At 41.5% G+C, this 54,701-nt stretch overlaps 1 protein-coding gene across 1 annotated transcript; it reads left to right on the forward strand.

Annotated features, from left to right (window-relative positions):
* Positions 1–7,199: 7,199 nt before the first annotated feature.
* On the forward strand, positions 7,200–49,592 carry eif3ea (eukaryotic translation initiation factor 3, subunit E, a). The gene is made up of 13 exons (XM_061718219.1): positions 7,200–7,303; positions 10,978–11,095; positions 11,355–11,472; positions 14,450–14,492; positions 16,724–16,828; positions 27,018–27,143; positions 27,412–27,536; positions 29,512–29,638; positions 30,013–30,114; positions 39,662–39,771; positions 47,720–47,822; positions 48,198–48,332; positions 49,424–49,592. The coding sequence occupies exons 1-13, from the start codon at positions 7,214–7,216 to the stop codon at positions 49,457–49,459; spliced, it is 1,338 nt and encodes a 445-aa protein (XP_061574203.1). The 5' UTR covers positions 7,200–7,213; the 3' UTR covers positions 49,460–49,592.
* Positions 49,593–54,701: the final 5,109 nt, after the last annotated feature.

Here is a 54,701-nt window from a genome sequence, read left to right on the forward strand (position 1 = left end):
ACTCATAGCAGTCTTTGGCAGTCAGCAATATACACTACAACATGATGATGACTAACAGGCTGCTTGTGCTCCCAGTCCTTTTTTATATACTTCTCCATCAAAGTATTGTGTAGCACAATTGGCTGAGCCTAGCACAGGGTTTTCTCAGAAAAGAGGAGGTAAAATGTTCTTTCCGAGCATTATATCCTGATTTCCCAAAGGACTGTCCAAATCTTTACTGCGCACTTTGAATTCTTGCTTACACCCTTCGTTCTTACCACTCTGCACACTTGTTGATTTGGAACTAGAGAAAAGTTGCTTACAGAGACAAAACCGATCAAATTTCATACCAAGTGCTGCTCAGTGCAGATGGTGTAGTGTTACATATACTTGTGATATTATGTTACCAAAGGCGAACAAGGAGATGTTGTTAAAGTACACCGAAATGCTGCAACACCACTGGCATAACCAGTAATGAGCAAGTGCAAGAGAATGAAGAAATGCCATCATCCCCTTCATGGATACAAATAATAACCGTGTGTAAAGTTTAAGTTACACTCGGCTCTGGCGATCCTTGCACTTGTAATTTTCAAGTCTGCACATGGCAGTCAGTTGATATGTGGTTGGGTTTTTGCTGGAACACGAAAATACCAAAAGTAACCACATTAAAACAATCACGCACTGTCCTCTGAGGGAGAGGGCTGCCCACGTCTGCCAAGGTGCCTCTGAGCACCACATCTCTAATAGGGACCTGCAGTAAACACCACCAAGTGGGCGTCACTCCTGGGATTTCAGCACACGGGCTTGAAAGCCCTCTGTGAACACATTGTCCATGACATTGAGAAGCAGCTGGATGTTGAGGTGGTTCAAAAACAAAAAAGCCTCTTTTGTTTAATTTGGAGGAGCTCTTTTTCACATAAATGTCACAGAATGGCAGATCAATTACAGTCATCTGAAAACCCAAATTGTGCTGTTTGACTGGTGCTTACGTAGGTTTCCATGCTCTGGAAGCCCCCACATATGGCAAACAGGACAAGAATATATATGTATTTTTTTCCTTTAAAGGCTCCCTGTATAAAGAAAAAAAAAACATAAATCTTCCAGTAGAAATCCTTCACAGACATTATATTTTGATTTCTGACAGAAGCAATCAGAGTTGGCAATCTCTAGCCTGAACAGTTGCGGAGTAAAAGTTGAGGTAACAGTGAGGTGCTCTCTGTGGTTTCGGAATATTTCCTGTTCCCTCTAGATTCCTGTTTCACTGGTGTTTTATAGTGAGCTGCGTAAAACGAAGATGGATGAAATTAGCAACAATGTTTGGATTCAGCCTTCTAAAACCAGCAGCAGTGTGTTTGCTTTGAAATCTGATTAGGTCTCCTGTCTGAAGAAGTTGCTTTCGCCTCATTGTGAATACAGATTACTGCAGTACGCTTTGCTTTTGATGGACTGCCGCGATTGCACATTTGACCTCACCCATATCCTGAAGAAGAGGCCCTGAACTGGAAACTATGGAACATCACTATTAGGCTTCCCCAATCTCTTGATCTCCCCTCTTGTTTTAGTGCCAAGAACAATCTTTCGGCCCAGGTCAGAGCAGCATCCTGCTGGTAATTGATGATACTCACACAGCATAAAGCTTATGATGTATCCCTCCCCTGACACCTTGTATAGGAGCATGATAATTTACTGTAGAATGGAGTACTACCACATGTACCATCTACAGTGCTCCTGGGTTGAGCTGGATGGCAAATCTTTTAATTTGTTTTTTCTCGTTAAATTTCAGTGAAGATTTACAGTTACATTGCAAAAGGTACGTAAACAGACTGCGGGTGATTTAACAGATTCATTAAAACTGAGCTCTCCATGATATTGATGGATAAATAAAGTTCCTCATGAACAGAATGATCTCCTTTTATTGCATAAGCATCATGCAGTCTTTTTAAAGAGTGTGTTTGGCTGTGGCACAACAATTTCTTTTCTCAGTTGCATCCAAGAATCACATCATTTTCATCCTAACTTGCTGCAGCTGGTGGAGTTCATTCATTTCAACAGCATTTATTGTTTTGGTGCCACATGAAATGCAATTCACCTTGATAACCTCTGTTTGGGATATAAATAGAGGTTTGACATTCATGAAAGGCGCTGCTATTGTTTACTGGTCTTACTTTCTAACTGTTACTCCAAGTGAGGATTTATTCAGAGATCGCCATGTACGTACTGTAGCTTTCATCCACAGAATAGCTTGTTTTGCAGAAATTGAAAATCATCAGAAAGAAGATTATCCACATCCCCCCTGGTGTGGAGACCAGGGACTATACAGCATGATCTGGAGTTATCACATTTCACTATTCTGAACAATACTTGTGACCACAAATGTAGTGATACCGCCATGTTCTTTGTAATGTCACATTTTAAAGAAAATTACAGGACAAAAAACAATGTTGGAAGAGCAAACATAAGAGTCCTTGTTGGGGAGGAATAAAGGGGTCAGATGTTGTTTTGTCTTCAGTGATATGGGGAGCAAACGTGAGTACAAATCAGTCCTTGTTTGTGTGGCGGACATGTGCCGCACATGTGTTACACCGTAGGTGCTCAGAGTAAATCTGCAGTGTTTTCAGGCTCGCGGGACTGGGCGATACCCTCCATCCCAGTGCCATTGAAGAGGACAGTGCTGAAGTCAGCTCTGGGCTCAGAATCAGGATTGTGGGCTGCTGATTTATATCTCAACATGCACTCTGAGTGAGGTGATGCATAGCTAAAAAGTTTACAGAGGAACCATTGAAATTCATATGGGATGCTGGAATTCAGACTCAGAGGGGGGACAACTTAGCTTTGCAGTATTCAATGGCCGGTCATTCATCTTCGGATCCTATTGATTAATATTTTGACGGATATTAGTGCAAGGCCTGTGTTGAGTGTCTTTGGCAGTGTCATCTCCACTCCCCCTGCTTGGATTCATTTGTTGACCAAGAAAGCTTTCAGGGAACTGGGGAGCTGAGGTTTTTCATGGAATATTTGGCCGGTCGCTTCAGCGCCCTTTGAGTTTATCCCATTAAGGTCGAGGAGTACTTTCTGCAAGGCAAATGCGTAGAATGACGGATAACCCCTTGTGCATGCAGATATGCAATGACATCCCTGAAAGCATCCATATATTGAACCTGGAAGTCCTGTGTGGCCCAAGCCATCACTGCCGGCAGCTGCATCTTCTTAGGGAAACACACAAACTTGGAAATTGTGGGCGACTGTTTGTAGTTATTCTGTGTCTTCTTGCTTTGCTTACAGCTTTGACAAGCATTTAGCTCCAACCTCGGTATTCACTCCCCTGGCTGTTTATTCTTGGAGCTGCTGAGAAATTCAATTCAGTTGACTCCAATTAAAAAAAACAACTTGTTTGTCATCAGGGGGAAATTTAAAGGCACATTTATCATAAGATCATAAGAAACTATAAGTATGTATAGATGGCACATGGGTGTGAACCATGTGGCTGTACAGATAAAGATTGCAGTGAAACACATTTACAGAAGAAAAGTTGAAGACATACTAACATGATCTGTTGTCTCAACACATTCTCCAATGTTTGTCTTGATTGTTTAATACCAATTTTCCAAATTTTCCACAATGAACCAGCTTGGACTTACATTTCCGTAAGGGACGAATTAGCATATTGGCATTCTGGACATATTTCACCACTTTCACTTATATTTACTGTCTAAGACTGTGATCTGCACATTTCAGTATGAAGTCTTCTGATATTTATGTTAAGGACATTTAAAAACTGGATGAGGGCTGAAATTTCAAATGGGGTCTTGATTGCTATAATTGCTATGATCTTTCATGGCAACCATGTTAACCACTGAACACTCGAAAGCAGAAAGTTTCTTTTTTAGATTCACATGTTATCACAAAATAACTTTTGTTTGACTTTTGGAGAGAAACTGAGACAAAATCAGGAGAAATGAAAGAATTCCACTGCCCATGTTTTTTTCCCAAAATACTCTTTTTATGGGTATTGGTTGGTTGAAACAAGAGAAACCAATGCAATTTGGCCATCGCATCGCTGTTTAAAATGTATCATTTCTTGTCTTTTTGGATTTAGCTTTGTGGTATTTAACCCATCTTAATGAGCTTATTGGTCTTGTCTGCATCAGTGAGGATGTTTGCTGCCGCTTCCTAATTCAATCTTGTGTAACAAGTATTACAGCCCAATGCACAACTCAGATTACACTCCAACAGGACAATATAATGTACATATTTATGTTTCGTGGTGAAACAATTATGAAGTTTTGATCATGCTGCAGTAAATTTAGCTTGGTCTGACACTGAGGTTTGGGTCTGTATGAACATTATTATGGTTACGAGGACGGTTGAACCATATGTTTCACTGCATACAAAGGCAGGTTTATCTCAAAGGATATCAATATTTTCCTTCAACTCTCAGCAACTTAGAAAAGTTGCAATTCTCTTTTAGAATTGTTTTCTATTGAACCGTACAACCACTAAGCCGGGCATACACTGTGCGATTGTCGGCTCGTTTTGAACCGATTTTCCACTCGTGCGACTATTTTTTGGATCGGGCCAGATTTCAACCCAACCGTTGGTTGTGCCTCGCGCAGTATACATTGGGGAACGACGAGAGATTAACACCTCACGACGAGCTCCTGATCACAAATCGTGTGCTCGCAAGAAAATCAAACGTGTTTGAAATCCTGGTCGCTCCTCGTGAAGGTATCACACAATTGAAGCAGCTACGACCCGATTGGCTCATCCTTTAACAGAGAGCATGCGCAATCTCTGATGTCACGTCAAAAACTATTATTTGTAGTTTAAAGTGTTGCAAATTCACATTATAAATCATGTTTTAATAGCAGAAAAAAAAGACTGCATTTCCCACGTCTGCCTGCCAATTCCTTGTCCAATCATGACGTTGTCTAATCTTTTTTCATTTATCGCCAAACAGAATGGCAGAAATTGCTAAGGCAGCGCGTTTGTTTTTGCTGAGCATCTTCAGTGTCTCCCACTTCGGGATTCCTCCTCTTCCACTTCTTTTTGACGTTGCAGTTCCAGTACACAGAAGTCCGATGTGAGGATTATGAACGTATAGTGTGAACAGATGGGTCACATCAGGGGCGTACAGTGTGAGACCATTACTCGTGGGCTGCGAACGTTTGAACTCAGCGATCTAGTCGTGCAGTTTGAGATGGGGCCGAATCAAACGATTTAAAATATCGTGTATGCCCAGCTTTACCTGATATAGTTTCTGTGGAAACCTAAACATACATTCCATCTTTTTAGATTAAATGTAAACCTGAACAACCGAACAACCAAACCAGTCCCTTAACTAGCCATCCAGTTACCCACCCAGTCAACCAACCGATCAGTCTAACAAAGGGGCAAATCAGCCAAGCAACTAACAAGGTAACCAACCCAACCAAGCAGTAAACTAGTCCTGCAACCAGCTGAACCAAGCAAGATTTGTAGGTCAGAAAGTTGTTTTATCTTCTTTTTTTCCCACCAATCAATTCTTTGGTAAACTTTAGGATTTATGTGGTGTTTTATTTATGTGGTTACTATAAAAAAGTTTATAAAAATGATTCAGCATCCAGAAACTACAGTACTAAAAACACTACATTAATACTATCATTTCAGTAATATTAAGCCTGGGGAACAAATAACATTCAAAAATGAAAATAAATTTAAATACTTTCAGAAATTGTATAACCCATCAATGCATAGTTTGAAAAATATATTAAAAATGCAGGAGGAAAAAAAAAGCTACAACACCAAAAGGATTTTTATTGTGATCATTTAAGTCAGCTTGGTGGCTGCCAATCTGGCTGCATTCTTTAAGTAATTCTATCAAGGACCTTGTGGTTAGCATGATGAATAATACTTGTAAAACAGACCTAATGATTTTATGGGTGCCGCTTTTTATTGCATAAATAAAACGTCCTGAAATGAAACAGGCAACATGAAAAAGGTTTCTGAAAAATAAAAGCTGTGTTTCTTTTTTTTTCTCTCTCTCTTCTTCATTTAAAAGGAAGCTGCTGAGAGAAAGCTGGCTGTGTCAGAAGCACCCAGTAAAAAACAGCAATAGGCCACGGTGAGTGGTGTCTGTTTATGACTCATTTCCACCTGCATTCAGCTGGCAGGAAAAGTTGAGAGTGGACAGAGAGAAGCCAGCGCTAACAAGGGAGGAATTGTGTGAGGACAGAAGGCAGCAGTGTGGTTGTCAGGAAAACAAGGTAGCGGTGAAACTTATTAGAGATGGGCCATTTAGTAGCTGATATTGACTGTTGTCCGCAGGGTATCCTCCACACATGGGCACCTTTATGTGGCAGCTGCTGAAATGACGGAGGAAAAAAAGTGACAGTGAACGCATTCTGACTATTAGGAAAATTCGCATGATTGGAAATTATCTGGTTGTTTTCATTAAAATGTAGCAGACTCATGAGCAGGGGTTCATTGTGAACATATTTTGCCCTCAAATGGTTTCAGCCTCATAAAGAAGTCACACACTTGGTTTCAGGAGGAACATTAGTGGTGACTGGAGGAAAGCCTGTGTTTTCACATTCAACATTTCACTTGGATCCATCTTTGTAAATGAAATGTTTCAGTACTTCAACACCACAAGGAAAGTATTGGAACTCTGAATGGTTGACAAGTTAAAGTCAAACATCCTTTTGCGAAGCCAGGAAAGTATTGCAGAAAAAAAAATAACCAAACACCTTTCCACACATAAGAAACATTGTATGTGAAAAGATATAATGGTTTGTGGCACTTTAACTCCCATTAAAAATGACTTGTACATTATGTTATCTGACACCTTATTGAATAATTTGTATAATGATTCAAGATTCAAGATGTTTATTGTCATATACAGCAGGAAAGCAAGTTCTCTGTGCAATGAAATTATTTATTTGCAAATGTAGAATAAAGAGAAAATGCAATAACTAAAACGAAAATGTACAGACATATATAACATATATAGTACAAATGTTTGTAGTCATTATCCACCTAATGAACTTGATAAGCCATTTCGGAGGCTTTTTTTTTTTATATTGAGGATGCAGACAAAGTTTCTGATTGGTCAATCCCTCTGCTCACAGCTGCGTTGAGAAAGTCGCTGATTGGTCTATCCCTCTGCACGCCGGCTGCGCTGAGGAGGTCTCTGATTGGTCAAGCCCCTCCGTACACCGCTGCGTCATACATCCGTTTCCCTTTCCCACCAACAAAGATGGCGGAGTACGACCTCACCACTAAAATAGCCCACTTTTTAGACCGTCATCTCGTTTTTCCTCTGCTGGAGTTCCTGTCTGTCAAAGAGGTATGAACGATACCAGCACTTTAACACTTCACCGCGTCCCTCCGCTGTTTTAAACGAAAGAATAGGTGGCTTTTAAGCCGCTTTGTGCGCGGCAGCGTGCTGAGGAGTTGGTCACATTTTCCCTCGGTCCGTACAAGCGCACCGTGTTAACCGGAAATGGGGAAGTCGATGTTAAAAGTAAAAGCCCAGACATGCATTCCCATTACTAAACCTGAGGAAAAAGTTGGCGAAAGTTGAACATAACCTGAAATAATTAAGATTTTTATACATCGTTATGGTAGAATATATGTAACGATGAAATTAATGGGAATCGGAGTCGAAACTTTTTTGGATGTCTTTAAATTTGAAGAGAACAAACCGGAAGCGGAATTGTGAATTTCCCGGCAGGAGCTGTTGCGCGTAGAAGTTGAGCAACGTGTCCGTGAAATGATTAGATATTATCAATCCCACCACCCGATAGAAAACAAACGGTTCATAAATCATCTTTTTAGCTGAAAAGTTGTTAATTGGATATGCCTGCGCCTAAGTTTTAAAAGCAGAGAGGTAAAACCATGAATGTTGCCTCTGTCCAACCACTGAAACAGACAATAGCTGATGATGCTACTCATCAAAACGAAACCTACTCTAAACCGCACAAAAGAATACACAACTGGCTGTATAACTTTTTCTTAGAGACTGTTTACAAATTGCGATCCCCAAATAAATAATGCAATACCTTCACTATCACAACTGTACTTTAACATGTGCAATGATAATAGAGTTGAATCTAATCTAATCTGTACTGTACCAAAATGGCTACAGCTCACTATTGTCTGATGATACAACTGTCAGATGGCACCCACGTGCTCATTTTTTATACCGTCTATTTAAAAAAAGATGGTATTATTTTGGTGACACTGCAGTTGGCGATATTGAAATTATTGAATGTTGTTGACTAAAAACATTATCCATAATTCTGAAACAGATGTAACAGCTTTCGCCCAGTAAAGGTTGCGGAAGGCCACTTTTACAGGATAATGGACAGACGCAAACGGAAGATCTATCTGGAACTCCTGTTAGTGGAAATGCACCTTTTTATTTGCCACTCTGCGCCTCTGTTTAAGATAGACAATGCACCCATTCAGATAGAGCTTTAAATGTAACAGTACAAAGGAGTTTTTTTCATGTTAACCCTTCACAGGGCAGTGAATGAAATGCTTGAAATTTCAATTCTAGGGGGTATTGGATAATAATAAAGGACCCCTATTAACATTGTAACTTTTTTTGTAATCACCATAGACTGTTGTTCTATTGAAATGACCACATTTGGTCACTTGCCCAGTAAAGGGTTAAAGTATCACTTTCAATTTAGTTTGAAGTTATAATGTATTCATTTTAAAAGTTTTGACTAGTTCTAAAACTTTCAGGACACCGGCCCTAGGACCAACTTTGGACACCCCTGCTATGGCGGAATGCACTGAGCTAACAATTGTACTTTTTGCTGCGGTCGCTGCTAAAAAAAAAAAAAAAAAGTCAACAATTACTAAATGAACCCTGCGTGTCGTCACCCGTCGGTTTTCTGAAGGGTGCTTTTGAAGCCCCTTGTTTTTCCTTGCAGTGCAAATGGATGCAACAAACAACACCTTCACCCTTATGTCAATTGAAGTTAACCATGGCCTCCAGCTTTTTCAGCTGATCCACCTGGGTAGTTGCTGGTGAACATTTTGGAGTGTAATATCCCATTTCAAATGTCGTTTTGGTAGCAGAATCAGAAATTACAGATTCATTTTGCTGATGTGGAGCTAGCACAAGCTGATTGCCTAGCAAAGGTTCATAGCATGAGGATAGCTGACGAGAAAGTGATGATGGCTAGGTGATTGGCTAAACCAGCCGCCAAATAAAAGTCAACACCCCTAAATAGAATAGAAAAGCTTTTACATTATACGCAGTGTACAATGAAACATTGGGTGACTTATCCCTTTTTTAAGGTGTAATAAGAAAATTTGGCAAATTTAACATGGGTCAGTGGAGATTGATTCAATTTTGGAGGCAGCCCCCAGTGTTCAGTTGATGAAGTGCAACTTATTCTGCATCGGCCTCAATACAGAAGTTGGATATTTGGTGCCTGATTTAGACTCATTTGTACATTACAGGATATTTCAGAACCTCTCTCCTCTTGTTAATTCTCAGTCTGCTGGCTGCTCATGTCTGCTCACAAGAGGTGTTGAACTTGCTGACTTGGGCATTCGCTGTAGTGATCATTGTTGCCATGAATTTCAAAGTGATGTAAATTATTAATCACTTGCTTCTGTCCATAGAGGGTTTCAACTGTTCTATTGTAGATAACCACGTTGTGTACCATGGAACTACTCTGCTGTGAAATTCTATTCTCGGCACCAGCAGCCAACTTGATTTCATTGTTATACACGTTTCCTGGCATCTCTTCTTAAAATTTTCCATGTTCCTAAATGAGTGCTCTGATGGATTGTGGTGTTCTTTTGTATAAATGATGTGTTGCACAGTCACTGTGTCATTATCTACATTACCTCACCATCACAACCCGTAAGCAGTGTTTCAGACTCAACACACTTTAGAGGATTACCATTCATCATGGTGGGGGGGATACAAGGTAATATCCACTTTAATGTTTTATATGCATTCAGATGAGCCATCTTGGCACTAAATTAACGGCTTTTGCTGTCTGAGTGTACGACTCTCCCAGGTGGCAGTATTTGGTAAATAGGTATTTGCATTATATTTGAAGGGGCTGTATCATAAGGGACATCTTATTTAAAGTTTTTATATTCTTAAGAGTGTCTGGGTGTTTTAAGGTGACTATCTAATCACCAGTTCTGACACAAGAAAATCCTGTCACGATTTCACACAGCTCATTTAAACGATGTGCCTTCGTTGTGCACTGTTTGTAAGCACGGAGGCAGATGGGAAGGTCCAAATTGATGCACCGCTGATGTGCCTTTTTGAAAATAAAATGTAATTTTGTAAACTACTCTTTTGGATGAAACTGTGACACCCATCTCTAAGCAGTCACAATGAATAGAACGAAGTAAATGGAGAAAGTTGAGTCGAGCAGCAACATCATCTTCTAAAACTAGCTCTTATAAGCAGACCTGTAAAGTTGTGGTTGAAAACGGAGCGGTTTTATTGTTTCTACATGGTAGTTTGAGCAAAGTGAGTTGGATCTTTTAATAAAAGTTGGTAGCGTTTGAAAAATTAGGGAAAAAAATGTGAATATTATGTCTCTGTCACAAAATCTTTTAGGCCTCAGGAAAGGATATTAAAATACGTAACCTTATGAAATACTGCAGCTAGTGAAAGCTGAAAGTCTGAGTCAGGTCGCAGGAAATCTGATGAGGCACTAAAAATTAATGTAGTGGAGATGATTTATTTCACGATGATTACAAAGAATAACCAACATGCCATCTGACTTAGTACAAATATGTTTTTCATGTTGCTTTAATTAAATCAGCATCTTAGTTGTAACACATCTAAGAGACTGAGCTTGTCAGATCCGGAGGAGTGTATATGGCATAAATTATGGGATGCATAAATTATTTTCATTATCAAGCAAGTATAAATTTCATTTTATTACAAACAGTCAGTGTTTGTAACTTGGTCACAAAGCTTTCTCACAACGCACCGATTTAGCTTTGTTCTTTTGATTGCTGTGTTTTCAGATCTACAATGAGAAGGAGCTGCTTCAAGGAAAACTGGACCTCCTCAGTGACACAAACATGGTGGACTTCGCCATGGATGTGTACAGAAGTCTTAATTTGGACAAGGAGATTCCCCCGAGTAAGTCTCAACACTTTCTTGGATGTGCTTTGCTCACCTCTAGTTCTCCGGGGGTAACATGCATAAATCTAAGCTATAAAGTTAATATTGCTGGATAGACATCATAAAGGCCTCCTGCTAAACAGCACTCACTCTATTCAGAATTGATTTAGCAGTAAACTTTGTTTTACTGCGTTTTCAGTTCAGAGGTCCAGACCGTGTACATGCCGGTTTATGATCTTGCTGTAACTAATATCTTTCTTTATCTTCCTCGCCGCAGCTCTGAGAGAGAAGAGGACTGAGGTTGTGGCTCAGCTAAAGCAGCTGCAGTCAGAGACCGAACCCATTGTGAAGATGTTTGAGGACTCTGAGACAACAAGACAGATGCAGTCCACCAGGTCATTGATTTCTCATCATAACTTCCATCTTTATGCAAAACAAATGTTTTGTGTGTGACATTGATCCTGGGAAAACCGACATCAGTTTAGTTTTTTTCATTTTGTATTGTTGGTTTGTTGTTAATGTAGGGTAAAATGAAAATCCTCCTTTTGGATGAGGAAATATCTGTCAGTCTTGTGTTGTTTTTTTTTTTTTTTTCTTCGTGGCATTCGGTTTGTAAAACAATAGGAATCTCATCTGAGGTTAGTGAAGCAGCGTCTCTCCAGCCAGAAGACATCTCGTTGCATTACGTTGATGCGTTGGCTTGTTCTGTAATATAAGGTCTATATTAAAGGGTCATACAGTTCTGGAAATGAAAAATGGGTCAACATTTGAACCCTAGTGAAATGTCTGTTGGGATTAATTGACCCTTGCAGCGTCCTGACCACAAACAACATAATCAAATAAAAAAACTTCTCGTCATGTCACCCATTTCATTTTGAACAGTTGGCTGATGGGATGATATGATCTACTGAGTTTTATTTGGACAGCTGCTGAAGTCAACAGAGTTCAGATTTCATGGTAAATCATGCTGCTTACAATCAATCCGTCCTTATTAGATGATATGGATCATGATCACCATGTGGATAGCCATTAATTTATCCTCTATTTGTTTGGAATTTTTAAAGTAATCCTTTTTTCTTTTTTTTTGCTTTTTGAGTTAACAGAACTGATGGTCTTGGTATTTTTCAGCACTGAACTTCATTTCTGAACTCTGAAACAAGTCCAAAGCAGAAATTATACTTTAATTATTGATAAGAAATAGCAGATCTGTACAGCGTTAGAGTTGCAAGCAAAAGCTAGTACCACCTCTTGTGATCTTTTGATTTGCTTATGTGGAAAACAAAGCTAACTACAATCATTATAGTATTAGGCCAGTGCAACCTCAGATTAACAACATATGGTATTTCTCACCATACCATTATTTATGCAACTTAAATGAAGCCAAAGTAGCAAATTACCACCATCACTGCATAGCTTATACTCACCGATACTGATGAAAATGAGGGAATTGATCACCAGGTGGAGAGGTAGTGGCTTGTTGTGAGTTGTTGGGTAAAGCTATCTGTGAAGCACATATTGCCAAAATAAGACTAATGCTAATTTTATGCTGGAAAATCACACTAGACGTGGCACGACTGTTGCTAAAAATAACACAAGCTATCTTATTAAGCATTTAAAGAGCGACCACAGATCAGTACTCAGTATTGGCATATACTTAAAACCCAGGTATCGGCATCTGCATCAGTAAGAAAAAAAATTGTATCAGAATATCCCTAATTTTAGTTGGGGTTGAAACCTTGAGTCCTTTCATTTTTTTATCAGCCTTTCTGATGTAGATTAGCTGGTGTCTTTTGATTGTTGTCCTGTTATGTGACCCAATTACAACAATTTTTTAATAAAAAAAAAATTGCCCCTACAGTAACCTAATCTACAGTCGAATTTGTGGGCGACTCAATACTGAAATGTGAAAGCAATAACAAACCCAACGAACCCAATAATCACCCCACCACCGTGCATGACAGTTGGGACGGGGTATTTCTGCTTAAAAGCTGTTTGGTATTTGTCAGACAAGACACTGGGTGTCTAGGGGAAACTGCTCGGCATTGGTCCATCTGTCCAGACTTTTTAGACATTTTCCAAGAAAATTCTTTCATAGTGTTGTGAACATCACTTGTGCCTGCATGTTCTCTGTAGACAGAATTGGCTTTCTCCAGGCAACCTTTCCAAACAAACTTCAGTTGTTGATTATACTTCAGATTGGGCTGTCATAGACTTTTAACACTTTACAAGCTCAGTAAGGCTGGATCAGAGATTTTTTTCTTTCTTTATACATATTTCTCTGCTGGGATGTCCACTCCTGGAAAAGACTGGCATTGTCTAGAGTTTTATAACCGTTTCCAGATTAATGACAATTGCTTCTCTGAAAACAGTGCTTATGTCTTTCCCTCTTGGCATTGTGTTAGCACACACCTTAATGTTCTACACCAACAAGGTGCCAAAATATTTGCTTTTCTGGATGTCTGGACCACTGCTGGTGATCAGTTCATCAAAGGTTAATGGCCAGCCTCTTAAGTCCTATGGAAGTAGTGAGGAGGTGTCTAGTTTTACCCACATTATTATGCTCTTATTATTCGCTTTGTTTGTTAAATTATTTAAAATATATATATATATATATATATTGTTGTTCATCTGATGTGTTAACTTAATATAAAAACCCAGTATGATAAATTGAGTTTTAGATATTCCTTTTTTTTTAAATACACACACAAAAGAGCACAGGAATAAAAAGAGGGGGTTACCAAACTTAAGGGTGGGGCTTATTACATTTCAGAATTTCAGAATATCTAGCTTTGAGGAGATGAACACTCCACGCTACATGGGAAGCGATCACGGAGCTAGTGGAAAATGGCCATCTTCAGTCTCCAAGAAAAGATGACCTGACTTGAAGCACTGAGGAATTCAGCCTCAGACTGAAATCATTTGACGCACAACGCGTATGTGCCAGTGAATGCAAACTCTCTCATTCCTATTATAAAACTGCATTTTCCTGAGAAACACAAATAGTTTCAATGTGGTGTCCACATAAATAGATTTTTGGTTGCAGGCTTAGTAGTAAAATGCATTTGGGATACAACAGTTTAGAAGAGCCAGTGCATTCCTTTATTTTGACAAACCCAAAGAGACACTGAGGCTGTGCTGAGAAGTCAGTCCTCGCTTTATTTACCAGACGCAATTTGTTAGACATGGCTTTCGTAGATTTAGCGAGGCCAAACCAAATGTGATGAACCGCCCATCACACTGTTTTAAAAGTGCTTTCTTTTTTACGTGGCTCTTATTTTAGACCTGAACTGGAAAAGTATAACAGACATGGGTTCAAACATTAGGATGTTGCCAAACGGCCTCTTAACAACTGTCTTGCTGTGTTTCTTTCAGAGATGGACGAATGCTCTTTGACTATTTGGCAGAGAAGCACAACGTAAGTTGGCCCGAAATACTCGCATCTCCCTTCTTCCCTGTGTTTCCCATGGCTCTTACGTGAACCCGCGGGCTGTTACGCGGGCAAGTGGGAGGGACGGGGCTGAGCAGGGAAAAGTAGAATTACTTCCCAAAACCCTTAACTCATTTTCAGGGTTTGTATGGCTTGCACAAATTCTGTGGACATTTACATTCTGTGGTCAATTGTTAAGAATAAACGGAATAGCTCGGGACTCGTGGATAGAGCCGCAAGAATGCCGGAGGTTCTATATTTACCAGGTTGTTTGGCTTCTTACCCTCCCCTCCATTGCTCCCCTCCTACTCCAGGATCCTGCTGTCCTCAGTGTACCTCCACACAGCCCAGGCCCCGAGCGGGCAGGCCCTCTCAGCAGGGAGAGGACGACAGCCTTTATTTTGGGTTTTCTAAAAATCTGTGTGAATGACGTGATGTCACTGCACACTGTTCTCATGTAGAGCAGTTGAATACAGGAAGATGAGTAGGATTGGATCAACAGCCCTACTTATAATTATGATTTTTCTCATTCGTGGGCGTGTTACTATTCCTTGACACATCTGCGTCTCCCGGAATGCAGCATAGACATAAAAGCAGAGGTGGACAGAGTACTCGACCCCAGTACTTGAGTAAGAGTACAAATACTACTGGTCAAAATTTACTCCGTTACAAGTAAAAGTAGCTCAGTCAAAATATTACTCGAGTAAGAATAGAAAAGTACTTGCTTTTAAAGGTACTTAAGTATCCAAAAGTAAATGCTTTTAAATTTACTTTAAGTAAAAGTAAGAGTAAGAGTAAATTTCTTATTTTTCCACATCAGTAAATTACTATATTTTTTTCTAAATTAATTTAAGGATCTTCTAACTCTTGTTTCTGAGAATTAACTCTTTGAAACCAGCTGCACTGATGTGCTGCTTTTAGAACCACAATGTTATATAAAACCTGCAGAAACACCAAAAACAAATCAAATGAATGAGATCATAAGAGGACAGCAGATGATGCAGAGTTTATTAACAATCATGAACTGAAACCAAATGAACCTGCACCATCCAACTAAGTCTGGATCCCCCTCAGGGGAGGCTTGAGTATTTCCGCTTTACGTACATCCCAGTGGAGAGCGTGCACTGTCATAGGTCTCCTCCTTTGACAAAAACAGCTTGTGTCCCATAGGATTTTAGGGAAGAAGAAAAAAGAGCAGACCTGTAAGTAACAAGTACTTTTCAGCCTTCCTAGAAATTTACTCGAGTAAAAGTGAAAATATTTGTCTTGGAAATGTATTCAAGTAAGAGTAATAAGTACCAAAGAAATCTAATACTCAAGTAAAGTACAAATCCTCTGGATATGTACTTAAGTACAGTACTCAAGTAAATATACTCCGTTACTGTCCACCACTGCATAAAAGACATAGAAATGAGTACATGAGCACACCCTAAAGTGGTGAAAAGAGGACTTCACCATTGAAGACCAATCACCATATTTCTATTAGCAGGGGTTCCGAGTGGTTTCGGAGGGCTGTATTATTGACAGATGCATCCATTTATGAAGAATCAGCCCACAAATAATTTTCAGAAACCCCTACGTGTGGCCAAAAACGTCTTCAGAGGGTTTGGTATTTCATTGTGGCCCTGAAAAACCGATGGTAGTGGACTCCACGTCCTCGCAGAGTGCCAGTTGTTTCTTCTCGTCCATTGCCACCGCTGCAGATTGCACTGTTACGGAACAACAACAGCCGCTTTCGCTCCGTCAAGGCTAATCTAGTTGTTCCAGTTTGTCTTTCATCTTCTCTTTTGCCATTGTATTTATTTTATTTTCTGGGGTTTGGAAAACGCCAAGGTAGTGCACTACTTCACCAAGCGGCACCGAGTGATAGTTTGCTCAATAAACCAAGCCTGCGGTCGGTGGAGAAATGAGCTGATTATGCAAGAATGCTACATAAAATACAAAACCCGATGCACTGCACATCATCTTCATAAGACAGTGGCTTAACAATATTTACACAAGTTAAAATATAGCTAGATAGATGCATATAGAGTAAGGTATGATCTTGTATTGTGGTGCTTTATAGTGAGTCCATAAAACTAATTACTTTCACAGTAAAATATTATTTGAGCCAAAACGATAATTAAATTGGGGGGAAAATGCTCGGATATCGTTTGTCTTGGGCTGACAGTGATTCAGGTGTTCTTCGTGACATTGAAACTTTCTTCTTTCCCTTGTAGTTTCGCCAGGAGTACCTGGACACGCTGTACCGATACGCCAAGTTCCAGTATGAGTGTGGAAACTACTCTGGTGCTGCAGAATACCTCTACTTCTTCAGAGTCTTGGTAAGCACTCAGCTTCAGCACAATCATGGCTAAGTTACCTTGACTCATGATGTTTGTTGAAAAGTTAATCCGGTACTCTTCTGAACTTGAGATTTATGACATCATTAGGTAGATGCATCTTTTATGGACAAAAATATTGGGGTTTGTTGCTGATATTTAAACAAAATAATTGTAGATGATTTGTAATGTTCCAAAAGGTCTTCAAAAAGCTTTTGAAACGGAAGACATCCTACCTTTCCATTGGTGATCAATATTGACCCCAGCTGGTAGCTTGTCTGCGTCCTCTTAAAAAGGGTTTGTTTGACAGCAGTGGGGCTGGACCCCATACTGGGATATCTGGGTATCAGTCTGTTAAGTGGATACTCGGTTTTCACTTGACGTATACACATCTATTTATTCATGTACTGTTCTATGATGGTTATTATATTCTTGTAATTTGCTTAACAGCCAGTGAAGCGCTCTCCCTGGCAGCGATGCAGCTCTCCAACAGTAGCGCTTCATTTCATTTAGCTCTTAAACAAGATGGCATGCAGGAAACATCAGCATTTAGACAATACTCACCGGATAAAGTGACACACACTCCAAGATAATCACTTCAATCAAAGAAGGCCAAAGCTATAGTTCTGCGTACATATAATCAGGAAGTCCCCATAAATCATACGTGCTCAGGTCTAATATGAACTGGAAGCTGCTGGAACATTAGCAGGAGTGTCTGCATTGGAGTTTTACTTTACCAAGGCGGTGTCAAACAAGAAAACCCTGTTGGGAAAGTGAGACCGGTTTTGCGGGGGATCTTGCAAGTTTTGGTGTTCTTTTGTTTGTTTTTTGTTTTGGACTGGAGAAGATTGAGTTGCTTCACTGTCATGATCAGAGGTGTGTTTGGAGGAATAAAGTTGCTGTGTTAAACCCAGAGAACACTGCACCAGCTGTTCAGCACGGAGGTTGCTGCTACATGCTCCGCTGCTGTTTTGTGGATGGAGTCATGACAATCAGACTTTGTCATTTTAACCTCAAGCCATCAGTGGGACCGGGAGACAACGGTGTTCCAGTGGAACAACCATCCCCAACATGCTTCTAACAGACCAAATGGCTACAGTAATGACCTTTTCCAAATTATACCTTGAACATGTAGACTCTCCATTAAATCTGGGCCCTTGCTTGGAAATTAACTTGTTTAATTGATCTTTTCCAGTCATGTCAAATTGAGTTTTCAACTGTCACAGTTCTTTGAGAAATATCTCTGAAGGTCATCAATAATATCTGGGTGCAACTTGGATATTCAGCCGCATATTAAGGTTCTGTATTTGTATTTTAGGTCCATATTTTTAGTTTTTTGTTGCTTTAAAAAGAAATTATTTTGAAAACCCCAACAAAACTTTTTTCTGTAAAAACAATAGCAACAAAAATCTACAAAAGAACAAACAAACAAAAAAAAACACCATCTCTGCCTCCGAAGAGGAAATGTCCAGAGAAATAATGTGTCGTCCAATATTCCCATGACATTTCTGTCCAATTCTGTCTTGAAACATCCTAATTTAGCATCACATGATTCTTGTAGGATTGCTTTAATTGGTCTATAAGCAAATGCGTGCACAGGAGTTAAAAAGAAAACTTGGAAGTAATTGAATGTCAAAAGCTGACGTCATTGGCTGCTCAATTCCCGTCACGTCTTCTATATTAAGAGACTGCCGCTTTTGGATTTGAGTGGGATGTTTTACTGGGCCAAGTGATCAGAGGCGAGCTGCATAATTTGTCCATAGTCTTCTCATGGGGCGGGGCTCATCAGACAGTTTATTGATTTTTAGAGCACTGGCCAGAGACTCCCCAGTCACGACTTGTGAGCTCCAGCGCTTAGTTATTCAAGGCATCGTTTACTTACTATCAAGAGGGTAACGGGCAATTTGCAAGGTGCCTCTAAGAGGCTGAAGGTTGATCTGGGGACAAAATGGAATGCTCATTATAACATTGTCATAATCACAATGTTCCCTCCTCATCTTTAATGATGATCTGAAGGAAAAAAATATATATAAATAGAACCACAAACCAGAAAAAGTTGCAACACTGTGGTTGATTTTAAAGTAATCACATACTACATTTTTTTTTTTTTTTTTTACTGCAAATAGTATGAACCCAAGATTTTTCATCGTTCTTGTCTCGTCAACTTGGTGTCATTTGCTGGTTTTAATCCATTACTGCATTTCAGGCCTGTGGGATGTGCCTGAAGAAGTGGTTGGGACTTTTTGTAATAAGATAGTGGTTAGAAGAAATAAATAAAGATTAAATTTCAAAAGCATTATGTCAGCAGGTGATTTGATCATCATTTGGTACAAAGCATTAGCCCCCGTCTGAAGTCTGTTTCTGACTTGAGGTGGGTCACATTAATGAGATCATTGATCTCATTTGTAGCTCAGCAGATCCGCCTACAAGTGAAAAGGTTAAGTTACTTTTAAAACAGGTTTTATTCTTGCTTGTTTTCTTGCTGAGAACCTCGCTTTGTTCAGTCATCACATTGTCGCCTCTACTGCGATGTCCACCGTAGCTGTCTGAACTAGACTCATCCTTGTTGAAGTGTGACAGCGCTCTAAAGAAACTGGGGTGGGACTCCAAAGATACTTTGGTTTTTGCTGATTTGTAGAGATGGGATCATGACTTTCGACGAGTAGTCAAATATTTCTTTAAATTAAATTGAACCTTCTATTTTATCATTGAAAAAAACGATTTTGCGCTGCTTTTAGGTTATTAAATGAAGTCTTTTAGACATTGGTCGTTTCTCTTTTGAAGTTCCTCTCAGCTTTGTTCAGACATGTTTGTGCATCACGGCACTCTCTGCGGTTAATAAACAGCTCTCTGCCGTTCACATGAACTTGGACAGTGAATCCAGTGAAGTATCATAACAAAGTCTTTGGAGTCTTTTCAGTTTTCTAACAACATCATGATGAATAAGTCCTATTTTGAGAGCCAGATGAGCAGTGGTCATGTGAAACATGGCAGGAAGGATTGGACTTTGCCATATTGCCGTAATATTTTGATTGTCAAAAGAGTTTCTGCTCTCCCCTTCTGTGTCGAAGGTAGCATGTTTTGAAGTTGTCGGCACAGATAAAAAGTGGTGATGAATGAGTAGGCCAGATAGTCGTGGTCTGAGGTGTTTCTGTGATGTAAAAGTAATTGCATATCTGAACAACCTACTGAATTCAATAGTTCCCCAAGTTTTCTTTTTTTTATTCTTCCAAAACAATTAATGGAAATCAGTAGGGCTGGGCGATATGGACCAAAAGTCATATCTCGATATTTTCTAGCTAAATGGCGATACTCGATATATATCTCGATATTTTTTCTGTGCCTTAATTGGGGTTTCCCCCAAAGCATTATAGCATAGCATCTCTGTTAGCTTCATTTTTTTCTGAGGCAAACCCTTAAAAAAACAGTCAGTTTTAATACAAAGCCTCGTGCCAAATGTCACACAGGTTCCTTTATTAACAGAGGTCTGCACAATATCAAAATGTATAAAACAAATGAAATAAAAATAAACTGCCTGCATATATAGAATAAAAATGCTTCTTGAATAAAATAAAACAAATATCCCTTTCCTGCATAACAATTAAATTAAAATACACTGTGCAATTAATACAATGTAGACAGTAACAGGCAGACTTTTCCACTGAGGTTGACAGTTAACATTCAAGTCAATTTGTCACAAAATAAGCTATATCAAAATCATAAAAAAAAGGAAAAAAAAAATTATTATTTTTTTTTTAAATCGATATAAACGATATTGTCTCGTACCATATCGTGTTTGAAAATATATCGATATATATTAAAATCTCGATATATCGCCCAGCCCTAGAAATCAGTAATGTTTTATTTATTTATTTATTTTTTTTATTAGTTTGCACACAATAAAAAGTAACACTTGCAATCAAAATAGTAAAACAAATGTGACAGGAGAGGTCAAAAAGCCAACAGGCTTATGCAGCGGACCTCCCCTCAATTTAGGAAGTAAAACAGTAATTACAAAAAAACAAAAACGATAATGTGCTACAATTATGTTGCTAAAACCATTGAGAAGGAAAGTTTTTATTTTATTTACACGATAAAGTAATCTTTCAGATTCCTTTTGAATAGCTAAAACAACAGACCACTACTGTGCATATCTGTACATAGTTTTGTAATCCCGGCACTCGCTGCAACAAAGAAACAGCCAATAAAGTGAGAGATGGCTCCTTTCCTGCCCCCAGCCACACAGACCTCCCACCCTCCCTTGAGCCACAGCCTCCCTGTCACACCTCAGCTGTCTCACCGTCCACCTCAGTCATTGATCCTGCTCCGTCGTTGTCTCCTGCCACACCAGGAGATGCTTGCCTCCCCGCCAGTCTGTCTCTGGCGGTCGGGTAAAGAGGCACCTGGAGAGACTGAGCAGATCTTGAACAGATCACATAGCCTGTGCAGACCAGCTATGTGGGATTCTGCAGCAGCTCTTCTCTTAATGACTGCAGACTTGTGGCTCTAAAATCACAAAGGCCTTGGAGAGACTCTAATTGGCCCACCTGAATAAACAAACGAGCACCTTCCACAACCCACTGCAGTATATCATTGTGGGGTTGGAGTTGACGATGCCATCATACACCTACTTCAATGAGCCCCCAGTCGTCTGGACAAGGCAGCACTGTGAGGATCATAGTTATCGATTTTCTCCAGTGCATTTATCACCATCTAGTTAGCATTACTATGCAAGAAACTCCAGAAGACACGGGTGGATGCCTCCGCAAATAGCTTGATTACTAACTACCTGACAAACAGACCACAGTTTGAGACATGTGGTCAGGAGCACCACAGGGGACTGTACTCTCACCACTCCTCTTCACGCTGTACATCTCAGACTTCAGTACAAGTTGGAGTCCTGTCAACTACACAAATCCTCTGACTCTGGGGGGTTTATCACTGATGGACAAGAGACTGAGTACAGAAGACTGCTGGGCTGTTTTGTGGCATGGTGTGGGAGCAATCATCTCATCTTCAATGTTAACAAGACAAAGGACATGATTGTAGATTTTAGGAGAGCCAGGATTACATCGAATAGTTTTTCCATCATTGGAGAAGAAGCAGAGGTGGGGGGTATAAATACAGCAGTGTTTTCCTGGACTGGAGATACAACACTGATGCTGTTTAGAAGAAAGGAGAAAGCAGACTGTACTTGTTGAGAAGGCTTGGGTCTGTCATTATCTGTTTATCTGCTGTATGTATTGTGGAGAGTGCAATCGCATCTGCAGTCATCTGTTGGAGGAGCAACATCAGAGCCAGTGACTTAAACTGAACAAACTGGCTCTGTTCTGGGGACTGTTTTAGAGCGTCTGGAGCTGGTTTTGCAAAGGGGGACACTGCATAGAATAAAGAAGATCACGGACAACCCTGAGCATCCTCTTCACAACACAGTGATTCAGCAACAAAGTGTCTTCAGTCAGAGGCTTCTTCAGATCCGCTGCGGTTCAGACCACAACAGGAGATCCTTCCTGCTCAGAGTCTCTGCAGAGGTTTTATTGCTAAACCTCTCTTTGTTGTAACCATGAAGCTCAGTCATCCGGGAGGGACTTGAGAGTAGAGCCGCTGCTCCTCCCCGTTGAGATGAGCCAAACAGATAAGGTGGCTCAAGGATCTGGTTAGGATGCCTCGCTGGAGAGGTTTTCCAGGCACCTCCCACTGGGAGGAGACCGCGGGGAAGAGCCAGGAGACGCCGGAGAGACTGTCTCTCAGCTGGTCTGGAAATGCCTTGGGTTACCCCCAGAAAAGCAGGATAAATTGGCCTGGTAGAGGGAAGTCTGGGCTTCCCAGCTTAGGCCACTTCCCCAACCCCAGATAAGCAGTAGAAGATGGAAGGATGGATGGATATCTGCTCTAGTGGAATAATAGAAGAGACACACAAGAACCAATTTCCTGTTGACAACAAGTAACCTTACGGAAAGTCATTTTAAAATGCATTCATATCCAGTTCTAGGTTGTAAGGATAATTTCCTTCTTTGAAGGCTCCATGCAGAACCTTTTCATAGTCCTAACTGAGTCAGCTTGATGGGCCGTCATCCCTCACTTCTTGTGTTGATTCCACCTTTTACTGGAAGAGTTTCAGACCTGGAATACTACAAATGCATGCATATTGACACATTAAAAATAGTTGACAAACAAATGGTTGCTTTCATGGTCTTATGATCCAAAGTTTAAAAAAAAAAAAGAATTTTGCTGATATTTAGTTTTACAAACACAGACATACATATTGATCAGTTACCAGGTTCTTTTGTATGAAGATGCTTAATGATCAGGATGGTCACTATGGAACTTGCATTACGTGCATTATTGATATTATCTTTACCGGTTCATTAGTTGCCTGCTTTGAAGCGGGATTTAACGTTATGAAGGTTTTGTATCTCCATAACAGGAGCTCATTTCTTTTAGACATTAATTGTTTTTCAGTTTCAAGGAGAAATGTATCTGTTTTGACCCTTCTTGATGATATCTTGCATTGTTTCATGTATTATTATGTTAATTTCAGCTAAAGAAGGTTTAGATGAGTTGAAGCAGTCCTCGTAGTCATTGTTTCCAGTGTCATTGAGTTGTCTGTCAGCTTTGGTTTGACTTTGGTTCAGAACTTGGCTTTGTGGTGAAGCTGGCCCTGAGAGAATGGATGGCGATAACATCAACATTTACTCTTGTCAAGAGGGGAAAGAAAGACATTAAGACTTTTAAAAATTATTATTCTGTTGTTTTTAGCATTTAATAATGGATGTATTTCCCCCTGTCTTTCTGATGTCAGTGTCTAGCCGGAGTTGAGCACATTACCAAAATGTCCCCTGCTCAAAAACTTGGCAGCGGCTCTGAAGGTTGTTCTGCTACAAACAACCCCCTTAACCCAAAGCAGTTGAGTAGTTTGCCTGATGGGGCCTTTAAAACTCATCTGCTCTGCGCTGTAATGAGAAGAGGTGTATTTACGATAACAAATAATTTGCGTAAAAAAATAAAAAGGGCTTTAAAGAACGGTCTTCATAAACCTCGCGACGGATGTGTCGCTGGTCCAGCACCAGCTGTTTGCGGCTTTGCAACTCGTTCTAAATAAACCAAAATTGCTCTAATTGAGTTTAGTTGCTTGAAATCCATTGTAGACCTAATCTGATTTCATCTCTTTTATTTGTTTTACCCCTCCGATTTTTAGCTTGTTTTCAGGCTCTGTAACTAGATATTTGTTGCTTACTCTTTACAATGCAAGAGGTTTTTTTTTTTTTTTGAAGAGGGTATAAGTAGAAATGGACTTCATTAGTTGGAGTCTGTGTACTGCTTTTACCCCCCTCCCTTTCTTCTCAGAGCTTTTGTGGACCTCCCATCCTCACAGGCCCCTTGTCTGTCCCTTTCTCCCCCCGTACGGGTGAGGTGAGGCACCACCATGTTACTTAACGTGGGAAACCCAGTCAATTAAACGAAGCAAGCCAGCCTTGCAAAATCCATGCCCCAGGTCTTGTTACAGTGTGGCCTAGCCCGAAAAGAGCAACTTATTCATATCATCACTTAATGCAGGGATTGAATGTTAAGAATAAAGATTGAGTATCCCGACAGATCCCCAACACAGTAAATTTATTGTTGCTGGTCAGTCAGTGAAAATGTGCCCATTTCACAAACCAGCGGAAACTTAAGGTAACTGCTGGAAAAACCCAGGTATTGGACTTTTCTAGCGTGGCCGCTAGTGAAAGCCAGACTCTGTTTGTGTGTATGTGTGTGTGTGCGCGCGTTTGTGTTTGTGAGGCGAAAGCTGCCATAATGACCTGGAGGTCAGCCAAATGTAGTGGGCTGGGACTTCCAAGAGAGAAGAAAATAGGAACCAAAACAAAACTCTTGAACAGATGAAACACTGACCTTTATACCAACAGTGTTGCCAGTTTCTTCTCAGGGATTCAATAATAACCTTACTTGTGACTTCTGCACTTAAAACGTGTTCATTATGGGCCTGAATTGGGCTTTGATATAGAGGACTGTGTTGCTCTGATTGGATGGAGGGACCCACTTATCAGTCATCCTCTCCTTTGGAGTATTTACAAATATTTTCTTCTTTCCTGTCATCACTTCATAATATAGCAGCTCATTAAAATGTTAACACATTGTAGATCATTTTTATCAAGCAGAGAAAAAAAAAATCATAAAATAAATAAAAACAAATAAAATAATAAAAAGAAAATAACCCTAACTAATGTGTGTGTCCTCAGTGGAAACCTGCTGTTTTTTTTAGTGTTTCCTTCACCCGTGCGTCTGTTGCGGCTCAGCAGCTGTCGGATGGTGAAGGGGGGGGTTCACTCACCACCTATGCTTCTCCGGGCGCTCGGCAGACGCCCACCCCGACTTCCTGCTTGACTCATGTCACTGCGTCTGGTGTTTGCTGTTATCGTGGACTGGTGTGGCGCAGAGTTTCCCATGAGCACTTGGGTGTAGACCAGCGTCCACTGCTGAGGTTTCAGACACTCCCAACCTGTGTTTCATTACTGGATGTTTTGTTTGTTTGTTTGTATAAGGTCATTCTGGAAATCAGAAACGGTAGCCTGCTTCGTGTTGGAAAGTCCTCTCAAAGATGTGTCTTGTTTGCATATTTCAGTGAAATTGTCTGCAAGAATGAAAGTAGTTATCATTCTCTGGCTCTGACCTGAGCGTAAGCTCCAAAAAATGTCAGTTGAAGCACTGAATTTAAGGGAAGTTTAGGCGCTAGATGATGATGTATTTCAAATTCTTGACAACTGGCCCATCAACTTTAACTATTCTATATAATTTCCCTCGTAATCAACACACACGACATAAAATCACAACACTTTTACTATAGTCACTTTTTCCTCAGCTAAGATTACTGAGCATTTGTTTTTATTTCTCTGTAGGCTATTATAAAAGTTAATTCTGGTATACATACAAAAAAAGATGGAGTTCAGCTTTCCTCTATTAAATGCTCATTATAATTTAAAAAATACCAATATACCTCCGTAGCGTATAAGAAGGGAAATATACTGTTTGTTTTTTTACTTTTAAAACCAACAGCATTATTGAATCAAATGGATCAAGAGCTCAGTGGAACAACTGTTAAATCAGAGGGAAGGTGATACAACAGCTAACTAAGCCTAGCTGGGTGTTTTCAAGAGGTTCTTGTACCTATTACAGAAGAACTGACCTCCGTGTGCTCAGATATATTTAAGTAACTAAAACCTATGGGTTTTTATGAAGGATAATTACCATACGTACATGGTTAGTGGTAATTTTAAGTAGTGCAGATGTGTCTGTTTCATTCGCCTTCAGAAATCTTTTCATCATTTCTTTGCAACAATTCAGCAAGTAATTCAGCAAGCAAGTGGTGGTGTGGTATCCTACAAACACCTGTTAAATTCATACGTTGAGGGTGGGGGGTTAGACTCATTCCCACTCTGAAGGTGTAGAACATGTCGCCTCCACCAGAGCTGCAGCTCCCTGCGTCCCTGCAGCTACATCCTCTATGAAGCAAAAGAAACCTAAACTACTACAAACTGATAACGAAGGCTCTCATTGTTCTGGGGGTTGTACAGGATGCTGGAGCTCATTTACTAAAGAAAAAGAATGTTTCATAAATGGAAACCATATTGGACGACACTAAGCATCGTCTTCATAACACAGTCATTCATCAACGGAGAGTAGCTTCTTCAGATCTGCTGTAACGCACTGTTACAGCAGATCCTTCCTGCAAGTGGCTACAAACATCTACAAAGACAGAAAGTTAACTAGTTGCCACAACTTATAGGGACCCTTTTGGACCCGGTGTTATTCGATTGATGGTATAATTTTCTTTGATCATTTGCACGCTCAGTCTTGGATACCTGAATACTCTTAATATCCAGGTGGACACTCGTTAGGTCACACGCGTGCATTGCACTTGTTCGGTCCCACAGGTGTGGGTCACTCTGGTTCATCGTCGCAGACTCGCTCCGTGTGGGATATCCATAGGTTACACCACACAGCTCTTGTTTGAGAATACCTGAGATGCCCCCTACACCGTTGTAGATGAAACACACACACACAAAGAGAAATAGTTTTGAATATTTGTTGTAAAGTCTCTGCTGTGGTTATGCCAAGCAAAGCGGACTAAAATTCAATTTTCTGTCCGCGAGGAATTCATCCGATCTGAAGTTTACCGTTTTTCTTTCTCCAGGTCCCGTCTACAGACAGGAATGCCCTGAACTCGCTGTGGGGGAAGCTGGCCTCTGAGATCCTGATGCAGAACTGGGAGGCAGCCATGGAGGACCTCACGCGCCTCAGAGAGACTATTGATAACAACGTAAATGCCCCACTTCTCAGAATTTGATACTGCATTTAGATTCCCTTACATAGACTCCTATATTGACATATCACTTGCAGCGCGGCCCTGCGGCGGCATTTTATTTCTCACCACATGCACTCATCTGACTGCAAAAGAACTTGGATCAGAGTATCAGGGCCGTGTTGGTATTTGATTGCCATTTGGAGGGCAAACACAAATGAATTATTTTTTATTGTTACTCGCCAAAAATAACACCTTTCTTTCTCTCTTTCCTGGTCCTCCCCAGTCTGTCAGCTCTCCTCTCCAGTCCCTCCAGCAGAGGACATGGCTCATTCACTGGTCTCTCTTCGTCTTCTTTAACCACCCCAAGGGAAGAGACAACATCATTGAGCTCTTTCTGTATCAGCCACAGTAAGTACAATTTGCTTTACAGTTGATGTAATTGACAAAATAAAAATAAAAAAACTTCTTGGAATACCGGGAAGAAGTTGTAAAGATAAGATCCACTACACAAAGGAAGATGTGGTTACAGTGGGCGTTTATGGTGTTTGTTGCTATGGGGATAATGTATCGCTACTCTGAATTATGCGTTTGATTTATTTCATTGTGGTTTGATACAGCACATAGATTTAAAACAACAAAAAAAAGCTATCTTTTATGATATGAAGTTAAATTACCGTAAGCAATTTTCTATAACTGCATTTCTTTGGCCGGTGGGCTTTTTCATGAACCCTGCTGGTATTTTTAAAGTGGTTTCAGAAGCGCGTGTTTTTCGTGTGGTCTGTTTACTCTCCAAGCCCGAGACCCGGGCCATGTGTATCGCAGATCGGAAACTTTATACAGTGTGTTAAAATTTGCACACCACCTATTTTGATGTCTTAACCCCTCCCCCCGTTCTGATTGTAGCCTTGTGTAATTGTACAGATTGGGCTCCACATACAGTATGACAGGCAACCACAACACAGCCCACTCAAATGTTTGGTTCCCTGAATTTTACTCAGTTTTTAATTTTATTGTGGAACGATTAAGGAGGCCTGCCCAATAATTACTCATGAAAAGCTCACCCAGCCATCTGTTTGGACAAACTGAGGTAGTTTTGTGTGCTTCGCATTTTCACAGTGTAGAAACCTCATGTTTTCCCTGCTCAAGCTTGGCTTGGTTTGGCTCTTGTTTCCCATCTCTTGACCAATACTTCCTTTGGCTGGAGTCTGTGACCAGCGGCTGGCCTTCAGCTCCACATTTGACCTCCCTTACCCCTCCAGTCAGCAGATGTTCTTCCAAAGCCGTGCGTAGTATCGACAGGCTGCACAGGCTGCAGGAGAAGTGATATGCACTAAAGGATTAGGACGCAGGTGCAGAGCAGGCAAATATCACCGAAATAGCACACGCCGAGCGACTTTTATCAAAATCACTTCCAGACGAGCTGTGAAAAGGGAACGTCTCTCGCTTCTCCTCCTCGATGTCCTCACACAGCCCTCTTGAATAAAAAAAATATGAAGTCAAACTTGCCTCAAACCTCAAAACAAAAAAAAAAAAGGAAGCGGAGTTATCCCCAAAGAGGGCTGGGGTGAACACCACAAGAAGTGCATGGTACAGTGACTTTTGTGAGATGGCTTGTTATTGGAGCCCCCAGGAGAGTGAGTAGGTGTAGGTTAATCGGGAACACAGCATGAAGCGTTGCGGTCTTCAGCTGGAGGCAGACAACTACAAAGAGAGGGAGGGCGCTCCTAAAACCAGGCCAGCGGCGGGCTTTGCCAAGAAGCCCACTGCTGTTTTTAGACTCAACATCACAGCTACCACAGGACCCCTGTCCCTTTAATTGATTCAGCTAATTAAACTGCTGTCAGGGCTGCTTCCCTCAGTCGTATCTATGGGAGACCTGAAGGCGACCGTCCCACTTCCTCTTTTCAGATTAGATGTGGTCGGGCGACTGGCGGACAGCTTTGGAGACGCAGGTGACGAACATTAATGACCCGCCTGACAAGGAAAGTGGAGGTGTTACGCAGACGTGTTGTTGCAGGATACTCTCCCGAGTCGGCGAGGGATCAGAATCAGCCTGTAACCGCATTGTCTCTCGTGTTTGCAGCCCCTCTGCAAGTTGACCTGTGGTTAGAGCATCAGTCCCTCATGTATTGAGTTTCAGCTACTGGGCAGGTCCCTGCTCACTGATCTATGTCTTCTTGCCAGGGTTTTCTCTCCCCCCCGCCCCCCTCTCGGAGGATTCTAATGAAAGAGACAGCTTAAAGCTGGAGCCCATGTGCAGAAATGAAGGTCCTGTTGGGACATTTATCTGTTTAGCTGCAAAGGCTTGTTCTCCGTTTCCAAAGATCACGTCTTTGCTTACATTGGTCTAATAAGTGATTTACTTTCCTCTCCCCGATTCCAGATACCTCAATGCAATCCAGACCATGTGCCCCCACATCTTGCGTTACCTAACCACAGCAGTCATCACGAACAAGGATGTCCGTAAGCGTCGGCAGGTTCTGAAGGATTTGGTGAAGGTCATACAGCAGGTAATTGAGTTTTTTTTGTTTTTTACCACTCGGTGTTCAGAAACTGCCTATGTTTATTTGGCTCTGAAGGATGGATAAGTTGTCAGCACTTCCTTTTAATCACAGCAGGTATTGTATTGTGTCCAGGGGTCAGGAGGGGTGTCATTACTTTATGAACTTTATTTACAACCATATGGAGATCTGAACATGTCTAAACTCAAGCCTCTATCATATTTATTTACTCATTGTTCCAAGACGGTGGTCTATTTGTCTACCTAGTTATTATTGTTGGTGGTTTGTAACAGTTTACATGCAGATGTTTGTTGCATTTTAGGGAAACAACCCCTGTAACATTATAGATTTGGAATTAACTCCGACTTTCTTTCTTTTTTCAGGAGTCTTACACCTACAAAGATCCAATTACAGAGTTTGTGGAGTGCCTCTATGTGAACTTTGACTTTGACAGCGCCCAGAGGAAACTCAGGGAGTGTGAGTCGGTGAGTAACCACGACGGTAGTCTCCCCAAAAGTCTTTTCTTTTTTTTCTTTTCGTTTTTCCCTTCTGTTGCTCCCAAACCACGAGAAGCAGTTTGGTCCTGATTTATTGTTCCTCTCCGTGAAAATATCAAGGTCCTCTGAAGACATTTGATTTGTGGGTCATACTTCTGACCTTTCTCATAGAGCACTGTGGTCAGTGTAGGTAGCAATCATGTGATCAGTGTCTGACTGTCTGTTCTGCATGGGTCAAATAAAGACAGACCAGTAATAGTCTGGGCCTCGTGTTGCACCGATAAAGAGGTCTTTCTGGATTCAGCGTGACTCAGGCTTGAGTCAGCTCTTACTATGGCTTGTCATTGACCCATCAGGGTAGTAGTTAACAGTAAAAGCTTTATAAGCAAAAGTCTCCGCAGAGGCGTGCAGACACTTGTTTCTGTCATAGCACCTCTATTTTGACTGATTGTTTTGGTTTGTAAAGGCTACATGTCACTGTGTTCCCTGATGTGAAAATAGAGCATGAGTAGTACACGACAAAGGGCAAAAACTGCAACACATTTGACATTTTTCATCTTTTCCTACTCTTGTTAAAGTCACCTTTTTATTTGCAGCGTGTTCAGTTTTGTACTTATTTAAATGTGTGGTTCACGTCTTAGTAAAGAATTTATTTTAGTCAAAAACCCTTTTTTAAGGTTTGTTTCATTAATCTGTTCTAAAAAAATCCCTGCTGCTATGGTTCATGTTGCCCATAAAACTTCAATCAAGTGTCATTTGGATCAGTCAAGAATAAAACTGCCCATAATTGTGGAGCGATGATGGTGTTTGATGTTATCTGTCCAGCTTTCACACGTGGCTTGTGAGCCATTGACCGCTCCACATCCACCTCCCGCTTATGTTATTCATACTGGTTTGAATATTTAAAACATCTCTCACTAAAATACCATAAAGATTTCCTACTGACTCTTACAAAATGTAGTAAACCACTGAGTACATACCGGTAAGCGTATTACATTCACTTGAAAAATATGTTCTGTTTTTCTGATTTGACATCATTTTATTTTTAATGAATATCTTTTTTTGGTTGTTTTTTTCTGAATTGAAAACATAATTCTTCTTTGTTAAAAATACAGGCTTTCTTTGTTAAAAATCCAGACTTTCTTCGAAAAAATATTTCCTGCTGTTTTTCAAAAATTAACGACATCATTTTTCAATAAAACAGGCTTGTACTTCCTTGACTGATGGGAACAAACATGCCCCGCTTGTGTAGTTTAATCCCGTTTTTATTATGTGGTGGGATTCAGATGTCGGGAGATCATCTTGTACTTGAGTTTTATAGATATGGTGAAAGAGTCAAGGTTGTATTTTGGATGCAGTGTCATGTTGCATTCATTATTCCAGAAGAGCTCATTAATGCGAACAAGAATGTTTTTCTTCCTTTCATCAAGACTTCGGAATAATAGAAAATATTTTAAAGCATTTTTTTAAATCCAGAGAAAAAAAAGTCATAAATAAAAAATCATAAATAACCGAACCCCCCTCCTCCCAAGTGAATGCAGAAAGTGAAAAGGAAAACCTTCATAGCGGTAGAAGTCCAGTAAACCCGGACTTCTACCACTGGCAGATCTTTCAGCTTTTCTGCTGAGGGTGGCCACCGTGATCGAGGTGTTCCACATATTGATTTGGGATAGGTTTTACTTACTTTGCCCTGTCAGACACATCCCTCCCATTTATTCCAGCAGAGACCAGAACTGTGAGAACCTTCAGTGGCTGGATTCTTGCAACGTGAGGTTCAGAACACATGAACACTTGACAGGGCTGGGGATGGATCCAGTGAACTTACAGTTGGAGAACAGCCAACTCTACCCACCCAGAGAGATGTGTGGTGAACGTTTAGTCCTTTAGACCTTCAAATACCATTCAAGTGACGCCAGCCAACATTCGCACTCATTTGTACTAAATGGGTTGTGTCAGAACCTCTGGCCTGTTCGTCATTCTTTGCCGCCTGGCTGCTCCTTCCACCGTTCTCTCTTCCACACCCAAATCTCCTGGGTCGGCAGTCCTAACACCGCCCCTGTGAGCTCTGTGAGCTGCTGACGTGGAGATGGCCGTTGTTCCGTATGAAGTTGTCTTACCTGATGCTAAATTTGATCGTTGATGTCATGTGTTGTTTTTAATTTATTTTTTTTAAGCGATTTCTTCCCATATAGTGTCAATTATCTGTTGAGAAATGTACTCCCTGCCAGAAATCGGCAGCATTTCCTGGATTCCATTATCATTCTAGTTTCCTGCCATCTCTTTTTTTTTTTCTGAATGAGTGCTATGATGATTGTGGTGCTCTTACGTGTCAGTGACTGGTCGCACAGTGAGCCGAGTTGTTATTTAACTTGCCTCGCTTGGTTACCAGGCTACTGGATTGTGAGCCGTGGCTGCGTCAGCATTTTGGTTGAGGTCAGATAGTCCACCGTAGCATTAGATTAACAGATTCCACTGCCTGAATGTCTTCTCATTAAACTCTGTTCGTTTAGTTTATGGTGAGTTTAAGAAATTGTAACGCGGCAACAATAAGCACTAGATCTTGTCACAGGGTTTAGTACAACCTCAGTACCTGAAATTGCATTAAATGTCTATTTTCTGTGTTGCTGGCAACAACGCAGTCTTTGTTTCTCTCAACATTATGAAAGTTTTCGTGCGAAATAAACTCAGGGGACCTGCTCACAGAAAACTGCTCTACTGCAGCACCGGAGAACCAAACTCCAAAGAGCCGTGTAGAATTGATTGATATTATATTTCACTTATTTTATTAATTATGTTTTTCATGCGAGTGCTGTTGCCTGTGCAGCAAGTTTTGAATATGATTTCTGTCAGATGTGCACGTTGTGGGCAGATTTATAGAAATGTGTTGATTGGTAGTTGATTTATTGGAGGAGACACCCTGAACTGGATTCTGGATTTGTGCAGTAATCCAATGTAAAGAGGCCATAGGTGTAGGTGGATGTGGTGCGATAGATACAGATTGTTTACCATTATGATCCCCAGCATGCTTGCTGTACATCTGGTTTTCACAGATCAGTTGATGGTTTGGAGCCGACAGGGATAAAAAGCTTAACTTGAGTTTAAGCGGTTATTTTTTTCTTCATCGACCTCCTGCTGATTAACCCTCAAGACGATTGTAGTCAAATACAAATAGTCCTTATGCATGGGTACATTTTATTTGTGTGTTTCATATGCTATCTTGAATGTTCAGTTTTTATTTTAACCCATTTTTTCTTACCAAATACAAAAAGGCATCAGTGTTTTACAAAAAAGTATCCACTCAAAACTTGTTATATAATAAATGAGTCTCAGAAAATTCCAATGCGTTTTCCAAGATGAAATTAGATTTTTACTTTGCAAAGGTCGTCCAGAGGTTTCCAAATCATGACGTGTGAGTCAACAATACGGAGAGGTAGCCTGTTTCAGGCTAAGGTATAACACCCAGTCTCATCTGGTTTTAACACTTTGCATGGCGTGAGGCTAATGCAAAACTCAAATATAATGAGAAGTGCATGAGTTGTGTTTACTGACTGTTCTGTGTTTGAAGTCAGTTAATGCGCAGGTGAGAGCTGGTACCATTCAAGGTCCATCCTATCTCTGCACATCCAGTAGGCACCAAAGCCCTCCACTGACCGTGTCCAGTTCCCAAGTATGTTTATGGAGGCAGGTGGTTCCCAAAATGTTTACCAGCGACTTCAAAGCTTTGAGTGTGGTGATCTGCAAACATGAATATTTCCCAAAAATGGCCACCTTTTGAAGTCAAGGTGCTTCTCTGCTTTCAAAAAATTTAGAAACCTAAAAAGGGATATTTTACACAGCGATTAGGTAAATGGATCCTTCACTTGCATGGACTGTCATCTTGATGAGACCTTGCAACACATCAGTGTGAGCCATTGAGACAAGTGGCATCCGTCTATTTGCTGATTGCTGTAATAGCACGATCTTGGTATTGTTTTCAGCTCTCTTGTGCTCAGTATTCTGTATGCCATAAAAACAGTCGGAGCCAAGTGCTTTCAAATGGGGAGTTTAGTGAATGTTGTTCAAGCTGAGCATGTTCTTTTTCTTTTTTTTTTTCTTCTTCCTTTTTTCCCACCCATACTGGCATCTGTAATCGCTGTCAGATGTGAGATGCATGCGTGTCAAAGAGTGAAAAGTATAGGACTACCTATAGTGAGGTCCGCTGAGTGCGAATAAAAACGCTCTTCAAGGCTTTCCTAGAATTTGTTTAAGCTCTGTGGTCCAAATCCCAGATGACAATAATTACGGCACTTAGCTGTTCAAAGTTTACCGGCCTTAGATAAGCATTGTTTTAGCTGAAATGCGTGTTGCCTGATAGGACCATGTAGTTTGCTTTTATTCGACCAGAACTCTCGACAGATAGGAGCTTTTTTAAATTTAAATAAACAAAACTGGTAATTCTTCAAAAACTTTTGATGATAGAGGTCTGCGATGTGAAATGGCTCTGGAGAGTTGGAATGCAACAAGTGCTGAGAAATGTGAGTATTTCACACAGTTGTACCTCTGGGGCCATCGCTGGGTCACGAGCGTTTACAGCAGATGAAGCTCGTGAATTGGCTGAGTGTCAGCGAGTCCAAGCAAGGCTGTTGTTCTCACTGGAAATAGGAACAAGTGACTGACGCAACTTGCTGTCATCCTCGAGCTGAGTTGACCTGATGGCACTGCATTTCTTGGATAATGGGTTCAGTTATTTAAGTCAATTAATTATGCAGAATTGATACTAAACCACAGGCCTAGATGACCAGCTCTAAGTTGCTGATGATACTGTATGTCTGTTGCTGACTCTGGTCTTACAGTATTGCTCATGTGCTGGAAGTAGAATATTAAAATATGTTATTGATTTAAGGTATTGCACTTCACTTGCAGATTGTACTTTCATCTTCGATACATTTGGCAAAAATAATGAAAAGTAACAGAATTCCACTTGTGTTATTAAACTGATGGAAAATAAGAATAAGATGTTAAGTCCCTACACGCAGCTCTTTCAAGACAGGACTAATGCACCTTTATTATGCATCAGTAATCTGTTGTTTAAGTACAAAGATGGGTGGTGGTCAAAACGGATGCATCACTAAAGGGTTGCAAATGATGTGCTAATGTATGCAGTTTCTCAAATGACCACTTGGGGCAGGCTCCAAAAGTGAGCCACTCCCCATGGCAGAAATATAAACATGTACAGCCTACAGTGATAGTTTACAACCATGAGAATTTTAATATGATAGGTATAATGATATGAATCTAATATATTTACTATAATTTAGAGCATGTTTTTTCAGTGGCTGCTGGTTATGGTTAACTGCTACCTGGGTGACTAGTAGATGGCCTTTAGCTCGTCGGGTGCTTTGCCTAGCAGCAGCCAGAATAGCATGCTCTTCCAGCTGAGCCACCCTCCATGTTAGCGTGCACCTTTTTTGGTTTGACTAACTTTGCATGGGCCCAGTTCTGACAAAGCTCCGGGGACCCCAAAGCCCTGCCCAGTTAACCTTTTCATTGGTTAGTCCAGGGTGCTGCCGGTACTCGTTTCAATTTCAGCAACACCCGTTTCAGATCGGTTTGGCAGCAACTGAAATGAAGATGAGTAGATATATTTGATCACAATGAGAATGTAAGGTCACGATAGTTGGCACCATAGGTTAGCATGAGCCAAGCCAAGCCAAACAAGCTAAATTGTGGTAACTGAGCTAGACTGCAGGTGGCTTCGGAGGTTGCTTGTTCTGTCCATTGCAGAATAATCAGGGTTGGGTAGAGTCAGGTCCTGCCAGTCATAAAAAAAAAAAAGCATAAAACCTATTCAACAAAACCTCTGGATGACATCACAGACAGAGGGTCTTTCCTGGGGGTGTGCACAGCCGGGTTTACAATGTGCGATCTAGACCGTCTCAGACAAAAGATGCACAGTGGTGGGAAAAATTGGCCATCATACATCAAAAATGGTGGCGATACAACTCAGTGAGACGGGACTAAAGATGAAAGATGGAACCAAAGACTGTCTGATATGATCTTCTGGCAGCGCCAGATGTCCTCCGACTCTGTCTACTAACTAGCCAACTAAAATGCAACTTGAAATGACATATCAACGTGACCCAGTGCAGTTCTGTCAAAAATGGGAGTTGCGGTGTCAGAAGTCTCCACTATGAAGACATTGGAAGTTATAACACATAATGTTTGTCTCTGCGGCCTGGGTCACATCCTGGTGCGCTTACAAACAATGCTCCTGTCAGTCCAATAATTCTGCTTGGCACGCATGCTGTCCGTAACCAAACATCAGTGCCACCGTATCCTGTGCTTGATTTTATATGAAGTACCAAAGGGGAACAGCAGCAGTTTAACAAGCTGGTCTTTTTTGTCTCAATTGTGGCAACACAGTGCAATAAGGCATACAAATTCTAAGAAGCTCACAGATATAAACCACTGCTGTTTACTTCTCGACCACAACCGGATTTTAGATAAGTGGAACTTGATGGATGGATGGATACCAAAGCAGTGTGTCAACTTCAAAAGAGGATTAGGGCCAAAATAAACCTTAATACTGAACTTATTTGATTAGGAAAAAGGTTGGGATTTCACAGAAAAGTCATATTACATGAAAAAAGTGCTAATCTTTTCCAGATACAAGTCACAACACAAGAAAAAGAAAAATGGATAGCCAAATACTTCTGAACCCTTTCTTGCAAATTCTTTTTAAGACATTTTATACCTGTGATAAGAGCTGTAACGGATCAATCTTCGATCCTAGGCTTGTCATGTAAGCCCCTAAGGATCCATTTGTCTGACTAGAAAAGTAAAGTTTTTCAGCCTACTGTGGATTGTGAGTACCTTTTATGGCAAACAATAGTGGCAAAACATGTGGAGCTGGAACTTGAAAAGCCTCTTCCATCTTTTAGGTTCCCGGGGAACTTTGGCATCCCTGTTGACGCGGTCCAAGTAAAACAACCCCTCACCCCAAACCTGGAGAGGGTTCGGGGGTGAGGTTGCTCAGCAATCATCCCCCCCCCACTCTCCAGCTGTGCATTCACTGACCCAACAAAGGCATAATGACCGCTTGCCAGTGCGTGCTTTCACAAAGCATCATGGTATTTGGCAATTTGAATATGGTCTCATTCTTTTACTCCACAGTCCCGAATGTCTCCGGTCACTGACTACGTTATTCAGTCAGCGCTAAAAAAAAACCCAACAACACTACAATTACAAAAAACTTCCATTTCTACCTGATTGTTCCTGAGAGACGCAGCAGGGCTGGCCTCGGTTCCTCTGTGGCTGCTGGTGTTGGGGTATGCGGCTGTGGCTGCGGCAGACGGATGCCAGCTGGCTCTAGCGGAGGAGGACAATGGCCTGGCTTCAGCTGGTGAAGGCTACTCCACGCGCTAAGTACAGCAACGGGGTTTTACAAGTAGCCGGTGGCCCAAGTTCACTGACGAAGTTTGTAATGCGGTCCATTCCAGCCAATCCTTGCCTCTCCTCCAACCATTGCGGTTTAAAACCCAGTGATATTCAAGTCCACAAGGCATTTACGGACCACTAGGGAATTCTCCAACGACCCCTCCAGGACCCTAGCAAGAGTTTAACCAGTTTAACCAGTATTCCACGGCCCCGACCGAACCCTATAATTGTTCCTCCTGAATCCAGCAGTCAGCCGTCATCCAGATTCTCTGCAGCAGCACCCCTGCAGACTTTACTAGGGAGGCTGAGGAGAGTGATTCTCCTGTTTTTGCCTCCAGCTTTCCTTCTTAAAGAAGGCAACCACCAGCCGAGTTCAGAGGCATTGCTCCCGTTAGAAACGGCTGTTGGTATATCCAGTAGCTCATGTGTTTGTATGTCTTATCATTTATATAATGTATACTAGGGCCCAATCCCAATTCTCCTTCACTCGCCCTTCTTTTCTCCACTCGCACTTCTTTTCTTCCCTAAGCCCTAAAAAAGAAGGGGGAGATTTTAGGGCACTTGAGATCTAGGGCACTTGGCCCAGGTGCCTGTCCCAATTCTCCCCCTACCCCTCGTTTTCATCCCTTCCCTGATCAGGAAGCTGAGAGCCAAAAGCTGTTTTAATTTCAGCTGTAGCGCTGTTAATATGGCACTTTATTAAGTTTTAATATTTTTTCAGGTATAATGGTAACCTTAAGATCCCCAACCGGGGCTCAGTTTATCCAAATAACGCCTGTTAAGAAATTTGACCCGATGTTTTCGGAGATGAGAAGAGCCGCCGGCCCCGGGGAGCAGCCTCAGCTCACAGCCCGAGAAGAGACGTGTCCGCCGGGTGAGGCTGCTCCGTCAGCCCCGGGAGAGACACTCTCTCCCGGGACGCAGCTCTGTTGAGAATCACGCCGGCTGAAATAAATCATTTAGGAATATGTTGGTTTAATAGATGAAATCTAACAGTTGTAGCTACGCCTGTTAAGAAATTTGCTCCGAAATTTAGAGATTTCTGTCTGCCGGGTCCGGAGCTTGGGTCCGCGTTAAATCGACGCAGAGCCTACGGCGTAGGTTGCGTAACCTCCGCCGTAGGATCTGCGTTGGTGTAACGCGGAACCATAAATCCCTTTATTCTGGCGTGATCTTCCGCAACTTTATCTGAAAGTGTGTAAATTACCCAGATAACAGCTGGATTACTTTGTGGTTTCTGAAGACTATTATATCAGAAACATCCAAAACAAATCTGACGAGTCACAGGATTATTTCTCTCCATTTCTCTGAGAGCAGTCTGCCTGTTTGCCTTCGGTCGGCGAGTCAAATCGACGCAGAGCCTCTTTTTTTCATACCCCCTCGCTCGCCAAGTCAGCATCTGAAATCCCTCGATTTGAAGGGGCTATTCTCAGCCCCTAGCCCTCGTTATGCCCCCTCCCCCTAGGTGAAAAGAGGAATTGGGACACCACTACCTTCACGGGAACGCGCAAAAGTTAGGGTTAGGGAAGAAAAGGAGGGCGAGGGGGAGTATTGGGACGCACCCTAGGGCTGGGGATCGATTCAAATGTCAAGAATCAATTCTGATTCTTAAGATTCAGAATCGATTATCAAGATTTGATTTGATCCGATTCGATTCCGATATTGATTTGGGTTAGTGTTATTAAAACTGTTTTTTGAGCTGTTGCATGAATTATATGACTGTAGTTATGCTATTTTGGTTTTTAATTTTTGAGCATTTGGTTTTTAGCATTTTTTGCAAATGTAACTCCAAGACAGTATATAAAGTAATGAAATATAGACAATTTATGCAATTATAACCTAACACTGTAATGATTTCATACCTTTAAACATATTTAAAGGAAAAAACATGGCACCATTTATTCTCGTGTCCAACAAAACATTCCTTTTTTGGGGATAGACAAAAAAATAACCAAAAGTTGTAAAAAAAAATCCATCTTTAGACATATGAATCGATTTTTAGGAATTAATATGAGAATCGATTTAGAATTGGGAAATTGATTTTTTCAACACAGGCCTAATGTATGCAATGTTCCTTTACGGACTAATAGATTTGAATTGATTACTTTCTATTTCACAGGTTCTAGTGAATGACTTTTTCCTGGTTGCTTGCCTGGAGGACTTCATTGAGAACGCACGACTCTTCATCTTTGAGACCTTCTGCCGAATTCACCAGTGCATCAGCATCAAGTGAGACACTAAACAATCTGCACACACTTAAACCCTTGTTAGAACCAGTGAACTTCACAGCTTCATGGTGACACACGTACTGAGGAATGAAAGGACATGCTGTTTCTTTTTTTTTTTTTTTTCTTCTGCCATCGCTAGTAAGTGGTCCGCAAACAGGAAGCAAGTAAGTCAACTCTGTGATTAGAGGAATTTTCCTCGCCGATAAGTGTTTGCTGCCCCGTGCGCACACAATCGTGCTGACCCCACCCACCCAGAAGATTAAACATTATTTGCTTTAACTACTTCCACGTCTCCTCAGGTTGCTCTGCTTGCTTGACTTTTAAGACCACCTGTCCAAGGCCACCTCAGTTTTGTTCCAGGAAGAGGTCAAGGTTTAGATGACTTTAGACGGTTCCATGTGCTGCGATGCAAGGAAACATTCCAGCTCATATTTGTTGGTTAAATGGAGATCAGAAGGCTTTGAAGGTCTCAGCTGAGTGTAAGTCTGAAATTCAGTTTAGTTTTCAGTGAAATTCAATTGACCTTGGATGCTTCCCCAAAACCAAGAAATTTACTAAATGCTAATTATAGCATTAGTGGAGAGAAAAGTAAACGGATTATTTAAATTGTCTACAATTAAGAGAGATTATTGGATTTGGCTGCCTCGTGCATCAATTATAAGAAAGTGGCAACCATAAAGACAACATTCACTCTTTTCAGTCATTAATCCTCATCTTTTTCTAGAGGATATGTTGTCTTTTGTACATATGTCGTTGTGTTCTTTGTGTTGTTTCAACAGTGCAAACTCACCACTTTCTCTTCAAAAGTAGCTTTTATTGGCCCTTGGTTGTGTTGTAAACGCTGAAGAGTTAAAGGAAGGACTGCATCATAAATATGCTCTATAAACACATCGTGGAAAAAGGGAATTAACTTTTGATGACACAAAAGAGATTGCACTGACTGTTATATAGAGCCATGGAGGTCTGCAGTCAAGGTTGAGCTATGGAACATGATCAGACCCCGTTGAAATCTCCAGTTGCAGATTGTCTGGAATTGATTAGCAGTGCTGGTCCCTGTTTTGGCAGACCAACTGCAACCTGATCCATTTTTCTTCTTAAGGTTACTGGTAGCACCAAAAGAGGAAGCCGAACTGTGATTTTTGTTTTGTGTATTGAGGTTTCCGACACAGGAACACAAATTGAGGGGCAGTTTGAGGGAATTCCATGTTTATTTTGGTGACTGTTATGACGATTGACAGAACATGTCTATTTTTGACAGAGACCCAAATTCCAAGTCATTAGTTCCCTACCCTAAAGCCGACTGCACCCAAGCGTGGATTTAAATGAATTTGATGGCTGCTTTTAATGAGCACATTTTACAGCTGTTGGCCATGATGGTTTCACAGATACTTAGCTCGCCTTTTGCCCGCAGCTTAGGACAAAAAAAGTAGACTAGAAGTTGGCGTAATTCTGCTTTTTTATGCAGTAAAAGGTTATGTAAAACGTACTGTAGGCAGAGGAAATGTGATTCAGTCTGCACTTATAATTGCCTAAACACATCTTTTTGTCTAGACTTTTGAGTGTCCCGTGTGTTTTCAATTTAGCTTTGCTTTCCTGGTTTGATTTACAAGCTTTATTCCTGTAGTCCTTCCATCAGTGTTTCGGTGGCAAGACCCTGCTGTGACCTCCAATGCTCACTTGTTTTTTAAATTTTTTCTCTTAAGGTTTTTTTTTGTGGCTCTTGTGGCCTTTATTTTGAAAGTGGCTAGACAGGAAACTTGGCTAGCGTGAGGGGTGAAGACGTGTAGTAAAGAGCCACAGGCGGGGATTCGAACCTACGCTGCGCGAGGGCGACAGCCTCTGTCTAATGTAAACAGAATTAAAGCTGCAACCAGTGATGAACGGGCCCTCGCGCGTGCAATTTTCACCCATAAAGATCAAGCACTCAAAACTAAGTCCGATGACGCCACCCATGACTCTTTATGTCAAACCATTCAAAAGTTATGGCAGAAAGTAGGAACTATCAAATAGGGACCAATCAGATGAAGGGGGGGGTGCGCTTTTTGGTGTCTAGCGTTGCCACGGTAACGCTTTTGACTGAGAAAAGTAATGCGCGTCGTCTCAGGATGGAGACGCACATTTTGATGTATAACACACCTGGGTGCACGTTACGGTTCGGGCCGTATTAACTGCCGAAGGAATGGCATAAATTGCACCAAAATGACACGATTAATTAAAAATGGCCGACTTCCTGTTCGGTTTCAGCCATGGCGCCAAGAGACTTTTCTTTAAGTTGTGCCATGATACAGGTGTGTACTGATTTTCGTGCATGTACGTCAAACCGTATTGTGGGGCTTGAGGCACAAAGTTTTCTAGGGGGCGCTGTTGAGCCATTAGGCCACGCCCATTAATGCAAACCATTAAATATCACATTTTTCACCAGGCCTGGCTTGCGTGCAAAATTTGGTGACTTTTGGGGCACGTTTAGGGGGGCAAAAAGGCCCTCATTTCGTCGGAAGGAAAACGAGGATAAAAAAAAAAAAAATCCTACAGATACAATAGGGCCTTCGCACTTTAAGTGCTCGGGCCCTAATGATGCGGGATGGTGGGCTCTGGGTGGGATGTATTGATAAGATGAGGAGGTCCGCAAGCTCCTCATCCTAATAGCAGAGGACTCTGTAAATCGGATAGACCTTCTCCTGCACCCAGAGCTCCATCAGCCAGCTCTTCCAATGTTGGTCAGAGAGGGCGACCACACAGTACCACTGGTTAATGCCTCCTGACCCATCTTCCCTCCCCTCAACTTGGTTTCAGGTACCGGGGAGGCAGTAACACCTCTTTCATTGGTTCAGTTCACTGATGGATAATATTCAGCTCCTTATATCTGTCAAAGGGATGGCGGCATGTCAAAGACATCTGCTGTGTTGCACATGTTGAAGTGATTGACTGTTTGGCAAATTATAATTTCTTCCAGATCTCATTTATAAGTAGAAACTGAAGCCTTTTCTTACTGACATACAAGTTCCTTTCAGTTTAGTGCACTTTTGTTGAGCACTCGTCCTGCAGTCTCACATGAACTAGTTTGCTTGTTCAGTGTCCTGCGTGTGCGTCCTCTCTTTCACTTATGTGGACCCCACTCGTTCCGTCATGTGTGTGGAAAATCCTAAGGTCTTGCCCACTCATTCGGATGTTCGCACCACGCAGCTCTGAGGAGAGAGAGTACCTGTCTCAAGCCTGTCCAACACTTGCTGTTGTTGAACAATGCATTCATTTTGCCCCAGCTCTGTTAGGGGGTTACTTTGGAAAAGAGATCCCACCCTCCTTTCTCCGCTGACCGAATCAGACCCCAGTCCTGACTCTTCAAGTCTGAGGTCGGTATGGAGACTCACAGGAGTCCTGTAGCCTGAAGTGGAGGAGCTCAGGAGCCAGAGAGGGTACGGGGTCGAAATGAAAATGATCCCTGGCCCACAGGGAACAGGATCATGGTTGTGTAAACTAAAACCACTCAGGGAGGCTGCCTGCTCGGCCCAAAGGCCAATGGATGTCAATAGTGTGGGTTGCTTAACTCAATCCCTGCTCCCTCTCACGTCTTCCACCTTCGTTCTTTGTTTTTTGTCGTCTTCTCTTCATCATCTCCGAGGTCTAAGTAGTGTTGCTATTAAAGACAATAAGATGGAAGTTACACTGATCTTGTATACAAATGTGCTTCCTGGGAGGAAAGTATTGCCAGACTTTATTTAATAAATTAGATTAAGGGGCATGGCCGGGTACGGGCCGAGGCCCTGGGCCTCTCTGTGCCGTCTATGATCCGGTATCAGGCACGCAGCATGCTAACAGGGGTTAGGGGTTGGCTGAAGTACCGCGGAGGAAACCAGACATTGTTTGTTTGGAGCACTATATCTGACCTGGACTTGACTGACACGTACCCCCCCCCCCCCCACTTTACTGAAATGTCAAACGAAACACCCACAGTGCCCCTGTGGAACAATGGCTTAATTGGCCAAATAAATTAGAACCAGTTATGAATTTCATTCAGATTTTCAGATCAGGTTATTACGAGGCACATAAAAAAAAAAAGGTCTCCCAGTGTCAGAGGTTGTGTTTTTTGAGTAGTACTGGGGAAATGTAGCAGGCGTTTTTATTATACTATTATACTACTTTTACTGGTGCAACCACAAATAATTTACTACGAGACTATTTTCTCTGAAATACATTATATTTGGGATACATATTGGAGTGCCTGGCTGACTCTTGAGTCTTTATCTTTAGTTTCATTTAATCCAATTCTTTCCATTTAGAGTCCAGATTCAAAACTCATGTAATGCCAGTTCATAAAAAAACTGCTTGCTGTAATCCCCCATCTTTTATTACACTTTAGTCAGTCCTGACAACAGTAGTCTTGTTTCCATTACACTTTTGTGCAAAAGGAAAATCGAAACCCTAAATTTGCAATCAAGGCAGTGCTGCAGGGGGCCGGTGTTTCCATTCAACTCTGTTTCCAATAAGCGTATTCTCGAAACTCTCTGTATCTCGTCCTGCGGGACTTCAAAAATACAAGAGAAATAATCTCAATGTTGAAGAATATAGACAAAAACATCTTTAGATTTTACAACTTATTGGGATTGCTGCTATCGCTGTAAAAAAAAAAATACTCGGATGAAGCAAAGCCCTTATGTAATGCATCAATGATTAAATGATTATATGTGTGTGTGTGTGTGTGTATATATATATATATATATATATATATATATATATATATATATATATATATATATATATGATGCCAGAAATAGCTGGAAACTAGATTTTGATGACTTTCAATTGACCAGCTACGTTAATCTAAAGAAACTTCTTGGTGTTTCCAAACCTGGTATAGTTTCGGACTTATCGAATATTAAATGTCATATTAGAATTTCATCAAAAAAATGAAGTTCTGCTCACATTTTTATGGAAACAATCTCAAATACAAAACTGTCTGTCACGTTGCAGCTAATTATCGGGGCACCAGCAGCATCAAATCCTTGCCGTCGATAGTGTCACTCTGGAATCAACACGTGTTATCCATCACAACCTGAAGTCGCTTTATTGGACAGCCGACCTTGTTCTGACCCCAGCACTTTCCCAGTAATGATCTGTAGGAGCAATTTTGTTGTCACGTGTCGTTTTCCACAAGTTTGAAGGGCTGAAGTGTAATCAGCTGTCCAACAGAGCCAGTGTTAGGTTGCACCGCCGTGACTGGCAGGTTCGTTACCTTTTACTTGATCCTTGCAGCCGAGCTGGTCCCGATTCTCCTCATATCTGATGTGTCCTCAGCTCATTATCCACCATCTCCATCACTTCACCGCCATGAAAGAGTCTAGAGATATGCGTTGTCAGTTTAAGACCAAACCCTATTTTCCTCATTATGCTGAGGTAATGCCTCTTATTTGTTGTTTATGCTTTCCATACTCCATCCAGACACTGACGTCATTGTACTCCCCCTCTTTATGTGGTTTTGCCACCATTTGACCGACATTCATGGGTTAGAAAGTAGTCGTCTTTTTTTTTTGTGTGTGTCTCTTTACTTTTTGAGCTCTGAGGTAAGACAGGCATATTGTAAATCCCAAATAAGATTACTTCCCACTGAAAGAATGTCTTGAAAAAGAGTATCTGTAATGTTGGTGGAATCTGCAGAGCCGTGGTGTGAGAAGTGCTGCGGTCTGGGAAGATTTTCGCTTGCGCTGACGGACTGAAGTATGATTAATGGACCAGGAAGTGAAAATTAGTGGAGCAAATTGGTTTTATATTGAGCTTAAAACCCCTTTCTTTTTTTTTTACTTTGCAAAAAGTCAAGCATTACTATACACAATGACATATTTGAACTTTTGAGCTTTTTCACTCACACATTTTTTCCACGATGACAAGATGGCATTCTACTTTTAAGATGTTTAGCTTTAGACATTCTGAGACGCAAAGCAAGTTGCTGGTATATTTATTGGGCCCCTTATATGAAATGTGGTAGGCCGAGAGGGTGGGGTGGGGGTCGGGCAGGAAATGTTGGGGGAAGGGGGTCGAGATGGGGGTATCAAGGGGTCTAGTTATTTTGAAAGCCACAAGGGAAGCCAGCTGCAGCGGGGAAGGCTCCGGATCAAAGCGCGCCAGCCAGCCACCCTCCGCCTCCCTCCCTCTGCTGTGACACATCTCTGTCTCGCTGTGTCAAACGCCTGTCCAACCTGGCTTTTATTTTAGGGGGACAGTGAGTCACAACAAGCTTTGGCAGACAGGTGGAGAGACTGTCCTGCTCACGCAATTAAAGACAAATGCCATTTGAAATAAAGGGCGAGTAAGCAAAGAGCATTGCGGTTGTTGCCGCTCCTCTAATTAAGTGATTCATACTAGTCTGTTAATCAAGCTCCCATTAGTAGAGGGCTATTAAAGTGCTTTGGTTCTTTTCTGTTTGAAGGGTGCACAACATGTTGATTATTTAATAACACTGGCGAATATGCAACACGTATCATATTGTAGCTTAGTCTTAATTAAGACTTATTCGCCGCTATATTGCTTTCGAATGTGTCTTACGTGAGTCAGCGCAGACAAGTTTCTGTTGGTCAAATTGTAGAAGTCCCATTTTGTGCTTTCCCTGACTTTCAAAGTTCAAAACCCCCTGATCACCCACTTTTTAGGCTATCGAGGTGTCACTTTAACAAGTACACTACTGATTAAGTGGTTAAGGAAAGGTTTTGAGTGAGAGGCAAAGTTCCTAGTGCTCCGTGTATCTGTCCTATAGACGGCAGCAGAAGAAGTGGACAAGCCCCCTGTAACTTCACCCGCAGGTTTTTTGAAGACATCACAAATGTCAGCGTTGTGGGCTGATCGACTGACGGAGGTTTCCGGAAAGTGTTGGGTGGTAACGTAGCCAATACTGTAATGCATTACTCTTTAAATTAAGTAACTCAGTTAGCGTTACCCTCGGTACGCTTGTCTCCGCACCTTTACCATCAGCCAAGCTATAACCTGGGGAGGAGGAGGAGGAGTTTGACGCTTAAATGGAGCGTTTGCTGGTAGAAAGAGGGTTTACCAAAACAAAGGAGGTGTGGATCTTTCAGAGCGAAAGTTGACAATGAAAATAATAAAAACTAAAGATAATTTTGCGTGCACTTGGTTCAGGCTGTGATCTGCAAAGTGCAGATGTCAGTTGGAGGTCTTTCAACAAATACGGACAATCCAGTTTGAAAGATTTTGGGACATAACTGAACAGAATCATAATATCAGCAGAAGTTCATCAATGTTATTTATCAATTTGGAACATTTTCTAAGTTTATCTGCAAACTTTAATTGGTTTGTTCCACCCCCGTGTTTAAAGGGGCCGTTCTCACCGAACAAGCCGCCGAACCAGAGCGGGTCATCCGGCTGATCTCCCGGTTTAAGCAGAGTGAAAACCGCGCCCGACCGCCGGGAATTATTCTCCTGTGAAACCACTTTAACTTCTGCACTTGAAGTAATGCCTGCAGCCTATTTTAAATAAGTTGCATGGCATGAAAGTTGAACAGTGCTCATAGATTTAATTTTTGAGCAGCTTTTCTTTTTTATTATTATTATTTTCAAATGGCCTGACTTTGAAAGATTTGTGTTAAATCAATTTTGTTTTGGAGTTTGGGTTATATTCTGTACAACACTAACATTAAGTTGCCAGGACATTAATGGGAGAATGATAGAGAGTGTTCTTTTAAAAAAAAAAAAAGGTAACTAAGTTTGTTATAACAGCAATGACACGTCCACAGTATTTTTCTCCAAGCTAGTGTTGAAGTATCCTAGAGCAGGCAAAAATCCCCGGAAGTGGCCATCGGATGTCTGCTCAAGTTCAAACTTTAACCTCACTGTTCACCAAAACCCCGTGTGCAGCGTTTTTAATCAATCCATCTGACAGATTTGGAATCTGCCGGTCTTGACCAGACCAAGTAAGAGCTCCTCGTCTCTGTTTCCTCCAACAGCATGCTGGCAGACAAACTCAACATGAGTCCCGAGGAAGCTGAGAGATGGATCGTCAACCTCATCCGCAACGCCAGGCTGGATGCCAAGATAGACTCCAAACTGGTGAGACTTTCTGTCGTCTTTCTCACTCAGTTTGCTCACAGCTCCACTAACAAACCCAGATCTTTTCAGCACACCTTTGCCAGTCGAGGGGCTTCTGTTGTTTCTCTTTGAAAGGACTTTGCATCCACAGTATCTTAGCCTCGTTACACACCCTTTTGTGAAGTCCCACGTGAACCTGCATATTTCGGCATACACATCACAACGTTTGTCTGTAATCAGCAAATCATAGGCCAGTCCTCCAGAATGACATAGAATTATCTGGACATGCCTACGGTGGAGATGAATGAGAACCGTGCGACTTCTGTGTGCGCCGCAGTGTGGAGCAGCGTGTCCGATAACGCTCATGTGCTTCACTCTGTCCGTTTTTATTTCCAGGGCCACGTCGTCATGGGGAACAACGCCATATCGCCGTACCAGCAGGTGATCGAGAAGACCAAGAGCCTCTCCTTCCGCAGCCAAATGCTGGCCATGAATATCGAGAAGAAGCAGGCGGCTCTGGGCCGGGACGAGGTGAGGAACGCCTGTCGCCGTAGGGCACCCTGAAACTCCCTCCGCTGGTCCGACTGAAGGTCACGATGAAGCGGGGCAGTTCAAAGCACCTCCAATGTTAAAGAATGTTGATGAACAACCATCAACAAACGCTCTCTTTACACGGAATAAGCCAGTAAGAGCAAGTTTAACAGAGGTAACGCTTTCATCCCTCCATGGCTCTTCAAAGGCCTAATGACAAGGTAGAGTCCAAACAACCATAAAAACGAGGCCCGGGCTCTGTGACTCAGCTCAGCAGCTTAAATAAGGTGGACGCTCACTCGGGCTTTTGGGTGAACATTACTCAAAGCCTGGAGTTCCCTGCACTTAGGACCTGCTGCAGATGTCTGGCTGGGAGTCCAGTCATCCCGTTTTAAGACCGTTTTTGATGTTGACCTTGTACATTTTGTGGTCTGTAGACAGTTCAAATACTACTACAGCTTTTTAACACGATGTCAAGAGTAGTGAACGTGCGCTGAACTGGAGCCGTTGCCTGATATACGCCCCGCGTTGCAGCCGATTGGCTCCTGACAATCACCAGAGCCGCAGAGGCTGCATAGAAAAATGCTAAACGTTCACATTTTAACCTCGACTCCGGAGAATCTTTTGATGTACAATCACCCTCCTCGCTATTGTTTGAATATCTGCGGCAGCACGGCTGCCGTAACCTTGTACTGCTAAAGAAAAGCAAAGCAAAAGCAAAGGCCCCCCTCATTAAGGAGTTTAAGTAATTAGACAAAAGAGGCTGCAAACAAGTCGCAGAGCACCACTACATCCTGCTGTCCTTAAGCTACAAATCACTTACGTATAGCGAGCATTTACTGCCTCCCATCTGGGCCGGCTGCTCGGATCCCTGTCAGCCCTGACAGCCGGCCGGGGCTCACCAGCAGAACGCACACATTTCCCAACAAGGGAAAACGTCAGCCTTTAACTGCTGCCACATGTATGTTACTTTTTCACGTTTCCCGCAATCAACAATAAGAATTACTTTTGATCGCTGCCAGTTATCAGCAAATAGTCTAATTTGATGTTCTCTCTGCTTTTTTTTTTTTACATTTATTTCCTTTTTACAGACTCCAAATTGGGCCGGTCAGGATTCTGGATTTTAACCGCGCAACGAAGATTGATCATCCTCACCGTGTTGCATCTTTTTTTTTCACAATCTTCTGTCAAGGAGCAACGGTGCCGTTTGGCACTCGGTTCAAGTCATCACCAGTTCAATAAAAGTGGCCAACAAAACCATTTTCACCCATGATTGCCTTATTTCTGGACATTACAAACGGTTTTGAGGTTGGAGTGGTCAGACTTTTTGTATCAGTAATACTTGATGAAGTTTTAATGTGCACATTGAGTCACCGAGCGGGACAGTTAAGACTGCCGCGTGTGATGCGGCTCATGAGTGCCCAGTAATGATGAATGGCTGTTTAGTCTGTTGGTTTTATGGTGTTTTAGTGGTTCACTGCACCGTGGCAGGCAGCCGCGCTGAGTGGGACGTCAGCATGAAGGGGGCAAGCAGAGGTGATGTACAGTTACCCGTGGTCACACTCTCCGCCAGTCATCCCGCCCGTCTCAGGACACCAGGGAACCATAAAGAACCATTAGCCAGACGGACACAATCTTTCTAATGTCCCATCCCGGCCCCACTTTTCTCTGCTTTTAACCTTCTAATAACTCAGTCCTTTAAACTCCCCCGCCCTCCTCCTTTATTGCAGTTGTTCACAAACAGGCCGTCATTCCTTCACATGCCTGTAATCTTCTTTGTGAATGTAATTGAACGACCAAACAAGAATTTGATGTCAAAGACACACACACTAAGTCAAAGGTCTGGGAAAGTGCAGCGTGTTGCAACACCTGACTGCGAGGCTCAGCCACAAGCGGACCTCTTGACACAAATATGACTGTTCCCTCCAGAGGAGGAGGGCAGACCAATAATTGGTGCTTTCCTCCTTTTATTTTTTCCGTAATGCGTCACCGAGCTGCCGGGTTGATAAACAGAACTGCACCTCGGACAATAGAATCGAAATATGAAAAGCTGCCTCTCACATTTGTTTTTCCAAGTCTGGCTCGGTTTATTCTTTCAGTAAACTTTTAGAAAGATCAAGTGGAATTCTGATGATCTAACACTGTTCGCAACTAAAAACAAAAAAAACCCAACAATCTTCCAAGGTAATAATGGCTTCGTAAAGTGCCAGCTCTGGGTTGTGTTGTTTTTACGAGCAGGTTCATTAATTTATCAGGTTAATGTGCAGTTATTCCCCCATAGTTTCTCATGTTCATTTGATTTATTTAATAGCTCACCAAAAGTGACGTCTGTGCAATGAAAATAAGCTGTATGTGAACTGTTTCTTTCTTATGAAGTGGTTTTCTGCGTTATTCCGTCATAAAATGTGACTGGCTAAGTGTGATTTTGGCTAAATCACACTAAGAGACGTAAACAGATCTAATTTCACGCCTCTGTTGAGCAGGAACATTGAACATTGGAAGCTGGAGGAACCAGTACATGAACTCTTGGAGTTGTTCATGAATGTTTTCTTCCTCTCAGACATCAGGTTTTACGTACCCTTTTTGCCGTGTTTGGATGGAACCTCCGTCTTCCTCAGGAAGGTCCTCACAGTTTTTGTTTTGTGCTCATTTTGTGCTGGATGTACCTCCATGTTTTTGGTGATTATTTAGTTTCGTCACCCAACTTCTATCAAGCTTCGGCTGGGGCCACATTAATTCTCCAATACAGTCATTTGGTGAATTTGGGAATTTACTTTTTAACTTTTTAAACTTTTTTAACTCTTTTTAACTCTCCCTGAAGATGGAAATCCACCCGGCCCTGAGGCAGCAAAGCAAGCCCAGATCATGATGCTCCCTCTGTCATGCCTGGTAACCGGTGCACTTTTTTGCATTAGTTATAGATTAGATTATAATCTATTTAATATGTAGATTATTAAACATCCGAGTTTTGTCAGGAATTATTGTGTCAGTCACCTTGACCACATTTTCTGTTACTGCGCCTTAAATGAGCAGGTCACATTTTATGGCAAATTAGCTGAAAACCAGTTAAGATCTTTGTATAGTTTTTCTAGAGTGAAATTTCTAGAAATGTACAAATGGCTTTTTAAACTTAAATGGCTAAATTGTGATAGTTTTACCAGAATACATATCATATTGAAGCAGAGAGGAAGAAAGCCCGGGTAGCAGTCGCGTTCAAACATAGGCCGAACGTCAAACGGTTAGAAACAGGTTTGCACTTCCACGGAGGACGACGGGGATTCCAGGATTATTTCCAAGGTAAAGAAAAAAGGGGGGAAAAAAAGAAGTGTGACAGCAACCAGCCGAGGGAGGAATAATCCGAAGCAGGTAGACGTATCATTAGGCAAGTCTGCCGTGAAGACAAGACATCACAAGAACACATACAGAGGGTTCACCACAAGGTGCAAACCAGTCATAAACATCAGGAATAGAAAGCCCAGGGTAGACACGGTCAAAAAAACCAACACGCACTTCTTAAAACGCCAGATCTGTTCAGGGGCAGCGTTCAGTGGACAAGCTGAATGAAAACAACCTGCACCAGCATGGTGAAGACGGCTGGGAGCAGGTCTGAAACCGACCCACAACATGACATAATGTGTTCTGAAGTGTACAGTAGAGAGTCTGCTCAGCTGCATTCAGCTTCATGCAACAAAGTACCTGTTAACTCAAAGATGAGGTGAGGTTTTGGGGAAAAGAGAAGTGGAAAAGTCTGCTGTGGGCCAATCCATGATGATGTATGATGTAACAGAATCTTTCCAGGTTAGATTCCTACTTATAAACATGGAATGATGAGACTGGGTTGGTCAATTGGGATCCAAGCAGCAAAAACGCACGCAAGGCCAAATATCCACCACAAACGAACCAGACTGGTCTTGGACAAACGTTTGAGCGGATGATCCAACGACGGCTGCAGCAAAAGTTTACCGAACCATCTCAAAGTGGAAAAACCCAATCTTCACGGCTTCCTGACTCCAGGAATTCATCGCCCATCAATGATACTCAACAAAGTTTTAAAAATGATCATTTTATTCAAAAATGTTGGCGTGAATGGCCAAGGTACAGGGAATTATCCTCAAATACGTCCAGATCAAATTAGATTTACTGATGGAGACGGCAGATGTTAGTGTCTTTACACCGCTTTATTAATGATTAAAAATTGGAACTCTGGACTGGTCTTGGACACAACGTTTGAGCGGATGATCCAACGACGGATGCAGCAAAGGTTTACCGAACCATCTCAAAGTGGAAAAACCCAATCTTCATGGCTTCCTGACTCCAGGAATCCACCAATGATCATCAACAAAGTTTTAAAAATGAACATTTTATTCAAAAATGTTGGGGTGAATGGCCAAGGTACAGGGAATAATCTTCAAATACGTCCAGACAAAATAAGATTTACTGATGGAGACAGCAGATGTTTATTTTATACCTTGATATCCCATAAATTGACTGGTCTGATTGAATTTTGGATCATTTGAACCCTCATTAACAATCAGCAATTGAGTTAAATTATTATTATATTCTTTGATCTTTGAACACAAGCAAAAATAAAATCAACAGCTCCCAGATCTTACCCTTATATTGCTGGATGTTTCATGTGGTAGATGGATTTCCGAGACTTCTGCAACATCCCATAATCAAAAAAATAAAGTTTTATAAAAATAAAAAATATAAATAACTAAATGAAAATACATACTTGCCAAATGCATTCATAATCATAGGAAAGATAATTGTTTTAAAAATTGTTAAATACAAAATTGTAAGTGTTTTTCATTTCAGTATATAATTAACACCTCGTGTGTGTTATTTTATATGTCGGGCATTAAAGGGTTAAGCTCCGAGTTTACATTTTGGATCCTCTTATATGGCTTTTTCACCAAAGCAGTTCTGGTACCGGTCCTGCTGTGGATTCCCATGCAAGTCCCGCTGATCCATAAAGGAGTAATCAGATGAAGCTTTCTGGATCTAATGTGAAACATTTTCAGGATTCAAGAAAAATAAGTTTCCTCCATCAGTTCCACTGGTTCAGAGCCAGTACGTAACTCAGAACCAGTTCTTTGTTTTTTCAACATCTAACTATGAAAGAGGCACGAGAGCCCAGCCCAAAAAACTTGTGTTATTCTGACCCTAAACCCCGGTTGCAGATAGATGGATGTATTGTGATTGATCCAGACAAGGAGACCCTTGCTGCTCAGCCACGAGTGACCAGCCTGACTAAAACATTTCAACTGCTATATTAATGATTAAAAATAGGAACTCTTGTAGAATATAGTCTGCTCGTGCAGGGAAACGTCTTTGCAGTGGTTCTGTGTATCTGGAAAAGGAAATGTGTCATAAAACCATCCCAAAGTTAAACCAGTTCATACTGAGTCCAGTACCTGCCCAACGCCAGCACCTGGTTCAAGCTGGCCGGGGAGGGGAATCATCTCCATTAACTTTATATCCATAGTGCCAATTCACAAAAAAATCATTTCAAGATACTTTACAGGTTGAGTCCGGTCCAGATTCAGTCATAATCTAATTTATTCCAATTGAGCCCAAAGTCAAAATTCATAAAATGCCAATTTATTAAAAAGTATAAACCCAGTAGATTTAACTGAATCTTAATTTCTGTGCTCTGTGGAGGGGAAACCTCCAGAACCAGAGCCAGGGAGGGCGGCCCCCCCAGATAACCCGGTGGAGTGTCTGAGACGGCTGGACACCCAGAGGTGCTAGTCCAGGGCTATGAGGCCCAAATGAGACATTTCACTAATACTGATCCTAACAAGAAGAGCAAAGAGAGCAGCGAGGAGTCTGACACATTCTGATTGAGTTTGATATCAGTGGCTGAGGCTCAGAGTTTTATCATGACTGGATTCTTCTCTTTGATTCTACAGTTTCACCTGAATGCCTGTTTTAATGACTGCTGTGCAGCTTTTAATCATTTCACATGATGTTCATCAGCATTTGAATTAGCCCTATGTTTTTCCTTTTTCCAAATAGGAACGAAAAGCAGATGCCTTTTAGTCGTCTCTTAATGCTGCAGTCTTTCAGCTTTATTTGCAAATACCCATACAAGATTATTTCTGGATCCTCGACTTTTCACAGACTTTTTACGTGACCATTGTGGAGTGGTTTTTGTCTCTCTGGTTTGTTTCCTCTTGTCCTTTTTTTTTTTTTTTTTTTTTTTCTTTTGCCCTCCCATTAAGTAAACTGTGACGAAACCCACGACGAGGAGCGTCCAGTCTGGGTCCCTGATGAGCCAAGTGCACGGCAGCACCCTTCATTGCTGTTATGGCTTTGAGGGCTCGGAGCCAGAACCCTCGGAGCGCTGACGTCACCTCCACTTGT

Source organism: Cololabis saira, chromosome 3, assembly GCF_033807715.1.
Source record: "Cololabis saira isolate AMF1-May2022 chromosome 3, fColSai1.1, whole genome shotgun sequence".
Taxonomy (NCBI): domain Eukaryota; kingdom Metazoa; phylum Chordata; class Actinopteri; order Beloniformes; family Belonidae; genus Cololabis; species Cololabis saira.

Excerpts from the sequence above, each read along its gene's own strand:
- eif3ea (XM_061718219.1), top strand. The coding sequence starts at position 7,214 with ATGGCGGAGTACGACCTCACCACTAAAATAGCCCACTTTTTAGACCGT. Across the intron at positions 16,829-27,017 it reads TCTACTTCTTCAGAGTCTTG|GTCCCGTCTACAGACAGGAA; the intron begins GTAAGCACTCAG and ends TTCTTTCTCCAG. Across the intron at positions 39,772-47,719 it reads CACCAGTGCATCAGCATCAA|CATGCTGGCAGACAAACTCA; the intron begins GTGAGACACTAA and ends TTCCTCCAACAG.